Here is a 72,089-nt window from a genome sequence, read left to right on the forward strand (position 1 = left end):
CTGTATAAATTCAGAAACATTTCATATAAAACCAATGGGAGTTATGATAATGTTTTCAACGTACGTTAGTTCATACTGTGTCACTGGAAAAACGATCTAAAAAGTTCGCTAATGCTAATCGCTAACGCTAGCTAGCGTTAATCGCTAGCTAGCGCCAATTGCTGACTCATGCTGTAAGCTAGCTAGTAATAGCACAGCTAATAGCATGATGAAGCATTAAAGGTGCATTGCCAACATTCTGTTGATAAAGTAAATCGTGTTCAGTGTAGTTGAGACACTTTAATGGTTGAAATCATCTACATTGTGATTTAAAGGATTTTGGTTATTTAAACATTTTATGTGTAAGTTGGTAGTGATAGTGTCACTGTGTCCACGTTTGGACACTTTTTGTCTAACGTTCTATCAAACAAAGTCTATATAATGAGGTACAATACAGCGCTGGCAGTGATAGACCTACTAAACAACAAACTTGTAAATGAAAAACATATACTTTTTATACTATGTATACTGTATTATGTGTTATATGGACCTGGGTCTGCATTAAAGCTTTATTATTTAAATATTACATTTCAAATGTTTCAAACTACCAGACGGATTTTTCACGAAATAACGTCCCATGGCGGTCCCCCAAAGAGGACGGACTTCACTTCTCTTTATAGTTTTTCTGCTGTTAAACATGGCCGCTGTTGACTTCAATGCGTCAAGACTTTTCACCATGGAAGCATGAGACTAACAAAGGTTTCTTCACAAATTCAAGACAACACTCGGTAGGAAATTTTGTGTGTAAGTATTCATCAATTACAATAATATAATTCTGAAATGGATCATTCTTCATAATAAGTACCTTTACATTTGGTCCCTTAAATGTATTTAGATGCTATTTTACCTTGTCTCTAATAACTAGTAGTATTTCTGCACTGGTGGTTTTAGGTACTTTTTCTTCCACCGTGTGTCACTATACCTCGATACAGACCTACATAGATGGTTTTGTTAGCAGCAGCTCCAGCAGGCGACCCCAAACTTAACCCTAACCATTTCCCGAGCCACTTTAACCAGCTCTGACTGGGTGATAATAGGTTGTAATTGCTGCTGGAACAACTCCTGTGGTTTTTCAGGGTAGGACATTCTCTTGTAAATTGATGTTTTAATTCAGTTTTGCTGCTGTTAAATATGGCCATTGTTTACTTAAATGCATCAAGACTTTCTCCATTTTTTTTTGCAATCAAATGTTTTTATTCAGTATAGTCACACAGGGTGGCAGAGCACCATCACATGGGGCTCTTTCAATACAAACAATATGCTGAGACATAAGAATGCATCCCAGGACCAAAAAACACAGAGAGGAAAGACGGGAAGGAGGGAGACATAATAAAAACACAACAGTAAGAATGATGTCTGCAGCCTACGAACAAGACATACAGAAACAGACAAACAAAAGACACTGACAGAGAGACAGACATAAGACATAAGGGACCAAACACATGCACAAATAGAAGTAAGAAGGCTATAGCACAAGCCTACAGCATGGATTTCAAGGATTCAGCAATGTTGAGCCACGTGTCCAAATTCCTTTCTGACACTCCATGTATGCGAGCTGTAGAGAGCTCCATATATATATGACATCCAAAAAGGAAAGGGTCCATGTGTGACTAGACAAGTCATGAGGTGGTTTCCAACGGGTTGCAATCATTCTCTTAGCAGTTCACCGTGAAGGCATGAGACAAAAACTAAGTTTTCTTCACGAATTCAAGACAACAAGGGGCAAGTAAAGCGATACAAATGATCATTTTGGGGGTGAGGTATTACATTAATGCATCAATAATTACAATCCAAGAGAGAAAATACTTTATGATCTCATTATTTAATATATTTATCAATGTGTTTATTTGTATTTTGGATTAGTATCCTAATTTGTTCTTTTGTAATTATTTAAGAAAAAATTATTATTTGTCCCTTTTAAAGAAAACAAGAGTCAGTAAGTCAGGACCAGACAATATGTCTTTTAGTTTTTAATGCTTATTGATTATATATGAAAGGAAATCAGATGAATAAAGAACCCAACATACCAGAAGCTCCTCTTGTATCACAGAACATTCTGACAAAATTTTGATTTTATTTTCTATTTGGACATTTTAAAGATTATTTTTTGGGCATTTTTGGCCTTTATTTTTGACACGACAGCTGAAGACATGAAAGGGGAGAGAGAGGGGGGAATGAAATGCAGTAAAGGGCCGAACCTGGGCCCGCTGCGTCGAGGACTAAACCTATATATGGGCGCCTGCTCTACCAAATGAGCTATCCAGGTGCCCGCTATTTGGACATTTATTTTGGATGAGAAGATCGTCACCACTCATGTCGGGTAGGTAGATCTTGTTACCTTTGGACAGAGCCATGCTAGCTGTTCCCCCCTGTTTCCAGTCTTTATGCTAAGCCAAGCTAATGTTTGCTCGAAGGGAACTTCATAATTAATGTACAGACAAGAGTTGTATCGATCAGAACATTAACTTTTAGAGAGAAATCAAATAAGTGTGTTGAAGTTTTCTTATCAGATCAGTGGACGCTGTTTATAAAATACAATATTCAGGAAACTCAAATGGAAAAGATTTCTGAGTATTTTAATTAGGGCCCGAGCGCCGACAGCGGCAAAGGCCCTATTGAAACTGAAGGAATTATTGTTTCTATTATTGTTTTTCCCGTCAAATGAATTGCCTTTTTGAGGGCCTTAACATATTCAAAAACTCACCAAATTTGGCAGTCGCATCAAGTCTGGTGAAAATTTACGTATTTTAAGTGTTTCGGGAATAGGCGCACAAAAATGGCTCGCTAGCGCCCCCTAGATAGTTAAGAAAATTGAGCCCCTGTAGTGCGTTTAACGCAGACTTACGAAACTTGGTACACATATGTAAGATGTCAAGATGTACAAAAAACTTCATTAGAGCCATATCCTAAACCCAACAGGAAGTCCGCCATTTTGATTTCAAAGTTCGAAATTAGTGCGATTTTGGCCATTTCCACATGTCGTACTTTAACGAACTCCTCCTAGAGATTTCATCCGATCAACGTCAAACTCGGTCTGTACCATCTTAAGATGTTAAAGATGAAAAGTTATTAAAAGAAAAACTTTTCGTCATAGGGCGTGGCCGTGGCGGGGCGGCCATTTTGTGCGTTTCTCCCCTGAAACAAGAAGTGGGTGTAACTCGAGTGTACGTTGTCCGATTACCTCGAAACTTTTCAGGATTCATAAGAGTCCAACCCTGAGGACAAATAAAGGCCGATATTTACTTAAAGTCATAGCGCCCCCTAGTGGCAACAGGAAGTAGACCTAAAAGTCAAGGTGCTATACTTTAACGAACTCCTCCTAGAGATTTCATCCGATGGACTTCAAACTTGGTCTGTACCATCCCAACACCTTAACGATGAAAAGTTATTAAAAGAAAAACTTTTCGTCAGACGGTGTGGGCGTGGTGTGGCGGCCATTTTGAGTGTTTAGCGATGAATAAAGAAGTTGTTGTAACTTGAGTGTACGTTGTCGTATCTGCCCGAAATTTCTCACAATTGACAAGGGTCCGGGCCTGAGGACACCTACAGGCCAAAATTGACTTTTGGTCATAGCGCCCCCCGCTGGCAACAGGAAATCTGCCTTATATGACAAACATCATCCGATTTACATGAAACTCAGAATGTGTGGTCTACGTGTGATACTGAGCTGCCCCCTATAATATGACCACGCCCACTTACTCAGGCCACGCCCCCTTTCATAACATTTGAACCGTTTAAGGTAGAGTCTTGTGTGAGGAGTCATTGAACTCAGCAGAGACTTCGTTTTTAATTGATGATGGTTTGGCCCGCCCCCTATGTTGAAGACACGCCCTTTTGAATAAATGCTGACCCATCTAAGGTAGATTCTTGTGTAAGGTATCATTGAACTTAGCACAGACTTCCTTTTTAATTGGTGATGGTTTGACCAGCCCCCTACGCTTTTGCCACGCCCCTTTTCACAGCTAATGAACCATATGACGTAGAGTCTTGTGTGAGCTATCGTTGTACTCGGCGGGAAGTTCCCTTTTCATTGTTGACGATTTGCAGCATCTGAGTGCCGCGCAAATGCGCGGTCGCAAGAAGCGGCGTCCGCCGGTAACCCCGACGCGCGCAGAGGCGCGAGGGCCCGTCCATCGCTGCTCGCAGCTTTAATTTTTATCGTAATTATTTAGAAAAGCAATAATATATTATTCACAATTATATAACTATGTGTCACTTTAAAGATAACGAGTCAATAAGTCAGGACCAGACACTGTTTGTGACAATATGTCTTTTATTTTTTTAATGCTTATTGATTATAAAGTGAAGGAAAACAGATTAATAAAGAACCCAACACACCAGAGACTCCTCTTGTATCACAGAATGTTCAGACAACATTTGGACTTTATTTTCTATTTGGACATTTTGGATGAGAAGATCGCCCACCACTCATGTCTGGAAGGTGGATGTTGTTACCTTTGGACAGAGCTTACAGACAATATTCAGTTAACTAAAATGGAAAAGATGTCAGAGTATTCAAATGTTTTTTGTATTTCATTTTGTGTCATTTACTAGATTAAAAGTCCAATAACTGATTATGTTTTTGTCCAGCTCAGAGAGTCAGTTTCCTTCTAATGTTAAAACTCAAATGTGAACCGTTTCCTAACTCTTCAGATAATAAACAAGTGAAAGTGAATCTGTCAGCAGAGAGCTGTTTCTGTCTGCACAACAAACTGAAAGTGAATCAGTGATAGAGATTATAGATGAGCTGTAGTGAGATCATGATGGCGGGAGGCCTCACAGGTTCTTGGAGCACACGAAAGGAAGTATTATGTGGCACGGCCCGTCGTGCCAGTTCCTTCCTGTAGAGAGATTTTCCCGAGTTTTAATGTCTTAACTTTTTATCTTTCAGACTGGAACATATGACCACCTGCTATAAGTTTAGAGATCATTTTTGGATCATCATGTTTATTTAAAAGACAAGATGTTTCAAATGTTTTTTACCCAAATAGTTTATCAGAAGACAGTGCTCCACCAGAAGGAAGTTGTCAGGCTGCCCCCAATCCCAGCTTTTGTAGTCAAATGTAGATCCATCAGACCACATCCACACACCCTCCTGGAGGAGAAAGATTGGGTCAAAGTCAAATCAAAAGAGGATCCTCCTTTTTCTGTTGTTTTATTTGGAGTCATTTTCCTCTTTCTGTTCTTTATTTCTTTCATCAAATTTAATTAAAGCTGGTTGGAGCTGGGACGTGAGAGCTGGCTTGAGCTGGGACCTGAGAGCTGGTTGGAGCTGGGACCTGAGAGCTGGTTGGAGCTGGGACCTTAACCTGGCTTGAGCTGGGACCTGAGAGCTGGTTGGAGCTGGGACCTGAGAGCTGGCTTGAGCTGGGACCTGAGAGCTGGCTTGAGCTGGGACCTGAGAGCTGGTTGGAGCTGGGACCTGAGAGCTGGCTTGAGCTGGGACCTGAGAGCTGGTTGGAGCTGGGACCTGAGAGCTGGCTTGAGCTGGGACCTGAGAGCTGGTTGGGGCTGGGACCATTCAGATCCATTTGCGAGCCATTCCATTCGTAATAAACAAACAGCGCAGTATAGGCTACATGCTTCGTCCTTGTTGAATTATTCATTAAGATAATTCTAAACAGATTTCTGTAGTTCAAACAACTCTGAAATGGAGTTGACAACGTCAGTTATAACAGCCCACGTATTAAAAAAGTGTAGGGTTTAAATCGGGCTCAGGCTCATAATTACAGTTAATGTATCGAGCCGGGCCGGGCTCGGACACAATGTGCACGGGTTTGGGTAGGGTCGGGCTTGATTTCTTGGGCCCGATCTAAGCTCTACGCTGTATCCAGTTCTCTTTATACATCGATTGTCAGAATGCAAATGTCTGTATCAGTTAGATCGGACATTAAGCGGTCTTTATGCTGCCAGCTCCTGAGTACAAATTTGTCTGGAGCATTCGGAGGGAGCGAGTGGGGATGTTAATATGTACGCCCGTCATAAATTAGCATGTAGCAGATCAAGGCAGGTCATTTCAGCTACTGTCCAAAAAGCTAAACAAAGGATTATAGAGAGAGGACAGCTGGAAGTATTGTCATTTTATAAAATCTTTGATAGTCTCTGTGCTCTAAAGTTGGCTAAGACCTTAAAAGTGTTTTTTTAAGCAGAGGTTTTATCACAGCTACTTTAAATGACTGTGGTACATAACATATTCAAAATGTTGCTCAAGTATAGGAAAATATTCTTCAAATCAAAAGTCCTCATCATAATCAATTTACACAATAGCTCCTTTCAAAGTAGTATATTTTTATAGAATATCATATTTTCTCTATCAAGTAAGAGCATTTCAATGTTGTAGTTTATTAACGTGGAGTCAATTTAGTTAGATACTTTGTGTAGATTAGTAGTATAAGTACAGCTTCATGTCGTTTTTGCATGTAAAAAGTAACTGTGTCACATAAATGGAGTGCAGTAAAAAGTACAATATTTCCCTCTGAGTTTTGGTGGAGTATGTGTATACAGTGAAAAAAGGCAATACTTGATTAAAGTAGGGACTGCAGATGTCAATTAGCCTAAGGCTAACTCTGGTACAATGATCAACTGGCAACATTTATTTTAAAAATTGTACATGGTCCCTAACAAATAAAAAAACACAATTATGTTGGCATGTAGGCAGCAATTTGTTAATGTTTCACCTCTAACTGGAAAATCATTTATGTAACAAGTGTTTACTTGTTCCTTGATCCTTTCCAAGCATCACCAATATCGATCAGTGATTCAAACATGTTTTTTAGGTATCAAGATTAACTATATAAAGAGTGAATATCTTCCTTTACTGACAGTCATCAGCTTGTTGTTCTGTGTCAGCCAATCATCACTTCAGCAAAAGTAATTATATTTCAATTTATTATCACAATTTCATCGAGAGGACATTTTATAGTTTGAGAACACTTTAAATATTAATCTAACTATTAAACCATATTTATATTATATAAGACACTTATAACTAGCAGGATACTTTAATGTGACAAATGGCTCACTGATCACAGTCATAAATTGTCTGCATTTATGTCCTTGTCTGCAGTATGTTGACTTTGTTTAACGTCTTTCCACAGATGGCATCAGGCTTTCCGTTTGCTTTGTTGCTCTGTTTGTCCATCGGACTGTTGGCTCCATCTGTAAGTAAAAGCTATGCAACTATTAATTTAAAAAACAATTCTATGTGTTGCACATTAAGAATAATTCAGTGGTTTCCCAACCTGTAAGATTATGAGACAGTGATTAAATAATGTTATTAGTTTTAATGTAGGCTGAGTGTAACTGTAAGCTAAAACATTAGATAATTTTGTTCTGTGGAGCACTTTGGGCTGCATGTTTGAATCAAAAGGTGCTATATCACTCCCTGAATGACTGATTGCACTCGTCTCATTTAACTTGAGGTATTTACTAACTGATTTGATCTCGATCTTGCTGTTATTTGTGGCATGAAAGGCTTAGATATCCCTTGAAGTGAACTCAATTATCTCATCTGAGTAGTCGCGCTACCTGTCTCTCGGGCCGACTAGCCTAATTTTGGCCATGATAATATTTTTTTCCGGTTTTCTTCTTTGAGCTCCCATGGTTGATGAATGGTTAACTTAACTAGGCCTGCTACCTCTTTAATGAGCTGTTTTTTGTTTCTTCTTTACTAGAATGATATTGGCCAATGCTCATCTTATTTCATTCCATTAAGGTAAGGTGACCATATTTGGATTTCCAAAAAAGAGGACACTCTGCCTGGCCTCGAGACAAATTCAGACAGGCTTCTCAGAGGTAAATGAACATGCTTTATTATGCCTCAATGGTGCAAAAATAACTTCTGTAATAAAATAAAATAAAATCTGTAACAACCTGTAACAAAATCAGTTCAATTTATTATCACAATTTCATCGAGAGGACATTTTATATTTTGAGAACACTTTAAATTTGCATTTAAACAGTTAAATATGGCCTAAATTAGATGCATTAAAATACCTGAATAAATAAGCACAATAATCACGTGACAGTTCAAAGTAATCTTGTTTATTCACGAAATAACAAAGTATCTGTTTTGAAGGGGGCCCAAAACAATGAAGCATGCCTAGTGTAATTAATAATAATAAATTTAATTTGTATAGCGCTTTTCATGAACTCAAAGTCCAGGGCAGGATACAAAACAAAACAAAACGAAGCAGGCACAGATGAAAAATGAGGGGGGCATGGGGCTACGGATAGGCAGAGGTGAAGAGATGGGTCTTGAGGTGGGACTGGAAGATGGTGAGGGACTCAGAGGTGCAGATCTCATGGGGGAGGGAGTTCCAGAGCCTGGGAGCTGCCCTGGAGAATGCTCTGTCCCCAAAACTTCGGAGGTTGGACTTGTGGATGGAGAGGAGACTGGCTGAGGTGGATCTGAAGGACCTTGAGGGTTGGTAGGGGGAGGTCAGGAGGGAGGTGGAGGGAAGGGCTGGCGATGGTAGGAGTTTTTTTATGAAAGAGAGTGGGAAAGAGAGGGCGCGGGCCAGGATTTTGTGCGGGTGAACGAGTGTGGGCGGCCGGCGTTCTGGACCAGTTGGAGTCGGTTGATATAGGTAGAGCTGATGCTGAGGAGAAGTGAGTTGCAGTATCCAGTCGGGAGGAGATGAAGGCGTGAATGAGTCTTTCAGCAGTGGGGGGTGTGAGAGAGTGTCTGATTTTGGCAATGTTGCGGAGGTGAAAGAAGGAGGTTTGAATGACATGGTGTATGTGGGGCTCAAAGGAATCAAAGATCACACCAAGGTTACGGGCTTGGGGAGATGGGGAGTCAATGGCAAGAGTGGGGTTATTGATTTTGCTGAGTGTGGATTTGGAGCCTATGAGGAGGAATTCTTTTTTATCGCTGTTGAGTTTGAGGAAGTTGTGTTGCATCCAGGTTTTAATAGCTGACAGACAAGAGTTGATGTGGGTGAGGGGAGCATTGTGGGGGGATTTGGTGCTGAGGTAGATGGGTGTCATCGGCGTAACAGTAGAAGTCCAGGTTGAAGTGGGCATGTGGGAGGATGTAGATGATGAAGAGGAGGGGGCCGAGTACGGAGCCTTGGGGAACGCCTTGAGTGACTGTGGCTGTGGCAGAGGTGTGGTTATGGAGAGAGATGAAGAGGGATCTGTTGGAAAGGTAGGAACGGAGCCAGCTGAGTGTAGCACCTTCGATACCGAGGTCATTGAGTCTGGTGAGCAGGATGTTATGGCTCACGGTATCGAAGGCTGCACTCAGGTCGAGGAGGATAAGGATGTTGAGGGAAGCGGTGTCAGCAGAGGTGAGGAGGTCGTTGAGGACTTTGAGGAGAGTGGTTTCTGTGCTGTGGAGGGGGCAAAAACCAAATTGGAGGGGTTCGAATTGGTTATTGGCACGAAGATGGATTTGGAGTTGTGAGACGATGATACGTTCCAGATTGTTATGGTTGTGTATGTGTCACCTGTTCCTTGTTTCACCTCATTACCTCTTGTATTTAGTCTCTGTGTTGTCTTTGTCTAGCGTCAGATCATTGTTTCTGTTTTGGATATTGTGTGTGTTAGTCTACCCATAAATTAGCACATAGCAGATCAAGGCAGGTCATTTCAGCTACTAGCCAAAAAGCTAAACAAAGGATTATAGAGAGAGGACAGCTGGAAGTATTGTCATTATATAAAATCTTTGATAGTCTCTGTGCTCTAAAGTTTGCTAAGACCTCAAAAGTGTTTTTCTGTGATTCCTGTTTTTACTTCTACTACTTTTGGATTTCTTTGCCTTCTGCATTCAGGACACCTTTTGTTTGTATGGATTTTATTGTGATGAAATTCTGAAGCTCACCTCTGCCTGGCTGTCTCTGCATTTGGGTCCTCCAATTCTCTGAACCTCGTGACAGTAATCTTTCCATTTAATATGGCTCTGCCTCGAGGAAAGGTTTAGGGTGCACAGACTGACTGTGTGTGTGTGTGTGTGTGTGTGTGTGTGTGTGTGTGTGTGTGTGTGTGTGTGTATATATATATATATATATATATATATATATATATATATATATATATATATATATATATAAAGAGTCTGACCTTGGATTTTGTCTCTACATTTAGAAATCTTCTGGATCAATGTTTTGTGAGTTTATCTAGGAACATTTAAAAACACATGTCCGACTTATGTTTTTATGAATTATTATGGTTTATTGACTTACATATCCTTTTAGCTTAGGTTGTACTGATTTAAGGGATATGAAACATTTGAAGATACTTCAAGAAATGACATCACAATAAGCTAAAATACCAATGTAGGCACTGAAGGACCATCTCTATTGCAGAGTTAAAAGGGCTCATTTCCAGTCGCCTATCCTCAGAGTGCACAGTGTTCTGTGCATAAAAGCAAAGTGCCATGAACTGAAGTAACCTAGATGTTCTCAGCCTCACAGTTCAAATATTGCTTCATGAATACTCCACTTATTTGCTGCTGGAAGTTCTCGGAAATAAAGTTCTTCCTGTCAGGGCCCCATGCAGATACAGGATCCACTCTCCTCTCTACTGAAATATTAAAAAGTCCAGAAGGTTTAAAGGCGTGCGGGTGCCAACCCAAACACAGTGAAAACAGATCTCTGCTAATGTTATAGCGCAGTTCAAACCGTACAAACGGTTCTGAAATTAATGAGACTTAAAACAAAATTTGATAACCATCTGTTCCTTTATCAGAATTGCAGCTCTGTTTCATCCATCTTTCCAGTAAAACACATCAAACAATATCACTGACACGCCACGCTGACACGGTAAAAACATGCTTGCTTTCCCATTTCCCACACACCTGGGGCCTCATGTATAAAAGACTGCGCAGCTTTCATACCAGAAGATGGCGTACGGGCCAAAACTTGAAAAGTACCTACGCACAGAAATATTCACATGTATAAAAACCAGTCGATGCGGCAGGTCCTGCGCACCTTTCCTTTATATATCACAATCAACGTGAAATTGAGCGCGCACATGAATGAGTGACCGACCCCGCGCTTTGCCTCCTCCCATAAATGAATATGGAAATTACTATAAATGCGCCCCCGACGTCATTCTTTGTCCAATCACAACGGGTTATCCCGCACGGACGACCAAAAAAGAGAAAAACTTCACAGACTGAGGTTGAGGTGCTGATCGCGGAGGTGAAGGCGGAGAAAAATGTTCCATTTGGAGGTTTGTCATCTTGGATAAGCAATAAAAGAAAACGCCCAGAATGGCAAATGGTGACCGGGGGGTGGTGACATCACCGAACCATGGCAGAATAATAAAAAATATATGTTTAATGTCGAAGTGGAAAGCAAGAGAATAGTGGCGCACGCCACACCGCAGTTACAGAACAACATACATCTCGGTGTCAGTCCAAATTACGCATAATAAGCGCGTTTGAACTCACTGATGTAATGCCATTTATTATATTTATTAAGTGTTAGTAGCTCAGTGAAACTGAGTCCAGCGCGAGGAGACCTGACTCCAGAGGAGGAGAGGTTAGTGAGTCCAGCGTCTCCACGGCAGGTGACGTGCGCACAGATCCGCTGTGCCATGCATGGATGAAATAATGAAATAGTAAATAGGAAATAGGACTACAGTGTGCAGAATTAAGACAGTCAAGACGGCCCATTGTTTGGTGGACCGGGTACACCTTGTACACTTTATAGCCTACAAATCATCCACGGGATTAATGACGCATCACATGAGTTAAATCCCCCTCCCCGACACAGCGTTTGTTCCTGGGGAGATGGATCCGTGCGTCCCGCCTCCTGTGCGCCATGGATATCTGAGCCTCAGCAACTAAAGACTCACAGACACTACTGCATTTTCCGTGTAACTTTCCGCGAGTAAGATATTTCATCTAGGGAAATACAGAGGATGACTGAAAGTATTTATTAAGTGGATTTATCAATCATTTTCCGTCCTCATGTTTAACAGAGAATTAAGTAGCCTGCGAATTAAACAGATGTGAAACATTTCCACATAAATGATCAAACTTTTATGGAGTATCAGTGGATATAATTTTGTTTTTTCATAGACAACGTCACAGACGTATGCCAGTGACTGTAGTGGAAACTTTATTTTGTAATGTTTAGTGATTTTCGGCACTTTTCATTTAGAATTTGCTACGTTACAGAGCCAGAAAAGACTTTGCGGACGGCCTGCACATTCTCACGACTGCTCAACAGTTTGCGTGACAGCCCGCACATTCTCAGTCAAGTTATTTTTTTATACATCACAAAGTGACCGTGAAAACCAGCGTACGCAAGCTTTTCGTGCGTACGCAACGTTTATACATGAGGCCCCTGTACCTGTGGCTGTTGATTCCTAGAAGCATTTCCTGTGTCAATGCTCCACCCGGTGGTCACACACAAAACTGCATATCCATTAATGACACCAACCTGCTATATAAACACAACTAAGATACATTATGGCTCCAACATGTATTTTGATGCTGATACTTTTGTACCTTTTACAAGTAATATTTTCATGAATGTCTCTTATAACTATAAGTAGTATTTCTGCACTGTGGTTTCAGGTACTTTTAGTTCCACCGTGTGTCACAATACCTCGATACAGACCTACATGAAGTTACTCTTGTTTTGGGTTGGATTTAGTTTTTCTCTCATACATTCCTTAAAAAGTCTAAATTAACTTCATTATCCCGCAAGAGTAAATTCATGTGGTCTTACATGTCTCCTCAAAAGAAAAAGAAACACAACGCTTTCAAATAAACTTTATTATCTTATTACCTAATCTATTCATCATTGTCTTTATTTATCATTTGGATTAGGATCTTAACCTTGTTTTTATTGTAATTATTTAAGAAAAGGAATAAAATATTATTCTTAAATATAAAAAATGATTTGTCCCTTTAGAGAGAACAAGAGTCAATAAGTCAGGACCAGACACTGTTTGTGACAATATGTCTTTATTTTTGAATGCTTATTGATTATAAAGTGAAGGAAAACAGATGAATAAAGATCCCAACACACCAGAAACTCGTCTTGTATCACAGAACGCTCAGACAACATTTGGATTTTATTTTCAAGTTGGACATTTTTGAAGAGACGATCATCACCACTCATGTCTGGTAGGTGGATGTTGTTACCTTTGGACAGAGCTGACAGACAATATTCAGTAAACTAAAATGGAAAAGATGTCAGAGTATTCAAATGTTTTCTGTATTTCATTTTTTAATATTTACTATATTAAAAGTCCAATAACTGATTGTGTTTTTGTCCAGCTCAGAGAGTCAGTTTCCTTCTAATGTTAAAACTCAAATGTGAACTGTTTTCCTAACTCTTCAGATAATAAACAAGTGAAAGTGAGTCTGTCAGCAGAGAGCTGTTTCTGTCTGCAGAACAAACTGAAAGTGAATCAATGATAGAGATTATAGATGAGCTGTAGTGAGATCATGATGGCGGGGAGGCCTCACAGCTTCATGGAGCACAAGAAAGGGAGACATTTTGTTGCACTGCCCGTCGTTCCAGTTCTTTCTGTCTGTAGAGATTTTCCAGAGTTTTAATGTCTAACTTTTTATCTTTCAGACTGGAACACCGACTACCTGCGATAAGTTTATAGATCATTTTTGGATCATCATGGTTATTTAAAAGACAAGATGTTTCATATTTTGTTGTTTTTTACTCTTGTAGTTCATCTGAAGACAGTTCTCCCGCTCCACCTTTGTTGTCAGGCTGCCCCCAAGCCCAGCTTTTGTAGTCAAATATGGATCCAGCAGACCACATCCACACACCCCCCTGTCGTAGGAGAAAGATTGGTTCAAAGTCAAAGAGAATCAAAAGAGGATCCCCTTTTTATCTGTTGTATTATTTAGAGTAATTTTACTTTTTCTTGTTTCTTTATTTCTTTCATCAAATTTCATTTTTTCGATAGCTCAAGAGACAAGTGACATCACTTCCTGTTATGATAAAAGCCTTACCTGCACTGAGTCAAAGGCTCCGATCCAGGAAGTTTGGTTTGCACCGGTCATGGGTTAATGAAGGTTCTGAGGAATTCATGTTCCTCTTCTGGAGTGGACTGAAGCCAGATTCCCACCATCAGAGTTGCAGAAGTTCTAATGGAAACAACATAATAGTTTAAAAACATTTAAGAAAAAAAAACATGAACCTAATTACAATTTTAACATATGCGATCTCAGGACATCTCATTTTTATACTGACCTACCTTTGGACAATGCAGGACTTTTACAGTAACAAAGTATTAATACTTTTAGAGACAGTCCTCCCCAAAAAACAGTCCCATAAGTCGTTTGTTCAAGCAGCAATTAGGACTCAAATTTAGGTTTATAGTGGCGCCCTCTTAATGGCCATAGTAGTTATGACGGCAGCAAAGCAGGAAGTAAAGTGATTTATTTTTTGCTCCTGTCCACTATGGCCACTCAGAGCACTCCGTCACTAGAAGTACTAAATATAGGTCAGGACAGTCTCGATAAAACTGCTGTACCTCTGCATCGATCCAACTCTTTCCCTGGATGTTGAAACTGAAACAGCGAGAGCCGAACTGGAGTCCAACCAGGAGGGCAGGAACCTTCAAAGACAATGTTGAGTGAAGCATGTGAGGTTGATCGACCTCTGCTTGTCAATAGCTAGCTTGCTTTGTTTTTTAACTTCTGTGAGGAAGTGTTGCATGTCTTCTGTTTGTATTAATAATAAATGATATAGATAATTTTGCTACAAGCTTCTCCCATCCTTCCTTCAGAAACCTAACATAATTGTTTTCTCCCTAATCCCGATCAGGACATAATAGATCTTTCTGAGTGATGCAATCAGTCAAGAGCAGATGTGCGGGAAGTTAACATCTGGGCGTACAGCCAGGGACAGCGAGGTCAATGGCCTTATGTATTACCTAATATTAAACGCGTGATGAACTGATATGGACTCCAGCCTCTCAAATGTATAAATGACTGGCATGCTAGAGAATGTCTTCAGTTCCTCTGCAGAGTAACTCAGGTCTTTGGTTGAATTAAGATCTTATGTTTTGCAACATCTTGGTCTCCCTGAAAATTCCTTGATTAGTAAAATCTGCGGAGTTGAAAAATCCAAGACAAACCAACATGGAGAAGAGAGGAAGGAGGCACACACACACACAACAAAAAATACAAACCCCTATGTAACACTGTATAAACAATACAATCAATTACAATCAGAGCAACGAGTCAGAGATACTGTACTGACCTGGGTAGGAGGTTTGTCCATAACACTGTAATCACAGAGAGACGTATTAAACAGGAGCAGTCTAATTACAGGACTACTCAACTCAACTTTATTTATATAACACATTTCATACAAACATTCAGCCCAACGTTCTTCACAGAACAAACTTATCTAATGTTTCAGCTTACAGTTTGCACTCAACCTACATTAAAACTAGTAAGATTAATTAATAACTGTCTCATAATCTTACAGGTTGGGAAACCACTGCATTATACTGCATGTGGAACACATTGAGTTGTTTTTTAAATTAATGGTTTCATAGTTTTTACTTACAGATGCAGCTGACAGTCCGATGGACAAACAGAGCAACAAAGCAAACAGAAAGCCTGATGCCATCTGTGAAAAAAACGTTAAACAAAGTCAACATACTGCAGACAAGGACATAAATGCAGAAAATTAATAACTGCTGATCAGTGAGCCATTTATCACATTAAAGTATCCTGCTAGTTATAATTGTGTCATATAATATAGATATGGTTTGATATTAAATAGATTAATATTTAAAATGTCTAAATATTAAATACACTAAGTTTTCTCAAAATATAAAATGTCCTTCGATGAATACAGGATTAGATTAAATGTCATAATAAATTGAAATATAATTACCTTTGCTGAGGTGATGATTGGCTGACAGAGAGAACAACAAGCTGATGACTGTCACTGATAGAAAATGTCCAGTCTTTATAGTTTATCAAAGCGTGTTGAAAGTGCTGCAAGATCCTTCAAGTTACGCCCACACTTTCATAGTTACATGAAACATTCTTCCAGTAAGAGGTGGAACATTCGGGTATTCCCTTTTTTTCACTGTATACTTCTACTCCACTAAATGTCAGAGGTAAATATTGTACATTTTCCTGCACTTCATTTATGTGACACTTAAGTTACTTTTTACATAAAAAAAACGCTGATATGAAGCTGTGTTGGGATCAGCAGTAGTGTTTAACTTGATTTTAAACAAAAAAGATCACAGAGCATCCGATTCTGAGACAAAAGAAGTCATGACCAACATGTGCTTTTCCTGAACAAAAGATTCTGGGCCTCCATGTAAACTTTTTCAGCCTGTCAGCCAAACTACGACGGAGTTCCGCCAAGCGAGTATGTGTTCATTCTATTTGTGTTTTCACATGGAGTGGTGAGGAAAAAGTTATCTCGAGACACTTTACAGATAGAGTAGGTCTAGACCACACTCTATAATTTACAAAGCCCCAACAATTCTAATAATTCCCCCAAGAGCAAGCAATGCAACAGTGGTAAGGAAAAACTCCCTATTAGTAAGAAACCTGGGACAGACCCGGCTCTTAGAGGCGATGTCTGACAGTACCGGTTGGGGGTGTGATGAACAGTGGCAATAATAGTCACATAAAGATAATGGAACTATGACTAGAAATAGTAGTTGTAGTAGTTCGTGGCATATCACGGCATGACGGCCGTTGAAGAGGAGTAGCAGTGCACTGCAGGATGTATCGGCAGCAGGGCGTTGCAGAGCACTGTAGAGCGTAGCAGGGGTGGCAGCAGGGAATATCAGGGCATGGACCAGGGCCACGGCAATAGCTGCAACCATTATTTAGGTGCCACCTTAATCCAAGGAAAACGAAAAAAACCATAAGGACTCCCTGGGAAAAAGCTCCCCAGAGCCAGGTTAGTAAAAAGCATTTCTGGGACATGGATGCACACAGAGGGGAAAGAGAGAAGGAAAGAGGGGCTCAGTGTGTCAAAGGAAGGGAGGTCCCCTGGCAGTCTAAAACTATAGCAGCATAATTAAAAGCTGGTGCAAGGCAAACCTGAGCCAGTTCTATAAGGGTTGGTAGGTGAATCTGACAACTATGAAGAGAAGCAGGTGCAACTCCTCCTCCCTAAAAAAAAGCTTTATCAAAGAGAAGAGTTTTAAGTTTATTCAATATTACTTGTTTGATCAGATAAGTCGATCAAGTCAGTACCACGTTAGCTTGACCAGCTAACCTGCTAACTAACCATGCGCGGTCTCCCGACCGCCATCTTGAATCTTGCAGAGGTCTGCCTCATGATGTGTATGATTGGTGCGGGGTTTAGCTTACGCCCGATCTCCTCACCTCCCCTCCTCCTCCACACGCTCCACACACACACACACACACACATACACGAGACATGCTCACCACATGCTTGCTGTTTGTTTTGCCTTTTGTTGTAGTTTGTAAAAGGTATATAGGTTTTGATGATTGAGGAATTATTGATTGGCCACTGATCATTTTGGAGTTAAATAAATTCTGTTATACTTTAAATAGCAGTTGTTTGTAATTATTTGTGTAGCCTATGGTGGTACCAAAAGTCAGAAGAAAGCAACGAGTCTGTTCTCCTTTACCTTGTTAAGGTAAGCTAGGTTAGCAAAGCCCCTTCCCCGGCCAAAACAGAAGCTAACGCCAGTACAGGGCATGAGGGGTTAGGGGAAAGGGGGGGCCAGGGACCAGAATGACGGAGACAATGTTTATGGACTTATGGATACCAAAAACTCAAGGATCAACTCTGAGAAGATAGATTCAGGTTAAGAAAGGTTTACTGAGTCCAGCAGATAAGTTACATATGTGGGTTCACAAAAGACACTGAGTATCCCTAGCATCAGACAAAGGAGTCGGAGCTCAGGCTAGCAAAGTCTCTGTCAAGTTGTGAGCCCCGTTCTGCAATATCCCTCTTTAATCTAACCTTTATCCTTTTTCCTTAATGGGGTGTAATTCTCCTGTCTCCGGGCAGATTCTTCTGTTCCACATACACACGCTTTACACACTCACCAGGGTTGGGTCCTCTGCCTGGTGCAACTTCCTCTTCTTGTTCTCGTGACTTTTAAACAATTACTTTTATGCCATATAAGAACTTAACTATTTTGATGACTTAAGCTTAACCCTTCCTCAATTTGACTGCACACTTGCCTATTTTTTTTTTGAGTGAGGGGGCAAATAAACAGAAATCACGCACTTCGAAACTGGGCAAAACAACCAGCAGTACTTTTATTTAAAACAACGGTATTCAAGAAGAGCAAGACAATATGATACAAGGTTCAAGTAAAAAACATAACTATATCCTTCCCATCCACTACCAAAAACATGTTAACTACATTTTGAACATAAACTTTGCTCTCCCCTTTACTTCTTGGCCAGCAAATTTCTCAATGACTCTCTGATTAAAGTCAGTCATCTCAGTAACAAGTCTCTTTTCCATGGACAGCATGGCCAATGCATTCATCCTCTCCTGGGTCATGGTGTTTGGAGAAAAGTGTTCATTCTTTTCAAGGTTGAGAAGCACCTCTCAGCTTCAGCCGTGGTCATGGGTGTGGTAATGACAACTTTTAATAGAGTCACAGATTTTGAAAAACTTCTTCGGAGATTGACAGCTGGAATAGGTCCACAGAACCATGGCAGGCTTTGAACTCTTCCCTTGCTGTAGATGAGACTGAGCTCTGTCTTCTGCTTGCTTCCACTGGAGGATTGGGTGCGCTTTCATAGGTGCTGCTCAATGCATCTTCAGGAAAGGTATCCTTTGTACAGCCTTTGTTGGAACTGTTGGATGCTCTCTTTGATAATGGACCGAATCAATGTTCTTCTTCTGGAGCTTGGCATAGAGGGAAGTCACATGTGGCAGGATGTGGTGACAAAGTTCCAGAAAGAACTTAAAATCCTGATCCTCCAGTAGCATGCCCAGGGCTCCCTTGCTTCTCTGACAGTATTGGGGTTGAAGTCACCTGAGTCTTGTATGTTCTCAAAACAGAGATTCAGATCCTTTCTGTGCTCAAATGCTCCACAATATTTCACACACTCTATTATCCTGGACAGTAAGTGTCCTTTTCCTTGTGCTTTCTAATGCCAATCCTGTAGCCTTCATCTAGTTCTTCAGCAATGCTAACTCTGCCAAATTTTGTTAGCTTCATGTTATTATCAAGATGGCTGCGGCTAATTTCATGGACGTTTTGCATTTTCTTTAAATGCAATGAAATTAACTGTTTCATCTTGATAAGTAAAGAGTCTTACCCCCGTTGTTGTCCCACAAAACCTCAGTGCCGACACTTTGGAAATAAATTACAAGGAAAGCAAAGGCATTTGATAACATCACATCAACCAGCCAACTCTGTTTTGCATAATAATGTTTAAGTGACCCCCGGTGGAGCCACTGGTGTAGCTTGAGTCCTCAGGTCACTGGCCTGCTGCTGGTGGTCCGATTCCGAGATCCATTTATACCTCTTTTTTTCAGCAATACAGTAACTTGCGGGTTATCTTTATTGTGACTATTATTGCCACTGTTCATCACACTAGCCGGTACTGTATCGGACATCGCCTTCTAAGAGCCCGGGTCTGTCAGGTTTCTTACTAATAGGAGTTTTCCTTACCTGTTGCATTGCTTGCTTGCTCTTGGGGAATTAGTAGAATTGTTGGGGGCTTTGTAAATTATAGGTGTGGTCTAGACCTACTCTATCTGTAAAGTCATCTCGAGATACTTTTCCTCCCTCCATGTGAAAACACAAATCTGAGAATGAACCTGTACTGGTTGAAGTAACTTCGTAGTAGTTTGGCTGACGAAGGCTGAAAGTTTATGGAGGCCAGAATCTTTTGTTCAGGAAAAGCACATGTTGGTCATGACTGGCATCTCCTCAGAGATCCCGGATGCTCTGTGATCTTTTTGTTTTAAAATCAAGTTAAACACTACTGATCCCAACACAGCTTCATATCAGCGTTTTTATGTAAAGAAGTAACTAAGTGTCATAAATGAAGTGCAGGAAAATGTACAATATTTACCTCGACATTTTAGGTAGGTAAAGTATACAGTGAAAAAGGGGAATGCCGAATGTTCCGCCTCTTACTGGAAGAATGTTTTATATGTAACTATGGAAAGTGTGGGTGTAACTTGAAGGATCTTGCAGCACTTTCAACAACGGATGAAACTATAAAGACTGGACATTTTCTATCAGTGACAGTCATCAGCTTGTTGTTCTCTCTGTCAGCCAATCACACCTCAGCAAAGGGTAATTACATTTCAATTTTATTATGGACATTTAATCTAATCCTGTATTCATCGAAGGACATTTTATTTTGAGAAAACTTAGTGTATTTAATATTTAAACATTTTAAATATTAATCTATTTATCAAACCATATCTATATTATATGACACAATTATAACTAGCAGGATACTTTTCAATGTGATAAATGGCTCACTGATCACAGTTATTAATTTTCTTCTGCATTTTGTCCTTGTCTGCAGTATGTTGACTTTGTTTAAACGTTCTTTCGCCACAGATGGCATCAGGACTTTCTGTTTTTCTGTTGTCTCTGTTTGTCCATCGGACTGTCAGCTGCATCTGTAAGTACAAAAACAACTCAATGTGTTCCACATGCAGTATAATGCAGTGGTTTCCCCAACCTGTAAGATTATGAGACAGTTATTAATTAATCTTACTAGTTTTAATGTAGGTTGAGTGCAAACTGTAAGCTGAAACATTAGATAAGTTTGTTCTGTGAAGAACGTTGGCTGAATAAGGCGTTTGTACTGAAATGTGTTATATAAATAAAGTTGAGTTGAGTAGTCCTGTAATTAGCCTGCTCTGTTTATTACGTCTCTCTCTGTGATTACAGTGTTATGGACAAACCTCCTACCCAGGTCAGTACAGTATCTCCACTCGTGTTCTGATTGTAATTGATTGTATTGTTTATACAGTGTTGCATAGGGGTTTGTATTTTTGTTGTTGTGTGTGTGTGCCCTCCTTCCTCTCTTCTCCATGTTGGTTTGTCTTGGATTTTTTTTAACCTCGCAGATTTTACTTAATCAGGGAATTTTCAGGGAGACCAAGATGTTGCAAAACATAAGATCTTAATTCAACCAAAGACCTGAGTTACTCTGCAGAGAAACTGAAGACATTCTCTAGCATGCCAGTCATTTATACATTTGGGAGGATGGAGTCCATATCAGTACATCACGCGTTTAATATTAGGTACCACATAAGGCCATTGACCTTGCTGTCCCTGGCTGTACCCCAGATGTTAACTTCCCGTACATCTGCTCTTTTACTGATTGCATCACTCAGAAAGATCTATTACGTCCTGATAGGGATTAGGGAAAAAACAAATTTGTTAGGTTTCTGATGGAAGGATGGGAGAAGCTTGTAGCAAAATTGTCTGTCTGTCTGTATTATTAAACAAACAGAAGACATGCAACTTCCTCACAGAAGTTAAAAAACAAAAGCAAAGCTTGCTATGGACAAGCAGAGGTCGATCAACTTCACATGCTTCACTCAACATTGTCTTGAAGGTCCCTGCCTTCCTGGTTGGACTCAGTTCGGCTCTCGCTGTTTCAGCTTCAACTTCCAGGGGAAAGAGTTGGATCGATGCAGAGGTACAGCAGTTTTATCGGGACTGTCTGACCTATATTTAGACTTAGTACGGAGTCCTCTAGTGGCCATAGTAGTTATGACAGGAGCAAAAATAAATCACTTTACTTCCTGCTTTCGTCCGCCATCAACTACTGGCCATTAGAGGGCCCGCCACTATAAACCTAAATATGAGTCCTAATTGCTGCTTGAACAAACGACTTATGGGACTGTTTTTGGGGCAGGACTGTCTCTAAAAGTATTAATACTTTGTTACTGTAAAAGTCCTGCATTGTCCAAAGGTAGGTCAGTATAAAAAATGAGATGTCCTGAGATCGCATATGTTAAAATTGTAATTAGGTTCATGTTTTTTTTCTTAAATGTTTTAAACTATTATATTGTCTCCATTAGAACTTCTGCAACTCTGATGGTGGGAATCTGGCTTCAGTCCACCTCAGAAGAGGAACATGAATTCCTCAGAACCTTCATTAACCAAGTGACCGGTGCAAACCAAACTTCCTGGATCGGAGCCTTTGACTCAGTGCAGGTGAGACTTTTATCATAACAGGAAGTGATGTCACTTGTCTCTTGAGCTATCGAAAAAATGAAATTTGATGAAAGAAATAAAGAACAGAAAGAGAAAATTACCCTAATAATACAACAGATAAAAAGTGGATCCTACTTTTGATTTTCTTTGACTTTGAACCAATCTTTCTCCTACAGGAGGGTGTTGTGGATGTGGTCTGATGGATCCATATTCGACTACAAAAGCTGGGCTTAGGGGCACCCTGACAACAAAGGTGGAGCGGAGAACTGTCTTCAGATGAACTACAAGGGTAAAAAAAAAAAAAAAATAAATAAAACATCTTGTCTTTTAAATAACCATGATGATCCAAAAATGATCTATAAACTTATCGGGCAGGTAGTCGTATGTTCCAGTCTGAAAGATAAAAAAGTTAGACATTAAAACTCTGGAAAATCTCTCTACAGGAAAGAACTGGAACGACGGGCAGTGCAACAAAATGTCTCCTTTTGTGTGCTCCAAGAAGCTGTGAGGCCTCCCGCCATCATGATCTCACTACAGCTCATCTATAATCTCTATCACTGATTCACTTTCAGTTTGTTCTGCAGACAGAAACAGCTCTCTGCTGACAGACTCACTTTCACTTGTTTATTATCTGAAGAGTTAGAAAAACGTTCACATTTGAGTTTTAACATTAGAAGGAAACTGACTCTCTGGAGCTGGACAAAAACAACAACAGTTATTGGACTTTTAATCTAGTAAATATTAAAAAATGAAATACAGAAAACATTTGAATACTCTGGCATCTTTTCCATTTTAATTTACTGAATATTGTCTGTCAGCTCTGTCCAAAGGTAACAACATCCACCTACCAGACATGAGTGGTGATGATCGTCTCTTCAAAAATGTCCAACTTGAAAATAAAATCCAAATGTTGTCTGAGCGTTCTGTGATACAAGACGAGTTTCTGGTGTGTTGGGATCTTTATTCATCTGTTTTCCTTCACTTTATAATCAATAAGCATTCAAAAATAAAGACATATTGTCACAAACAGTGTCTGGTCCTGACTTATTGACTCTTGTTCTCTCTAAAGGGACAAATCATTTTTTATATTAATGAATAATATTTTATTCCTTTTCTTAAATAATTACAATAAAAACAAGGTTAAGATCCTAATCCAAATGATAAATAAAGACAATGATGAATAGATTAGGTAATAAGATAATAAAGTTTATTTGAAAGCGTTGTGTTTCTTTTTCTTTTGAGGAGACATGTAAGACCACATGAATTTACTCTTGCGGGATAATGAAGTTAATTTAGACTTTTTAAGGAATGTATGAGAGAAAAACTAAATCCAACCCAAAACAAGAGTAACTTCATGTAGGTCTGTATCGAGGTATTGTGACACACGGTGGAACTAAAAGTACCTGAAACCACAGTGCAGAAATACTACTTATAGTTATAAGAGACATTCATGAAAATATTACTTGTAAAAGGTACAAAAGTATCAGCATCAAAATACATGTTGGAGCCATAATGTATCTTAGTTGTGTTTATATAGCAGGTTGGTGTCATTAATGGATATGCAGTTTTGTGTGTGACCACCGGGTGGAGCATTGACACAGGAAATGCTTATAGGAATCAACAGCCACAGGTACAGGGGCCTCATGTATAAACGTTGCGTACGCACGAAAAGCTTGCGTACGCTGGTTTTCACGGTCACTTTGTGATGTATAAAAAAATAACTTGACTGAGAATGTGCGGGCTGTCACGCAAACTGTTGAGCAGTCGTGAGAATGTGCAGGCCGTCCGCAAAGTCTTTTCTGGCTCTGTAACGTAGCAAATTCTAACTGAAAAGTGCCGAAAATCACTAAACATTACAAAATAAAGTTTCCACTACAGTCACTGGCATACGTCTGTGACGTTGTCTATGAAAAAACAAAATTATATCCACTGATACTCCATAAAAGTTTGATCATTTATGTGGAAATGTTTCACATCTGTTTAATTCGCAGGCTACTTAATCTCTGTTAAACATGAGGACGGAAAATGATTGATAAATCCACTTAATAAATACTTTCAGTCATCCTCTGTATTTCCCATAGATGAAATATCTTACTCGCGGAAAGTTACACGGAAAATGCAGTAGTGTCTGTGAGTCTTTAGTTGCTGAGGCTCAGATATCCATGGCGCACAGGAGGCGGGACGCACGGATCCATCTCCCCAGGAACAAACGCTGTGTCGGGGTGGGGGGCAGACTCAACTCATGTGATGCGTCATTAATCCCGTGGATTTGTAGGCTATAAAGTGTACAAGGTGTACCCGGTCCACCAAACAATGGGCCGTCTTGACTGTCTTAATTCTGCACACTGTAGTCCTATTTCCTATTTACTATTTCATTATTTCATCCATGCGTGGCGCAGCGGATCTGTGTGCACGTCACCTGCCGTGGAGACGCTGGACTCACTAACCTCTCCTCCTCTGAGTCAGGTCTCCCTCGCGCTGGACTCAGTTTCACTGAGCGTACTAACACTTAATAAATATAATAAATGGCATTACATCAGTGAGTTCAAACTGCTTATTATGCGTAATTTGGACTGACACCGAGATGTATGTTGTTCTGTAACTGGTGTGGCGCTGCCACTATTCTCTTGCTTTCCACTTCGACATTAAACATATATATTTTTTTATTATTCTGTCATGGTTTTGGTGCATTCACCGCCCTGTCACCATTTGCCATTCTGGGCATTTTCTTTTATTGCTTATCCAAGATGACAAACCTCCAAATGGAAAAAATTTTCTCGCCTTCACCTCCGCGATCAGCACCTCAACCTCAGTCGGTGAAGTTTTTCTTTTTTTTTTTCGTCTGCAGCGGGATAACCCGTTGTGATTGGACAAAGAATGACGTCGGGGGCGCATTTATAGTAATTTCCATATTCATTTATGGGAGGAGGCAAGGCGGGGTCGGTCACTCATTCATGTGCGCTCAATTTCACGTTGATTGTGATATATAAAGGAAAGGTGCGCAGGACCTGCCGTACGACTGGTTTTATACATGTGAATATTTCTGTGCGTAGGTACTTTTCAAGTTTTGGCCGTACGCCATCTTCTGGTATGAAAGCTGCGCAGTCTTTTATACATTAGGCCCCAGGTGTGTGGGAAATGGGAAAGCAAGCATGTTTTTACCGTGTCAGCGTGGCGTGTCAGTGATATTGTTTGATGTGTTTTACTGGAAAGATGGATGAAACAGAGCTGCAATTCTGATAAAGGAACAGATGGTTATCAAATTTTGTTTTAAGTCTGATTAATTTCAGAACCGTTTGTAACGGTTTGAACTGCTACATAACATTAGCAGAGATCTGTTTTCACTGTGTTTGGGTTGGCACCGCAGCGCCTTTAAACCTTCTGGACTTTTTAATATTTCAGTAGAGAGGAGAGTGGATCCTGTATCTGCATGGGGCCCTGACAGGAAGAACTTTATTTCCGAGAACTTGCTACAGCGGATAAGTGTATTCATGAAGCAATATTTGAACTGTGAGGCGTAGAACATCTAGGTTACTTCAGTTCATGGCACTTTGCTTTTATGCACAGAACACTGTGCACTCTGAGGATAGGCGACTGGAAATGAGCCCTTTTAACTCTGCAATAGAGATGGTCCTTCAGTGCCTACATTGGTATTTTAGCTTATTGTGATGTCATTTCTTGAAGTATCTTCAAATGTTTCATATCCCTTAAATCAGTACAACCTAAGCTAAAAGGATATGTAAGTCAATAAACCATAATAATTCATAAAACATAAGTCGGACATGTGTTTTTAAATGTTCCTAGATAAACTCACAAAACATTGATCCAGAAGATTTCTAAATGTAGAGACAAAATCCGTGGTCAGACTCTTTATATATATATATATATATATATATATATATATATATATATGTATATATATATATATATATATATACACACACACACACACACACACACACAGTCAGTCTGTGCACCCTAAACCTTTCCTTGAGGCAGAGCCATATTAAATGGAAAGATTACTGTCACGAGGTTCAGAGAATTGGAGGACCCAAATGCAGAGACAGCCAGGCAGAGGTGAGCTTCAGAATTTCATCACAATAAAATCCATACAAACAAAAGGTGTCCTGAATGCAGCAGGCAAAGAAATCCAAAAAGTAGTAGAAGTAAAAACAGGAATCACAGAAAAACACTTTTGAGGTCTTAGCCAACTTTAGAGCACAGAGACTATCAAAGATTTTATATAATGACAATACTTCCAGCTGTCCTCTCTCTATAATCCTTTGTTTAGCTTTTTGGCTAGTAGCTGAAATGACCTGCCTTGATCTGCTACGTGCTAATTTATGGGTAGACTTACACACACAATATCCAAAACAGAAACAATGATCTGACGCTAGACAAAGACAACACAGAGACTAAATACAAGAGGTAATGAGGTGAAACAAGGAACAGGTGACACATACACAACCATAACAATCTGGAACGTATCATCGTCTCACAACTCCAAATCCATCTTCATGCCAATAACCAATTCGAACCCTCCAATTTGTTTTTTGCCCCCTCCACAGCACAGAAACCACTCTCCTCAAAGTCCTCAACGACCTCCTCACCTCTGCTGACACCGCTTCCCTCAACATCCTTATCCTCCTCGACCTGAGTGCAGCCTTCGATACCGTGAGCCATAACATCCTGCTCACCAGACTCAATGACCTCGGTATCGAAGGTGCTACACTCAGCTGGCTCCGTTCCTACCTTTCCAACAGATCCCTCTTCATCTCTCTCCATAACCACACCTCTGCCACAGCCACAGTCACTCATGCGTCCCCAAGGCTCCGTGACTCGGCCCCCTCCTCTTCATCATCTACATCTTCCCACATGCCCACTTCAACCTGGACTTCTACTGTTACGCCGATGACACCCATCTACCTCAGCACCAAATCCCCCCACAATGCTCCCCTCACCCACATCAACTCTTGTCTGTCAGCTATTAAAACCTGGATGCAACACAACTTCCTCAAACTCAACAGCGATAAAAAAGAATTCCTCCTCATAGGCTCCAAATCCACACTCAAAATCAATAACCCCACTCTTGCCATTGACTCCCCATCTCCCCAAGCCCGTAACCTTGGTGTGATCTTTGATTCCTTTGAGCCCCACATACACCATGTCATTCAAACCTCCTTCTTTCACCTCCGCAACATTGCCAAAATCAGACACTCTCTCACACCCCCCACTGCTGAAAGACTCATTCACGCCTTCATCTCCTCCCGACTGGACTACTGCAACTCACTTCTCCTCAGCATCAGCTCTACCTATATCAACCGACTCCAACTGGTCCAGAACGCAGCCGCCCAACTCGTTCACCCGCACCAAATCCTGGCCACTGGCTTCCCATCTCCCATCGGATCACCTACAAAATCCTGGTCCTCTCTTACAAAGCCCTCCACCATCTGGCCCCCTCATACCTCACTGACCTCCTCTCCCCCTACCAACCCTCAAGGTCCTTCAGCTCCACCTCAGCCAGTCTCCTCTCCATCCACAAGTCCAACCTCCGAAGTTTTGGGGACAGAGCATTCTCCAGGGCAGCTCCCAGGCTCTGGAACTCCCTCCCCCAAGAGATCCGCACCTCTGAGTCCCTCACCATCTTCCAGTCCCACCTCAAGACCCATCTCTTCACCTCTGCCTATCCGTAGCCCCATGCCCCCCCTTCACTTTCCTGTACCTTCGTTTGTTTTGTTTTGTTTTGTATCCTGCCCTGGACTTTGAGTTCATGAAAAGCGCTATACAAATTAAATTTATTATTATTAATTACACTAGGCATGCTTCATTGTTTTGGGCCCCCTTCAAAACAGATACTTTGTTATTTGGTGAATAAACAAGATTACTTTGAACTGTCACGTGATTATTGTGCTAAATTATTTATTCAGGTATTTTAATGCATCTAATTTAGGCCATATTTAACTGTTTAAATGCAAATTTAAAGTGTTCTCAAAATATAAAATGTCCTCTCGATGAAATTGTGATAATAAATTGAACTGATTTTGTTACAGGTTGTTACAGATTTTATTTTATTTTATTACAGAAGTTATTTTTGCACCATTGAGGCATAATAAAGCATGTTCATTTACCTCTGAGAAGCCTGTCTGAATTTGTCTCGAGGCCAGGCCGAGTGTCTCTTTTTTGGAAATCCAAATATGGTCACCCTACCATAATGGAATGAAATAAGATGAGCATTGGCCAATATCATTCTAGTAAAGAAGAAACAAAAAACAGCTCATTAAAGAGGTAGCAGGCCTAGTTAAGTTAACCATTCATCAACCATGGGAGCTCAAAGAAGAAAACTGGAAAAAAATATTATCATGGCCAAAATTAGGCTAGTCGGCCCGAGAGACAGGTAGCCCGACTACTCAGATGAGATAATTGAGTTCACTTCAAGGGATATCTAAGCCTTTCATGCCACAAATAACAGCAAGATCGAGATCAAATCAGTTAGTAAATACCTCAAGTTAAATGAGACGAGTGCAATCAGTCATTCTGGGAGTGATATAGCACCTTTTGATTCAAACATACAGCCCAAAGTGCTCCACAGAACAAAATTATCTAATGTTTCAGCTTACAGTTTGCACTCAGCCTACATTAAAACTAATAACATTATTAAATTATTATCTTTTGTTCCTTCTCCAAGCATAGGCTACCCCTGAGGGCGAGGCAAGCCCTCACAGAGAAATGCATTTTTTTTTTTTACGTTTCTTCATTCAGATCCATTTGCGATCCATTCCATTCGGAATAAACAAACAGCGCAGTATAGGCTACATGCTTCGTCCTTGTTGAATTATTCATTAAGATAATTCTAAACAGATTTCTGTAGTTCAAACAACTCTGAAATGGAGTTGACAACGTCAGTTATAACAGCCCACGTATTAAAAAAGTGTAGGGTTTAAATCGGGCTCAGGCTCATAATTACAGTTAATGTATCGAGCCGGGCCGGGCTCGGACACAATGTGCACGGGTTTGGGTAGGGTCGGGCTTGATTTCTTGGGCCCGATCTAAGCTCTACGCTGTATCCAGTTCTCTTTATACATCGATTGTCAGAATGCAAATGTCTGTATCAGTTAGATCGGACATTAAGCGGTCTTTACGCTGCCAGCTCCTGAGTACAAATTTGTCTGGAGCATTCGGAGGGAGCGAGTGGGGATGTTAATATGTACGCCTGTCATAAATTAGCATGTAGCAGATCAAGGCAGGTCATTTCAGCTACTGTCCAAAAAGCTAAACAAATGATTATAGAGAGAGGACAGCTGGAAGTATTGTCATTTTATAAAATCTTTGATAGTCTCTGTGCTCTAAAGTTGGCTAAGACCTCAAAAGTGTTTTTTTAAGCAGAGGTTTTATCACAGCTACTTTAAATGACTGTGGTACATAACATGTTCAAAATGTTGCTCAAGTATAGGAAAATATTCTTCAAATCAAAAGTCATCATCATAATCAATTTACACAATAGCTCCTTTCAAAGTAGTATATTTTTATAGAATATCATATTTTCTCTATCAAGTAAGAGCATTTCAATGTTGTAGTTTATTAACGTGGAGTCAATTTAGTTAGATACTTTGTGTAGATTAGTAGTATAAGTACAGCTTCATGTCGTTTTTGCATGTAAAAAGTAACTGTGTCACATAAATGGATTGCAGTAAAAAGTACAATATTTCCCTCTGAGTTTTGGTGGAGTATGTGTATACAGTGAAAAAAGGCAATACTTGATTAAAGTAGGGACTGCAGATGTCAATTAGCCTAAGGCTAACTCTGGTACAATGCATCAACTGGCAACATTTATTTTAAAAATTGTACATGGTCCCTAACAAATAAAAAAAATTAAAAAAAAAGTTGAACCCACAATTATGTTGGCATGTAGGCAGCAATTTGTTAATGTTTCACCTCTAACTGGAAAATAATTCATGTAACAAGTGTTTACTTGTTCCTTGATCCTTTCCAAGCATCACCAATATCGATCAGTGATTCAAACATGTTTTTTAGGTATCAAGATTAACTATATAAAGAGTGAATATCTTCCTTTACTGACAGTCATCAGCTTGTTGTTCTGTGTCAGCCAATCATCACCTCAGCAAAAGTAATTATATTTCAATTTATTATCACAATTTCATCGAGAGGACATTTTATATTTTGAGAACACTTTAAATATTAATCTAACTATTAAACCATATTTATATTATATAAGACACTTATAACTAGCAGGATACTTTAATGTGACAAATGGCTCACTGATCACAGTCATAAATTGTCTACATTCATGTCCTTGTCTGCAGCGTTGACTTTGTTTAACGTCTTTCCACAGATGGCATCAGGCTTTCCGTTTGCTTTGTTGCTCTGTTTGTCCATCGGACTGTTGGCTCCATCTGTGAGTAAAAACTATGAAACTATTAATTTAAAAAACAATTCTGTGTTGCACATTAAGAATAATTCAGTGGTTTCCCAACCTGTAAGATTATGAGACAGTGATTAAATAATGTTATTAGTTTTAATGTAGGCTGAGTGCAACTGTAAGCTAAAACATTAGATAATTTTGTTCTGTGGAGCACTTTGGGCTGCATGTTTGAATCAAAAGGTGCTATATCACTCCCTGAATGACTGATTGCACTCGTCTCATTTAACTTGAGGTATTTACTAACTGATTTGATCTCGATCTTGCTGTTATTTGTGGCATGAAAGGCTTAGATATCCCTTGAAGTGAACTCAATTATCTCATCTGAGTAGTTGGGCTACCTGTCTCGCGCCGACTAGCCTAATTTTGGCCATGATAATATTTTTTTCCGGTTTTCTTCTTTGAGCTCCCATGGTTGATGAATGGTTAACTTAACTAGGCCTGCTACCTCTTTAATGAGCTGTTTTTTGTTTCTTCTTTACTAGAATGATATTGGCCAATACTCATCTTATTTCATTCCATTAAGGTAGGGTGACCATATTTTGATTTCCAAAAAAGAGACACTCGGCCTGGCCTCGAGACAAATTCAGACAGGCTTCTCAGAGGTTAATGAACATGCTTTATTATGCCTCAATGGTGCAAAAATAACTTCTGTAAAAAAATAAAATAAAATCTGTAACAACCTGTAACAAAATAAGTTCAATTTATTATCACAATTTCATCGAGAGGTCATTTTATATTTTGAGAACACTTTAAATATTAATCTAAATATTAAACCATATCTATATTATATAACACACTTACAAATAGCAAGATACTTTAATTTGATAAATGGCTCGCTGATCACAGTCCATAATCGTCTGCATTTATGTCCTTGTCTGCAGTATGACAACTTTGTTTAACGTATTTGGCTCCATCTGCAAGTAAAAACTATGCAACCATTCATTTAAAAAACAAGTCTATGTGTTGCAAATGAAGAATAATGCAGTGGTTTCCCAACCTGTAAGAGTATGAGACAGTTATTAAATAATGTTACTAGTTTTAATGTAGGCTGAGTACAAACTGTAAACTTAAACATTAGATTAGATTAGCTATATGTTTGTATCAAAGGTGCTATATCACTCCCAGAATGACTGATTGCACTCGTCTCATTTAACTTGAGGTATTGACTAACTGATTTGATCTCGATCTTGCTGTTATTTGTGGCATGAAAGGCTTAGATATCTCTTGAAGTGAACTCAATTATCTCATCTGAGTAGTCGGGCTACTTGTCTCTCGGGCCGACTAGCCTAATTTTGGCCATGATAATATTTTTTTCCGGTTTTCTTCTTAGAGCTCCCATGGTTGATGAATGGTTAACTTAACTAGGCCTGCTACCTCTTTAATGAGCTGTTTTTGTTTCTTCTTTACTAGAATGATATTGGCCAATACTCATCTTATTTCATACCATTAAGGGCTAGGATTTAACTTGACGTCATGATTATTTCTGCATGAAAAAAAAATTTAACTTTAGGCTTTCACTTCATGCAACTACAATGAGAAATTAAGCAGATGGTATCTGTATTCTGTTATGTTCAGCCAGTCTGTGATTGTGTGTGTGTGTGTGTGTGTGTATATGCTGCTCTCTCCACCCCCCCACCGTCCACCTTCTCTCCTATGTCCCCGAATAGTCAACATGGGTAAAGGCTTATTTGTCATCCAGCTGAATATTAGAAGCTTGCCACATAAAATTGATATTTTAAGGGCCTTGCTTGTCTATAATAAACTTAGTGTTATCACACTGTCTGAGACCTGGTTGAATAATAACATATCAGATGAGGAAATCAAACTGGATGGTTATGTTTTGTATAGAGCTATAGGGGTGCTAGTGGAGGAGGGGTAGCCACTTATGTCTCCTCAAATTTATTATCCAAGCTTGTAACCTCAAGGGAAAACCCTGTACACTTTGAATGTCTTTTTGTTAAAATGTTTATAATATCTGCAGAGCTCCTAACTCCCCTACAGAGTCAATATACTGCATAGGCACTACTATTAAATCTGTTGGTAGCGCAAACAAGATGATTATCCTTGCTGACTTTAACATTAACTGGTTAGATTGTTCATCTCTAAACAACAGAAACTTCTTTGAAAGATTAAACCTGACTCAACTAATCAGAGAACCTACTCGGGTTGACCACAGATCCAAATCTCTATTAGACGGGATTTTGGTCACCCACTCTGACAGAATCACTGAATCTGTTGTTCTACCCGATTGCTTTAGTGATCATTCCATGGTTTCTGTGTATGGAAAATTAGATTACCTCACCTACCACCCAAGGTAATTAGGGTAAGGCAGAGTAAACATATTAACACTGAGTTTTTCATCCAAGATTTATTAGATATAAATTAGAATAGGCTTCACCTAATTCCCTATGTTGTAGATGCTTGGAATTTTATCTACAAACAAGTTCTTAAAGTAATTGAAAAACATGCCCCTTGGATATCGGTAACGGTCAAGTGCTGACATTTACCACAGATTGATGCTGATTTAATACATTGTTTTAAACAAAGAGATAAGGCGAAAAAAATGTGAAAAGTACCGCCTGTCAAAGGACTGTATATAAACAATTAAGAAATACGTTTACAACTAAAACAACAAATGCTAAATCGAATTATTATAAAAAATCTCTGTCTAATAACTTCAATAATCCTAAAAAGTTTTCTTTATCGGATTTACTTTTTTTATCGTTATCCACCTGTGTGGTTCAATCAATGTGGAAGTCTGCCAGAGTTACACCAATACCCAAGGGTGGCGATGCACTTTATCTTAAAAACTACAGACTTATTTCCATCATCAGTAGTATAGCAAAAGTGTTTGAAAAACTAATATCTAAGCAATTATTCAAATATATTAATGATTTCTCCATTCTGTCACCAAATCAATCTAGTTTCAGACCAAATTTTTCTACAACTACTGCTCTTCTAAAATGTACCAATGATCCTCCCTAGACAGTAACATGTCGACTGGTGAAATGTTTATAGATCTCACTAAGGCCTTCGATATAGTCGAACATTATATGCTTCCTGACAGATTACATGCGATAGGCTTTCCTAAACACTCTCTTCTCTGGTTTAATTTTTATCTTCACTGTAGACATCAGCGTGTCTCTTTTCATGGTTGTGTATCACAGTTCTTAATAATGGAGAAAGGTGACCCTCTCTTCCTTAGGGGCTCGATGGGGTTTTAAGCCCCCAACGTCCCCAGGCAGCGCTGCGAGGAGCCTCTGCGTCCGCCAGTAACCCCGTCGCGTGCAGAGGCGCGAGGGCCCATCCAATGCTGCTTGCAGCTTTCATTTATCAATGACCTTTATGGAGTTAGAATCATGCCAACACCTCACACACACAAAACATGTTTTACTCACGCCCAACGATTCACAAACAAACTCAGTGTGCTTTGCAAATAAAAAACATCATTCACAAACTAATGCATTTTGTTCTGCAAATAACAAACCTACCTATCAAACAAATACAGTATGTTTTACACATACAAAGAAACGTATTTCTTCAATGACAAAAAATATCCTGCAAGTACAAAAAAAAATCCTTCAAGTACAAAAAAAAAATCCTTCAATTAAAAAAAAATACTCCCATAAATATGCGCAAAGAAAAAAATCCTTCAAGCACCAAAAAATCCTACAAGTACAAAACAAATTCTACAAGCACGAAAAACTGTCATCGTGACTTTTGGCCTATTGCCTTGCTATCCACACCACACAAATGCAGGTAAATTTTCTAACAAATGTCCTGTAATTCACACTCCCACAACAGTAGGTTACGCGTTAAGTCAATTTAAGCCTGCCAAGACCATAGAAATATATACACAGATTTTTTAAACGCGTTATGGTGCATAACTTACTGGAACAAAGCTGAGTAACGTGTAGTTGCTGGTGATTAAACCGATGTTGGCGTTAAAGACCGAGAGCTGTGTCTGATTCTTTCTGAAATGAATGCCGGCATTGTAGGGAAATCGGCGTTGGCCCAACTTCGATTATATCTGTTCTGTCTTACAGCATACTGTAATATTTCACCAGTAATAAGACCAAAATAATATTATTAAAATAAAGAAATGCATACTATGATAATATCTACATATATGATGCTAGATGTAGTATTATAGTTTAAAAAATATCAAAACAACAAAGCAATCCAGCTTCCAGCTTTCCCAAAATAGACCGAAATAATAACATTAAAAGAAGCTTTCTTAACTGAAAGACAGTTAAGAAAGGAACAGGGTAACTGAAAGAAATCCAGCATGTTGATCTTGCTTCGTAGTAGCCTACAGGCTGCCGGTCTCACAGAATTCTGTGAAATGAACACGGCCCCTTAACTCAGTATCTGTGGCAGTTTCACAGATTCGCCGAAAATTCTGTGACGGGCCCACGGATGCGATGCATGTAGGTCAATGACATCATCATCCGTGGTCTACGCACAGATTCCCTGATCACAGCACGTTTCTTTCTGTACAGAGAAGCTGTATACAGCTTTGCTATTATTGGTATTTTTAGCCCAATAACCGCTGTTTTAATCAACATTTATTCACCAGATCTTATCATGGTTTAATTGTATTTCTTTTAATGTTATTATTTCGGTCTATTTCGGCAACGGAAGCTGGATTGCTTTGTTGTTTTGATATTTTTTAAACTATAATACTACATCTAGCATCATATATGTAGATATTACCATAGTATGCTTTTCTTTATTTTAATAATATTATTTTGTTCTTATTACTGGTGAAATATTACAGTATGCTGTAAGACAGAACAGATATAATCAGAGTTGGGCCCATGCAAAGCCGATTTCCCACAATGCAATGCCGGCATTCATTTCAGAGAATCAGACAACAATCAGCGGGTCTTTAACGCCAGCATCGCTTCAATATACATCTATATAATCAGTGGTTTAGTCACCAGCAACAACACGTTGCTCAGCTTTGTTCCAGTAAGTTTTGCACCGTAATAACGTTTAAAAAAATCCGTGTGTATATATCTATGGTCCTGGCAGGCTTAAATTGACTTAACAGCGCCACCTGCTGTTGTGGAGTGCAAATTACAGAATATTTATTAGAAAATTTACCTGCATTTGTGTGTGGATCAGCAAGGTGGAAAATTAGTGCCAAAAGTCATGTGACAGTTTTTCGTACTTGTAGAATTTGTTTTGTACTTGTAGGATTTTTTTTTGTACTTGAAGGATTTTTTTTTTCGTACTTGTAGAATTTGTTTTGTACTTGCAGGATATTTTATGTCATTGAAGAAATACATTTCTTTGTATGTGTAAAACATACTGCATTTGTTTGATAGGTAGGTTTCTTATTTGCAGAACAAAATGCATTAGTTTGTGAATGATGTTTTGTATTTGCAAACCACACTGAGTTTGTTTGTGAATCGTTGGGCGTGAGTAAAACACGTCTTGTGTGTGTGTGAGGTTTTGGCATGATTCTAACTCCATAGTCCTTCTTCAAATCTGCTCAGACTGTTTTTTATTCATCTATATGCAGACAACAGTGTCTACACACCTACTGTGTCTGTCTCTAAGATTCAATCCTCACTGCAATCTAACTTTAACGCCATTCAACTTTGGTTCCAATCCAACCACCTTCTACTGAATGACACTCCACTTGTACAAGTTGATAAACTTCCAAGATCTGAGCCTTTGGCTTGATTCACAACTCTCCTTTAGGTGTTATATTAATTCTGTTGTAAAAAAGATTTTAGAAGTTTAGAAGTTAGGATTAGGTTAACAATTGTGTCACAGTTAATATTTCCTCTATTAGACTATGTGGATGTTGTCTATCAAAACACATCAGAATCAAATCTGAAAGCATTAAATGTTTTTAATATAAGCAGATTTGTGCTGAGATGTCCTCTTACTACTCACCACTGTGCAATGTATAACTCACTGAACTTATTATCACCAAAAGCCATAAGACAGTATCACTGGTACCAGGTTATTTTTAAATGTGTGTACTCTGATTATCCTCCTTACCTGAAGGAATATTTATTTCGATAGAGACCCAGCTATAGATTGAGACACACTGAATATCCCTTCTTCACTGTACCAAACATCTACAAAGAGAGTGGTAGACGTACCTTTAAATTTAAAACCCCTTCAGACTGGAATAGCCTGCCTGGGTCTCTAAGATCTGTCACTTCTTTGCACACCTTCAAAACATTGCTCTTTACTTACTTGGATGGAAACTGTTGCTGTAATGGTTTTCTGTAATGTGTGACTGGACTTTTGTTTTATATACCCAAATATTCGGGATATTTTTTGTCCTTTCTTTTTATTTATGTATATACATGCGAGTATGGGTGTAGGTGTGCGTATATCTACTATGTATGTATATATATATATATATATATATATATATATATATATATATATATATATATATACACTCACCTAAAGGATTATTAGGAACACCTGTAAGATTTCTCATAAATGCAATTATTTAATCAACCAATCACTTGGCAGCTGCTTCAATGCATTTAGGGGTGCCGTCCAGGTCTAGACAATCTCCTGAACTCCAAACTGAATGACAGAATGGGAAAGAAAGGTGATCTAAGCAACTTTGAGTGTGGCATGGTTGTTGGTGCCAGACAGGCTGGTCTGAGTATTTCACAATCTGTTAGCACAACTTTAGCGAGTGTGAATGTACATGTGCTGTATTGTCTTTGTCTTCTGTCTCAAGATCCCCTCAAAAATGAGATGCTTCATCTCATGGGGTTATCCTCCTAACAATAAATTTCAAATATAAATAAAGTTGAGTAACCCTGTAATTAGACGTGTTTAATACGTCTTTTTGTGATCACAGTGTTATGGACAAACCCCCTGCCCAGGTCAGTACAGTATATCTGACTAATTGCTCTGATTGTAATTGACTGGTTTGTTCATACAGTGTTACATAGGGGTTTGTATTTTTTGTTGTGTGTGTTTGCGCCTCCTTCCTCTCTTCTCCATGTTGGTTTGTCTTGGATTTTTCAACTTGCAGATTTTACTAAAAATTTTACTTATGTTTCAAAACATAAGATCTTAATTCAACCGAAGACCTGAGTTACTCTGCAGAGGAACTGAAGACATTCTCTAACATCCCAGTCATTTATACATTTGGGAGGATGGAGTCCATATCAGTACATCACACGTTTAACATTAGGTACCACATAAGGCCATTGACCTCGCTGTCCCTGGCTGTACGCCCAGATGTTAACTTCCCGTACATCTGCTCTTGACTGATTGCATCACACGGAAAGATATATTATGTCCTGATAGGAATTAGGGAGAAAAGAATTATGTTAGGTTTCTGAAGGAAGGATGGGAGGAGCTTGTAGCAAAATTATATTTATAATTTATTAATAATACAAACAGAAGACATGCAACACTGCCTCACAGAAGTTAAAAAACAAAAGTGAGCTTGCTACGGACAGGCAGAGGTCGATCAACCTCACATGCTTCACTCAGCGCAGTCTGCTGCCAGCCAGCACAATGAAGGAAAAGAAGAGGAAGTTGCGGGGTCTCCTCCCTCCTTTATCCAGGGAGCTGAATGAGCACAAGCAATCATCAACCTGTAGAAGGAGGAGGCAAACACACACACAACAACAAGTGAAAACCCCTTTGAAGCCAGAACTTAACTTTCTCCTTTTCCAACACTGTCTTGATAGGTCTCATAGATCCCTGCCCACCTGGTTGGACTCAGTTCGGCTCTCGCTGTTTCAGTTTCAACTTCCAGGGAAAGAGTTGGATCGATGCAGAGGTACAGCAGTTTTATCGAGACTGTCCTGACCTATATTGAGATTTCTAGTGGCGGTGTCCTCTAGTGGCCATAGTAGTTATGACAGGAGCAAAACATAAATCACTTTACTTCCTGGTTTGCTGCTATCATAACTACTATGGCCATTAGAGGGCACCATCACTATTAACCTAAATATGAGTCATAATTGCTGCTTGAACAAACAATTTATTGGACTGTTTTTTGGGGGAAGACAATCTCTAAAAGTATTAATACTTCGTTACAGTAAAAGTCCTGCATTGTCCAAAGGTATGTCAGTATAAAAATGAGATGTCCTGAGATTGCATATGTTAAAATTGTGATTAGTTTTATGTTTTGTTCTTAAATACATTTAACCTATTATATTGTCTCCATTAGAACTTCTGCAAGGCCGCCGGTGGGAATCTGGCTTCAGTCCACTCAGAAGAGGAATATGAATTCCTCAGAACCTTCATTAACCAAGTGACTAGTGAAAACAAAAATTCCTGGATCGGAGGCTCTGACTCAGTGCAGGTGAGACTTTTATCATCACAGGAAGTGATGTCACTCGTCTCTCGAGCTGTCGAGAAAATGAAATTTGATGAAAGAAATAAAGAACAGAAATAGGAAAATTTGAACCAATCTTTCTCTTTCAGGAGGGCGTGTGGATCTGGTCTGATGGATCCACATTTGACTACAAGCACTGGGGTCCGGGGCAGCCTGACAACGCCGGTGGGGCTGAGAACTGTCTTGAGATGAACCATAATGGTAAAAACAACAACATATGAAACATCTTCTGTTTTAAATAAACATGATGATCCAAAAATGATCTCTAAACTTATAGCAGGTGGTCGTATGTTCCAGTCTGAAAGATAAAAAGTTAAGACATTAAAACTCTCTGGAAACTCTCTCTACAGGATTAAACTGGAATGACGGGCAGTGCAACAAAATACTTCATTTTGCGTGCTCCAAGAACCTGTGAGGCCTCCCGCCATCATGATCTCACTACAGCTCATCTATAATCTCTATCATTGATTCACTTTCAGTTTGTTGTGCAGACAGAAACAGCTCTCTGCTGACAGACTCACTTTCACTTGTTTATTATCTGAAGAGTTAGAAAACGGTTCACATTTGAGTTTTAACATTAGAAGGAAACTGACTCTCTGAGCTGGATGAGAAAAAAATCAGTAATAAATGACACAAAATGAAATACAGAAAACATTCAAATACTCTGGCATCTTTTCCATTTTAGTTTACTGAATATTGTCTGTCAGCTCTGTCCAAAGGTAACAACATCCACCTACCAGACATGAGTGGTGATAATCTTCTCATAAAAAATGTCCAAATAGAAAATAAAAGTCCAAATGTTGTCCAAATGTTCTGTGATAAAAGAGGAGTTTCTGGTGTGTTGGATTCTTTATTCATCTGTTTTTGTTCACTATATAATCAATAAGCATTAAAAAATAAAAGACATATTGTTACAAACAGTGTCTGGTCCTGACTTATTGACTCTTGTTTTCTCTAAAGGGACAAATAATTATATATTTGTGAATAATATTTTATTCCTTTTCTTAAATAATTACAATAAAACAAGGTTAAGATCCTAATCCAAATTATAAATAAAGACATTGATGAATAGGTTAGGTAATAAGATAATAAAGTTTATTTGATCAGTGTGTAGGCATCCGAGGCTCAGCACTTCAATGGTTTAGCTCCTATTTGGCGAATAGGAGCTTCTCTGTTACGATTGGTGACTGCTCCTCGTCAACTGCTCTTCTCTCTTGTGGGATACCCCAGGGTTCAATTCTTGGCCCAATCCTGTTTTTTTATATATGTTGCCATTAGGGGCTATTATAGGAAAGCACAACCTGTCTTTTCAATGTTATGCAGATGATTTGCAAATTTAATTGCCTATGAAACCGAATGACAGTGTCACACTACACTCCCTGCTTAGTTGTATTAATGATATTAAGCTATGGCTGTCACAAAACTTTCTTAACTTGAATGAAGATAAAACGGAGTGTATCATTTTCAGTACTTCAGCCACGACAAACGGTCCATCTTCGAGTTTGGGAGCTCTCACTGCATGAAAAGTGGGATTTCTGTCCCCAGAGAACGTCTGGCCTGGCTTGAATTTCCTCACTCACTATTGGATGAAACGACTACTTTTAAACAAGAAAAATCTCTCGTGATTGGTTGACAGGTCGGTCATGGGTTAGGCTATTGGTCACCCTGGGCCATTATTATTATAATAATAAAATTGTGTATTATATATATATACATACAATAAAATTGTGTGTGTATATATATATATATATATAAATTTGTTTTGCAATTGACATTTACACGAACTGCCGTGAGACCGGGCTGAACTCTCTGACTCATCTCCCACCGCTATTTTTCAATAGCAGATTAACCAGCAGGAAAAGCGTGAACAGCGCACACACTGGTGTGGAGGTGAATTACAGTGAGTGTTTTAATGGAATACTGGGAAAGCTTAATAACAATAGGACAATTGAAGTCTAGATTATGAGGCCATTTCAGCAGATCCAACAGCTTCATATGCCATGGACATGTGAATATGGTGCTGAATTTGCCAGTATTTAAGAAAACAAATGGTTGGGACCTTGTCATGCAATGACAAAGCTGATATGCTTTATGTGAAGTACAGTGTTTTGGTGTCAGCAGAAAGACTTCTCTTAGAAAACTGTACAGTGGAGCCTCTGTCTCTATTCCACCAGACAATGTTGGATGAGCAAGACCAAAGAAAGGTCACTGTAGTCATGCCACTATGCTCGGTGGTTGAGCTCTCGGAGACTGTGACTGAATCATGGAATGCACATTTTACCTTTGTGGCAAAGCCTGATTAAAACTAATTGTTGAAATAAATTATTTTGTGTATGTTTTTTACATAAAATTAGTCATTACTAATGACATACACAGTAATTAATCTAGCATACTTTCATTAAATGAATCAATTCAAGCTCAAATTTAAGAGTCTACTGTAGTGAATGTGACATACATAATTCACCTATTTGTTAAGTGTGGTTCTACACACTGTTGATTATTAACGCAGTCCCTTGTTCTTAATATGGTTCTACATGCAGTGATAAACGTAATACATATACATGTAATTTACTGTCCTTAGTCACTTCATGTACTTATGACTGTTCAGGGACCGCGGCCCCTTTAAATGTTCTGAATGCGTGATGACGTTAGACCCTACGGGGTTTTGTTGCTGGTCAGCGCCTTTTTCCTTGTAGAGTTGTTTTCTGGCTTAAAAATAAACGACACACGCACTCGTGTGATCAATGTGAGAAATTGCCTCTTGTAAATCTACTTCAATTTCCACACTGGTGACCCCGACATTAGTCTGCTGGACGGATCCAGAGACACGAAACGATCATGACCACTAACGCTGTTACCCTGAAACTCCCAGAATTCTGGGAATCGTCGGCATCGGCATGATTCGCCCAGACTGAAGCGCAGTTTGCTCTGCGTGAGATCACCGCGGACACAACAAAGTACTACTACGTTGTGTCGGCTCTCGGAAATTCAACGGCATCTAGAGTGGTGAGCCTTCTAAAAACTCCACCGGCAACTGAGAAGTATGCGACGCTCAAAGCCCACCTGTTGAAAACGTTTGAACTGTCGGAAGCTGAGAGAGCCAGCAGGCTTTTCTCCCTTCAAGGACTGGGTGACAGCAAACCGTCTGAGCTCATGGACCGTATGCTGGATCTCTTGGGTGAGCACAGACCAGATTTTCTGTTCATCCAGCTTTTCCTGCGTCACCTGCCTTCCCAAGTGAGAGCTGCACTAGCCAACACCACAATTACTGACTGTCGGAGACTGGCTGAAGAGGCTGATAAATTTTTCCTGGCGAGTCAGGGAAGTTGTGTGGCCGCGCTTTTTCATAACTTGAAAGTAGTTTTAATACAGTTACTACCAAGTTAATCATCAAAGCAAGATTTTTCATTAATATTTGTTGTTATATGTATTTTTTTCATACTTTAAAATGGCTACATTTGGATGATACTAGCCTCTAACATACTTTTACTTCAGTAACGTTTTATCAGTAACTTATACTTCAGTGGTAGGTCTATCTGAGTTCTTCCACTGCTATAAATGTAAATACATACTGATTAAATTAATATTTAGACACTACATATAATTGTGTTTATTCTTCTTTATGATAGGCACATCACACATGTATTTAAAAATATAAAAATCAAAAGGATTTGACAATGTTTCAGAGACAACTTCTATTTTGGATTTTGTCCACTAGGTGGTGCCATTGTGTGTTCCTATGTATTGGAGCTGTCAATGTGGTTATTGGATTCCCCCTGATCTGTTTGATGTTGTCATTATTTTTGGTATTATTGTTATTATTAATATTGTTAGGTATTCTTTATATCATTGTTGATACTACTATTGATATAGCCTAATAATAAGTATAGGTAGGCTTAGTTAGATAGTTTTTTTTCAATATTTATTCCAAGAAGTTGCCATTTACTTGAGTAAGCCCTGACTGCAGTACGCAGATCGAGGAGTGGCTCAATGTGGGTGGAGCTAAACGTTTGACTCCGCCCACTTGCCAAATAGCAATTGGCAGAGCCATTTCTCTAAAACGCAGGACTTTCAAGCTGACCGGAGATCTTTTCCCGCGTGTGAAGTTTGCTTTTCCCGTTGTTGTTTTTCTTAACCCAACCATCCGTTGTTGGCGTCCCCCAGAGACATGGGCTCGTTTCCCGCTAATTACGTTTGCTTTCCCCGTTATCCTTTCCTTAACCCAGCGGATGAGTGGAACCAAAACATCTACCGGGAAATCATGTAGACCACCGGCCGGCAGGCAGTGTCCGTCCGCGGGCAGGTAGTGTCTGTCCGCGGGCAGGCAGCCGGCAGCCAGCGTCCGTCCGCGGGCAGCCAGCCAGCAGTCATCGTCCGTCCGCGGGCAGCCAGCGTCCGTCCGCGGGCAGGCAGCCAGCGTCCGTCCGCGGGCAGGTAGGCGGCAGGCAGCCGGCAGGCAGCCGGCGGCAGCCGGCAGGCAGCCGGGCAGGCACGGCATCCAGCGTCCGTCCGCGGGCAGGTAGGCGGCAGGCAGCCGGCAGGCAGCCGGCAGGCTACCGGCATCCAGCGTCCGTCCGCGGGCAGGCAGCCAGCGGGCAGCCGGCATCCAGCGTCCATTAGCAGGCAGCCAGCAGAAGAAGGAGGAGAAGATTTTTAAATTCCAGGAGAAGAAGGAGGAGGACTGAGATGTTTTGATCGTCACTTCCGGTAAGTACAAAAGGCAGTGCGCGATTTGAGACAATACTCCTCCGTCAAATTTTACGCACTATGCAAGTAAGTACATAGTGTACGAAGTGCACTTCCCTTAGTGCACTACGGGTAGTGCGCGATTTGAGACACACTACAGGGCTCATTTCCCGGGAGTCATGTTTGCTTTCCCCGTTCTTCTTTTCCTAAACCCAACCCCGTTCTTTTTTCCTTTTTACAATTCAAATATCATTGTTTATTATAATCTATATATCTATAATTCAAATATCATTATTTATTATAATCTATATATCTATAATATATATTATATTATAAAGGTGTTGCATTGATGTTTGAGAATGTGCTGCCTGATGTCCGCCACCAGATGGCGTGCCCACGGAGTCAAACGTTTAGCTCCGCCCACATTTGGCCCAACCCCGATCTGGGTACTGCAGTCAGGTGCAATTGATTTACTTGGCTACACTTTAATTGTATTAATTTGTGTCTAAAACAAGTTAGTTATTTCATATAGTTTGCCATCTTCATGTTGTTAATGAGGTCATTATTAATGTAATGCTGATGGAGTTTTAATTTATTATTTTGCCTTTTGTCAGTACTTTTCTGTTTAATACTTCGATGGTGTTGAAGCACACTGTTATTATGACATGAGACAAAATCCATGAGCTATGAATCATAAAGTTCAGCAAACACATTTTCAACAGATCATTGGAGCTGTGTGAGGTCAAATCACGCAAGATCACGCACAGAGCACAACATATATTGCCGGAAGAGACTACCAAGTAGGAAACAGCAGAATAGATCAAGAAAATGGCAAAGTCAGAGGTGAGCATCTAACGTGACAATGAGTGGCTCAATTTCGAAGGTCGACCGTACCTATTTGAATACACAGACGAGGAGCTACAAGTAATGTGATCTTGCGTGATGTTGCGGGATCTCGCGCAATAGCGGCCGTGAGGAGTATCTATCAGGCAAGTGTTATTTAACCCTCATGCCCTCCTCGGTCATTTTTGTACATTTTTCTCAAGTTTTTTTTTTCATTTTGTGATCATTTTTGCTGTGTTACTGCTTATGGCATGGAATTTTGTAGGAACCTTTCTTTTCAGACAAATATTTTAAATCCAGTGTTTTTTACTCTTACATGTCTTTTATACTTAAATGATTCATTTGTACCCTTTGGACACCTTCGTGGCAAAAATGTCCACACACACAAAAACTCTTATTAAATCATCATATATCAATATTTTTTTCTGCTTTTTTTTCATAAATCACTTAAACAACTTCTAACCTAATCAAAACCACCAAACATTCAATCATTTTCAGGATTTTAACCCTTTAAATTAAATTTATGTATTTGAAGTATGTCATTATTTATAAAAAAAACAACACAAAAAATGATTTTTTTCCCATATAATAAATAATATGTAGATGGGGCTTTGGTGGGGATTAGAGGCTTGGATATGTCAAAGATAAGCAACAAAACTGATTTGATTGCATTAGTATTTTTTATGTAGTTCCAGATACTCCCTCTGGACACCTTCGAGGCAAAAATGGCCCCATTGACTTCCATTATAACCACATGTTTTGATCTCACTGCCTTTACAGTATAAAACCATGCATTCTGTAATATCAGCATTTCATTTGGAAGAAAACTAGTCATATTTGACATTTTTACAGTATTTCACCAGATTCAACCATTTTGCCCTTGTAGGTCGATGCATGAAATTATAGTTATATTATGTGTGTGTGTGTGTGTGTGTGTGTGTGTGTGTGTGTGTGTGTGTGTGTGTGTGTGTGTGTGTGTGTGTGTGTGTGTGTGTGTGTGTGTGTGTATGCGCGTGTGTGTGTGTGTGTGTGCGTGCATGTATGCATGTCTGTGTGTGAGAGAGAGTTTGTGTAAATCTGTAAACAAACAATGATAATTTTAGTGGTGAAAAAAGTGCACCTTACTTTTGCCAGTTATATTATGGAGCCGTGTGTGTGTGTGTGTGTGTGTGTGTGTGTGTGTGCATGCATGCATGCGTGTCTGTGTGTGAGAGAGAGTTTGTGTAAATCTGGGTGAAAAAGGGGCTTCTTTTGAAGGATGCATTTCATGTGTCTTTGAAGACGTGCTTGAATAAAAACATTGTCTCCTGCATTTGTTGTAAACAAAACCAACTACTAGTGTGTTCATGCACCTGGCTCTAGAGAAGGAGACAGACCTGGAGCAAAGAGAAGGAGCCTTTATCTTCCAGCGAACTGCAGGACTCATCTGAAGATGACACAAGTTTCTGGAGTCTGACAAAATGGTCACTGGTGTCCTCCAACTCTGTGAGTGACTCTAACCCTTACTCTGAAAGTGGAGAGGACACTGAAGATCCTGTCCATCCTAACATTGAGTGGACAGTGAAGAATTGGCAAGTCTGGTCTCCATCTAATACTGAGACGCTGCGCAATATTCAAGCACCGACCGGCATGATGTCAGAGCCCACGAGATATGCAATATCAAGAATCCATGATGTGGCATCCTCTTTCAACCTTTTCTTCACTCTTGACATGATCAGCTGATTCAGGAAATGACAAACCTACACGGGAGGTGTTCAATCTCAGGATGGAGTGATGTGGATGCTCAAGAGACTCAAACATACATGGGACTTCACACTTGGCTGGTGTGTACCGGTCCAAAGGGGAATCCACCCGGAGCCTGTGGGATGTCCATAGTGGGAGACCAGTCTTCAGGGCCACCATGTCCCACAAACCATTTGAAATGCAACCCATTGCAAATGAACCACAGCTCTAATATAGTGGAGAGTAAAGACCAAGGGGGTAAGCCTCTCTCCACAATGTCAACTAGCACTCACACGCCGTTAGCATTCCATTGACTGCCATTCATTTTGACGTCACTTTGACAGTGAATAACTTTACATCTGAAGCGTTTAAAGACTTTATTTGTCCGTTGTTTATTTCTAAAGAAACACGACAATGTATTAAAGGCTCCATTACCTTGTACCTCACGTTATGGCGATTGTGTCATAACCACGCGACTTACTGTCACACAGTAGAGGAATTACCGTATAGTACAGGAGAAGCTTGCAGGCAGTTTTGACTTACATTAGCTGTTTAAGTTTAATTACTAATGTTAACTAGCTTTTTAGTTAGCAATAATTAGCCTGTGCCCATGTTATCTCCTTACATATACCTACGCTCTCCGTCTCTGTAAGATTGGGAATGATTGAGATTTCTCTTGGCACAGCTACCAGAAGACTTACAACTTTCAGACAGGTTGCTCACGTCACATCTACGTCTTCAAGCTCAGTTGGAGGCTGCTCAGTAACGCTCAGCCAGCACGGGAAAAGTGCTTCTTTTATTATTTTGTTATTACATTAAACAATCATATTCTCTATCTTACAAATAATCATAGAAAAACAATCCCAAGAAGACAAAGACAGACCAAACCTAAAATCAACCTGACAGACTTGTCACAGACAACAGACCGACAGGAGATGAAAAAAAAAAAAAAAAAAGGAAAAAATAACAACAAGTGCACCTAACATTCGTTGCGACAGGATCGACCAAGGGCAGGTTTAAACATTCAGAGTTCCAGTTCCAGACCAGGTAAATTGTTCACATAAGTTATCAGAGGGTCCCAGGTTTTGTGGAATCTGTTGATAGAACCGTTGAGGGTACATCTGATTTTTTCCAGCTTAACATTCTGCATAATGTCCCTGATCCAGTGGTGGTGTGATGGAAGAGTAGCAGCCTTCCATTTAAATAAAATCAAGCGTCTAGCTAATAAGGAAGAAAATGCAATGACCCTCTGTAGATGACCAGGGGGAGCAGATCCCGTTGAATCAGAAAACCAACCGAAAATAGCAACCAAGGGTGAGGGTGAGATGTTATAAGCATAAGCATTAGAGATGACTTCAAAAAAGGATGACCAGAAATAAACAAGTTTCGGACAAGACCAGAACATATGATAGGAAGTAGCTGGCGTATGTTTACATCTATTGCATAATGGGTCTATGTTTGGAAATATTCTTGCTAATTTGGCTTTTGAGAAGTGCAACCTGTGTAACACTTTGAACTGTATTAAAGAATGTCTGGAGCATATGGAAGAAGAATGGACTCTAGTAAGAGCCATGTCCCATTCCCCATCAGACAGTTGCGCCCCCAAGTCATTTTCCCATTGCTCTCGAATATGTGAAATAGAGAGGTTGCAGCTATCCATAATATGGGAATAAATAAATGATATTCTTCTCTTAGTCAGCATATTGACCCGTAATAGGGAATCCAAACAAGAAGGAGAGGGGAGTGTAGGGAAGTTAGCAAACTTTTTATGAGTAAAATCCCTAATTTGCAAGTATCGGAAAAAATGATTATTTGTCAGACCAAATTTTCTGGATAGTTGTTCAAAGCTAGCAAAAGTATCATTAACATACAGGTCCTCAATACTATGAATGCCCTTGTCATACCAAATTTTGAAGCCATTGTCCTTAGGGATGGTTGGAAAAGGTGATTGTGTATTATTGGTGAGTGAATAGAAATACTTTGAATACCCAGACACCTTTTGAACTGATTTACGATGCGTAGTGATTGAGTTACAATTATATTCTCCTTAATATTATTAACTAGTGATGGTAGAGATGCGCAAAGTAAAGGAGGGAGGGAATGTGGGCTGCTTGTAACCTTTTCAATCTGGAGCCATGCAGGGATCTTATCATTCCAATCTTTTAACCACAGAGAGATGGCATTAAAATTCGCAGCCCAATAATACGTAGGTACTTTAAAGTGAAAGCCCACTTACATCTTTTGGTCTTTCCATGAATTCTTTTCTTATGCGAGCTGATTTATTGTTCCATATATAGGAGGAAATCATTTGATTAAATACCTTGAAAAAAGACTGTGGTATATAAACAGGCAGTGCCTGAAACAAATATAGAAACTTGGGTACAATATTCATCTTAACAGAGTTTGTTCTCCCGATAAGAGATAGTGGTAAAATAGACCACCTTTTAATATCTTGTTTGCACTGTTCCAGCAGAGGAGTGATGTTACTTCTAAATAGACTGTTATAGGATTTGGTGACTTTTACACCCAGATATGTAAAGGACTCGGCGGACAATTTAAACGGCAGATTGGGATATTCACTGGCATTACTACTAATGGGGAAGTATTCGCTCTTATTAAGATTTAGTTTATACCCAGATATGCTACCAAATTCCTGTACGATTTTAAGGATTCCAGGGGTAGTTGTGATGGGGTTGGTGACATATAATAATAAGTCATCCGCATAAAGCGAGACAGTGTGAGTTAGGCCACCACGTGAGATACCTTGTATACTATCATTGCATCTAAGAGCTATGGCAAGTGGCTCTATAGCTAAAACGAAAAGTAACGGACTCACTGGATCCCCTTGTTTTGTCCCTCTGTGAAGAGGAAAATACTCAGACGAGATACCGTTGGTATAAACTGAGGCAGTTGGATCAGTGTAAATGAGCTTGATAAGGTGAGTGAAGTTAGGGCCAAAACCAAACCTACCAAGTGTATAAAAAAGATAACCCCACTCAACCCGATCAAACGCCTTTTCGGCATCAAGCGATATTACTGCTTCTGAGGATGGAGTGCTAGATTCATTATAGATGATATTAAACAATCGTCTCAGATTAAAATAGGATTGTCTGCCCTGGACAAACCCAGTTTGATCCTCTGAAATGACATGAGGAAGAATTGTCTCAAGCCGGAGTGCAATGGCCTTTGAGAACACTTTGCCGGGAAAAGTGCTTCTAATATCCTTCACTGGTCTCCATCCAGAGACATGGGATCTGTTAGTCCATTTATTTAACTGTCTATGGTAAAGACCCAGGGCAAAGTAGTTTTAAGGAGATACGGAGAAACACGGAGAAAAATCGAATTTCGGAGAACTATGGATGTAAATGCAGCACTGGAAATGTTTTATGCTACGGAGGATCAAGGACCTTCGGGAGAAGAGTTTTTTGACTCGATAAGGAGCTGGCTTACCAGGATGGTCTCGAGTAAGTACCATTTATTTATTTACTGTAAAAGTATAAAAAAAAAAATAAAAAAATAAAAATGTATGGATGCAGTCAAGGTCACGAGGGAGATCTATATCCAGATCTGGCAGCTTGAGGGGTTGACAGAAACTAGATCACCATAGCCAGCAGCCCCAACCCTATTATGGAACACTGAGAGACAGCCAGACATCTCTCCAGTGCCCAAAAGGTTCGTCCCAGCAAGAAAGCCAGGAAATCAGCTTAGCACCTCATCCATTTACACACCACTGGACATTTTCTAACTTTTTATCAGTGACTTTGTGCAATAACACAAACACAAACTCTACAAAAAACATTGCCAGTGGCAAAAAATATTCTTGGACAAACCTCACTGTTTTAGCTTCTTTTTTTTCACCTTTTCTGAATTTTTCAAATATTTAGGACTCACTTTCTTTTTTGCACTGGTGAGACTTACAAATATCCGGGACTACTGGAGGAAAAATAAAATTTTCAACCAACAGTTTCCCCACTCAGTGCTGGCACATGACAGATGATGTCCAAAACGACAGGAAGAAAGGGACACCAGCTTATGACCGACTGTTTCGACTGAAGCCCCTTTTAGATGACATCAGACAGTCATGCAGAGAATTTTTACACCCACAGCAGAACCTTTCAGTGGACGAGAGGATGGTGGCAACAAAGGCCCACACAGGCATGACACAATACATGAAGGCGAAGCCAAATAAGTGGGGTTTCAAACTTTTTGTACTGGCAGACAGTAGCACCTTGTTGTATACACAGGGAAGTCTGTGTTTGCTTCTGGTGTAGGACTGGCATATGACTCTGTTATGTCCGTCATAAACAAACCACACCTAGGCAGTGTCTACAGTGTTTATGATGTTATTCAAGGATCTGTACAGTAGGAACTTTGGAGCATGCGGCACCTACAGGGACAACAGATGAGGATGCACCTCCCCGCACGACCACAAATGCCATAAAGAAAAAGGATCTGAGGGCACCATCAGGTGGATCCGTGACGGCCCTTTGGCAACACAGTTCAGAGAAAGGTAAAAACTCAGGAGGGAGGCTGGACCACCAAATCCATTACATATCCGACCCCTTTCACAGAATACAACAGAAATATGGGAGGTGTTGATCTTTCTGATCAACTCATTCAATACTACTCAGTTCACCACAAAACAATGAGATGGTACAGGACATTTTTTTTACATTTTTTGGACATTGCTGCGGCTAACAGCTACTTGCTTCACAAGGACGTATGTGCAGAGAAGCAGAAACAGCCCATGACCCCAGGGCTTTTCTGGAGGAGCTGACAGCCCAGCTCAGCAACACAGTGACCATGTACCTGTACCAACGTCCAGGGGCGGACTGGGACAAAAATTCAGCCCTGGCACTGTAGTCACACCAGCCCACATTACCATGCGGACACCCACGGACACGTGCATTCACTAATTACATTTGTGTACAGATGGTGAAATAATATAAGCAGTACCTTATGTGACAGATTTTTAAACATTTAATGTAAGAAACTGGCAAACAATGCTTTTAAAGAGCACGCATTTATAACAAATGTACAAATGTCCGTGTGTCTCGCTGTTGACACTGTACATTTTGTCTGTCTGGTTCTCCATCTTTTCATTTGTTTTAACTCTCTAACTCTGCAATTTTAATGTTTTTATGTCCGTGATTATACTTCAGGGTTTTTTCTTGCTCAGAATTGGTCTTTGGGGGAACACATGAAGCGGGGTGGGGGTCTGGTCTTCCCCAGGAAATTTTGAGGGTAATTCTGATACATTTTTGGGCACCAATTTATGGTAAAAACGTCTATATTTATGGCAAGGAAATTACAAAATTCTGCTGGCAGGTAACAATTTTAAATACTAAATAATGGAATATTATTATATTCAGTAGTGCAGTAAGGGGGCTTTCACATCCGGGACATGGGCCGGATACGACAACACTTTACCCCAAAGTCCAGTTGTTTAATAAGCATGAACAGGGCTTTATGGTAACTTTTTTTCCCCAAGTAGCACGTTTTGCTCCCAAGTTGAAAAATATAGGATTGACTTACAGAGGCTTCTGCTTTTACTGCTAAATTGTACAATAATCAATCAATCATGTTATGGATACAAAACGTTATGAAGTGTAATGTTTTCTACATTCTATTGATCAAAAATTATCAGTGATGTTTGAGACTATATTGTAATGGACCACCACAGTTCATGCATACATGTGAACTGTGGATTTATTGCAGAGTTTAACCTTCATAGTGTAAAACGTGACACTATGCGAATGGGGCACAGCAGAAAGACGGCGCAGAACTACGCTGCTTGTTCAGGGCTGTCATGTGTAGTCCTATTGGCCTACACTTCGCATCAGGTGTTAAAACCAACTGTACCAAAACACTGCATTGGACTACTATGTACGCGACAACGAGACATTTTTAATGAAACTGTCAATTGAATACTGATGCCGTCAGACGGCCGCGCAGACAGACAGCTGTCGGAGTTCCGGCGAAGTTCCTACTCCTTACATTTTAAAAATAACCTCGTTACTCCTATTTCAGTTCGGCTTCTTTTCATTCCAGCTTGTCATCGTTCAAAAAAAACACACACAAAAACCTATCCAGATAAATCGTGCCATCTGGATAGAGTGAATTTGATTGTGGTTGGATGAGAAGTATAAACATATACTATTCCGACATCCTATTGGTTTGTATGCGATCCATCGCACCTGCACAGACCCGGCGCTAATACGGCACCGGTGCCTTAACGACCATTATCTACCGGACCGAATAGCAATGCAGATTTCGCTGCCACTTAAATGCCTACGCTTCTCTCTGATGCTCCAAAAACGGACGTTAGAGGGAACTGAAACATAAAGCTAAACGGTCTAAAAGTGTGTCTGTATTTCACTGGAGAGGATTCTAGCACCAGACAGTGGCTGTTGTTTTCTGAAAAACACAGAAGAGATGTGTCACCTTTTTCAGCCCATCTGAGTTTGCACGTATGATTTTAATATAACATTATTACAGTCATATGGCCTTTAGAAAAATGTTTTTTTGTGGAGGTGGGGTAGTGCACTATTAGGCCCCTGTGGAGCGGGCTAAGCTTTTGTCCTTAATGGCATTTTTTCCCCCTTACATTACTTTTACTTTTATACTTTAAGTAGTTTTGAAACCAGTACTTCTACACTTTTACTTGAGTAAAAAGCTTGAGTTGATACTTCAACTTCTACAGAAGTCTTTTCAAACCCTAGTATCTATACTTCTACTTGAGTAATGAATGTGAATACTTTTGATCCCTCTGTCCAGAGCAGCATGATCACCGGTCCGGTACAACCTGAACCCTGCAAATGGAGATCAAGGTGACGTGCTTGATTTTGACTGAATGTCCCAATTTGAGTAACTTCTGATTGGGTCGGTCGGCCCATCTCGGGACCAGGCCGGCCGTTGCTGACTGGCCAAATGCTTAATTATTATTATTAATATTATTATTATTATTATTATTATTATAACTATAGTGAAATTGTGCAAGCGATAAAAACCTGTCCTATCGGCCAAAATTTATTTGTATATTAAAAAAAAAAAGAAATCTGAAAAAATGGTCCGGCCCCTCTGGCATTTGCCAGAATTGCCAGATGGCCATTCTGCCCCTGCCAATGTCTGAGCAAACAGAAACCAGCAGGAGGGCCTCATATGGTAGAAGATCATGTGTGAACTGCAGGCAGACAAGGCAGGTCAAACAGGCCACCCCCTGGAAATGCAAGGCATGTGACGTGGCCCTCTGTGTTATTGCAGACAGAAAATATTTTGAGGCTTGGCATCAATAAATGTCATGAGGGCAAGAACGCCTGGACTTTTTTGGAAAAATGTAAATAGTTTTAGTTCTGTATAAGTTATAATGTTAATTTCTGAGCTCCAAGACTCCAAAGACATGAGACTGTTTTGCAGAGGAAATATGCTTAGCTTTTATTCTTTTGTGTGTGATTTCAATAAATATCTGAGTGATTCAATTTCCGTTTAATTTTTTCATTTGTCTTTATGGTCCCATAACTTATTTTACATTCAAGTGATATCAATGCAACACAAATATTCTGACAGCCCAATTTTTCCTGAAAAAGAAAATTATGTTTGTAGATTGACCGTGAACAACAGGGTTGATGTTTTACAAGCTTTTTTAGAAAATAAAACCAGACAGACAATGAATTGTAAAAATGACCTTAGGTCTGCACACCAAGTTAACCGAGGTCGTGAGCCCCTGGTCCAAGTGGTAACTAGCCGCTGGGTTGGCTTGTTGTTGAAACAAGGGCCCAGGAAAGGGACGGGTCTTCTCCTGGTCCCAGTACAGCTCCATGTTCCCATCAAAAAAAAAAAAAAAAAAAAAAATATTTTTTTTTTTTTTTTTTTTTTTTTGTAGTATTCTTTAAATACAACAGTTATCATTCTATCACACTTTATCACACTGCAAATTCAAATACCAGTTCCACACAGTGCAACATTGAGATTTCACCCACATAAAAGACTTTTCTAGTAAAACCATAGTTTGTTTATGTAGGCTACATAGAACTATATCAGGTTGAAGTAAATTAGGTGCAAGCCAATCCTACAAGCTTCTACCACTTACATTAAATTGTTTGATTATGATTATTACCCCACCTTATCAAAACGCAGCCATTTCGTTTAGTTTATCTTCTGTTAGCAACGCTAGCCACGTTTAGCAACACCCGTTTGAAACAAGTCTTCATTCAGTATTGCACTCACAACAATACCCATTCCCATACCCACAGGCAGTGATACGGACGCACTAAGGTATTGCAGTAATACAAGTGATTGAAATCATCATTTGAAACCAATTCATATTTCCAAGTCACACAGGGTGCAGCCATCTTGGATTCCATATCAGAATTCTTGCTCGGTGTCCTCTGAGTTCAACCGAGCAGGAAAGTTCGTCGTCTGTCTCTGTGCTATGATGCTCTCTTAATCCTGACTGGAAATCCTCAAATAAACTATTGTTATGTAGAAGGTAACACAACTGATTAGTGACTACCTTCTTTTAGAAAGAAAGGGGAGATTAAATATAGATCTAAAGTTGGCTAAGACCTCTGGATCAACAGTGTGTTTTAAGCAGAGGTTTTATCACAGCTACTTTAAATGATTGTGGTACCACAACCAAAACCTGTTTAAAATGTTGCTCAAGTAAAAGTATTTGAAAAATATTCTTCAAGTCAAAAGTACATCAAAAGTAAAAGTACCCATTATGCAAAATCAAAGTGGAATCACTTTAATAAACTACATTAAAATGATTTTTTGTACTTATACTTTGTTTACTTTGTATACTACTGGGTAGAGTAGCATTATTAGTACAGCTTCATATCAGCGTTTTTTTAAAGTAAAAAGTAACTTTTAAGTGTCACATAAATTTAGGACCATACAAAGTCCAATATTTTTCTAAAGTACAAGTATGTTGGCATGTAGACTGTAGTGTTTGTGTGTTTAAGTGTTTCCTTGTTCCTTGTGTCATAAGCACTGCAATGTCAATAAGTGATTCAAACATGTTATCACGTTTCAATATTTCAGATCCCATGGTGCTTTATAAGGGTCTCACTGTGGACTGGACAGGGGCGTCACTTGCAGGCGGCAGATGGACTCACTTGGGGCGTTTTGATAAACTATATAAAGAGCGAACATCTTCCTTTAATCACAGTCATCAGCTTGTTCTTATCCTCTGTGTCAGCCAACACCTCAGCAAAGGTAATTATATTTAAATTTATTATCAATTATTATTTATTGTTAATAATAACTAATCCTGTATTCATCAAGAGGCCATTTTATATTTTGAGAAAACTTCACTGTATTTTATATTTAGACATTTTAAATATTAGTTAATCCATTTAATATTAAATCATCTCTATATTATATAATTCACTTTTTAATAGCAGGATACTTTAATAAATGGCTCACTGATCCCAGTCATAAATTGTCTACATTCATGTCCTTGTCTGCAGTATGTTGACTTTGTTTAACATCTTTCCACAGATGGCATCAGGCTTTCTGTTTGCTTTGTTGCTCTGTTTGTCCATCGGACTGTCAGCTGCATGTGTAAGTAAAAACTATGCAACTATTTATTTTTTAAAAACAACTCAATGTGTTGCACATGAAGGATAATGCAGTGGTTTCCCAACCTGTAAGATTATGAGACAGTTATTAAATAATTTTACTAGTTTTAATGTAAGCTGAAACATTAGTTTGTTCTGTGAAGCACTTTGGGCTGCATGTTTGTATCAAATGTGCTATATAAATAATAAATAAATAAAGTTGAGTTGAGTAATCTTTTAATTAGACTGCTTGTGTAAATGGTAAAAAGAATGTATTTTTATGATCACAGTGTTGTGAAGAAACTAAATCCTCCTGCCCAGGTCAGTACAGTATCTCTGACTCGTTGCTCTGATTGTATTTGACTTTTGTTCATACAGTGTTACGTAGGAGTTTGTATTGTTTGTTGTGTGTGCCTTGTCCCTCTCTTCTCCATGTTGAAGCTGGAGGCCAGAATAAAAAAGGAAAAGATGAATAAGTCGCAGGGTCTCCTCCCTCCTTTATCCAGGGAGCTGAGTGAGCACAAGCAATAACCAACCAAGCAGGAGAAGGGAGGGAGGAGGCACACACACACACACATGCAACAACAACAAACAAACTGCTACGTAACAAGAGTCTAACACATTTTTCCAACATTGTCTTGAAGGTCCCTGCCCTCCTGGTTGGACTCAGTTCGGCTCTCGCTGTTTCAGTTTCAACATTCAGGGAAGGAGTTGGACCGATGCAGAGGTACAGCAGTTTTATCGAGACTTTCCTGACCTACATTTATATTTCTAGTGGCGGTGTCCTCTAGTGGCCGTAGTAGTTATGACAGGAGCAAAGCAGGAAGTAAGGTGAAGAAGTATAAGTGCGTTTTTGTTTGTTTCTAAACAAAAAACTGATTATCTTGTCTCCATTAGAGCTTCTGCATGTCCGCCGGTGGGAATCTGGCTTCTGTCCACTCAGATGAGGAATATTTTTTCCTCAGAGAATTCATTTACAAAGTGACCAGTGCAAACAGAGAGTCCTGGATCGGAGGCTTTGACGCAGTGAAGGTAAGACTTTCCGTGCGTTCATGACATCGGAAAAACGTTTTTCCGATGGAGGATCCTCCTGTGGCTGAAATAAGTATTACAACAACATTTGATTTAACTTTGACTTCAAACCAATCTTTGTCCTCCAGGAGGGCGTGTGGCAGTGGTCCGATGGATCTAAATTTGACTACAAACAGTGGGCTCCGAGGGAGCCTAACAACCTCGGTGGAGTTGAGCACTGTCTTGAGATGAACTATCAGGGTAAAAAACAACATATAAAACATCCTGTCTTCTAAAAAAACATGATGATCCAAAAATGATCTCTAAACTTATAGCAGCTTGTCATATATTGCAGTCTCAAAAAGATAAAATGTTAGATATTAAAACTCTCTGGAAACTCTCTCTACAGATAAGTTGAACGACAGGCCGTGTCAAACAGTATATCCTTTCGTGTGCTCCAAGAACCTGTGAGGCCTCCTACCATCATGATCTCACTACAGCTCATCTATAATCTCTATCATTGATTCACTTTCAGTTTGTTGTGCAGACAGAAACAGCTCTCCACTGACAGACTCACTTTCACTTTATTATCTGAAGAGTTAGGAAACGGTTCACATTTGAGATTTAACATTAGAAGGAAACTGACTCTCTGAGCTGGACAAAAACATAATCAGTTATTGGACTTTTAATCTAGTAAATATTAGAAAATGAAATACAGAAAACATATGAATACTCTGGCATCTTTTCCATTTTACTTTACTGAATATTGTCTGTCAGCTCTGTCCAAAGGTAACAACATCCACCTACCAGACATGAGTGGTGACGATCATCCAAAACGATTCAAAAATGTCCAAATGGAAAATAAAAGTCCAAATTTTGTCTGAACATTCTGTGATACAAGAGGAGTTTCTGGTGTGTTGGGTTCTTTATTCATCTGTTTTCCTTCACTATATAATCAATAAGCATTAAAAAAATAAAAGACATATTGTCACAAACAGTGTCTGGTCCTGACTTATTGACTGTTGTTTTCTCTTAAGGGACAAATAATTATATATATATTGTGAATATTTTATTATTTTTCTTAAATAATCACAATAAAAGATACTAATCCAAATTATAAATAAAGACGTTGATGAATAGGATAGGTAATAATATAAAGTTTATTTGAAAGTGTTTGAGTGTGTTTTTGAGTGTGTTTCTTTTTCTTTTGAGGAGAAATGTAAGACCACATGAATTTACTCTTACGGGATAATAAAGTTTATATTGACTTTTTAAAGGGATACTTCACCGATTTAGCATTCAGCTTTGTATCAGTAGAAACCCGATAGTATTTCTGAATGACCGTGCCTCCCTCCCTCGTGTCCCCCGCAAGGGCAGAGATTTCTGCATTTGGGGCCTGGAAAAAATCTTCCGATGACGTAAAATGACGATTTTTGCGTCATCGGAAGATTTTTGGGCCAGAGGCAAAGGACTACAGCCAGTAGTAGGATCTACTTCCGTATGTTTTCAACACGCCCACAGGGGTTGGACTGCCGAGTCTGGCCGAGGTATTCGAATGAAAACGACTGTCAGCCATCTTGAACGCAGCTAAACAGGCTTTCGGTTTTCAGCAGAAAACATTTACAACAATTATCTGCATTCAAACTACCGGACGTGTTTACCACCGGGATACATCGGTACAGATCGGAGAATATGGAGGAAACGTTATTACAGACGCAATACTCGGCACACTACGTGAGCTTCGCCTGCACGGAGACCAGCGGTGTCGCTCAATGCCGCTAGCCGGCTAGGGGACATCCTCATCGGCTAGGTGGAAAGCTAACGCTAGCTGTCCACCTGTCCCAGCCATCCTGCTTGCAAGTGTCTGCTCATTAAACAACAAGCTGGACTACATCCTCCTTCAACGAAAATCCCAACGTGAGTTCAGTGACTGCTGTGTTTTTGTTGTTGTGGAAACATGCCTGAACAACAGTGTACCGGAACCGGGACTATCCAGCTACCAGGCTGCTCTCGCCGGCCCGTGAGGTGGGCGCTGTGTTAAACGGACTGGTGTAGAAATAAAATCCAACTAGCTACTGCTAACTGCTGGTGGAGCTTGTGACTGTTAAATGCCGACCATTCGACATTCCACGCTAATTCACGGCTGTGTTTATACTCTGTGTTTAGCTACACCAATGCTAGTATGCGTTAGCTGAACTTTACGGATCCTGCTTGCAAGTGCCCGCTCATTTAGACCACAAACTGGACTACATCCTACTTCAACGACACTCCCAACGTGAGTTCAGAGACTGCCGTGTTTTTGTTGTTGTGGAAACCTGCCTGAACAGTGTACCGGACTTTCCAGCTACCAGGCCTGCTAGCCCTCCGAGCTAGAGATGCTCTGTCGCCAGGTAAAAGAGGTGGGCTGTGTTAACACCGGTGATTTGTATCCATTTAACTGCTGGTGGTGTTTGACTGTTAAATGCCGACCATTCTACATTACACACTAATTCACGGCTGTGTTTATGCTCGGTGTTTACAGCCCACCAAGCGCTAATGCTAGTATGCGTTAGCTGAACTTTACGGAGCCTATAAAGTGTGTGTACTAAATGTAGCCTGTTTCGTATGTCGTTTTTATATAATGTCGTTTTTATATATGTTAAATGTGTAACACCACTTGAGTCACAATGAAACGTTTCGTGTATATGGTTGAAATGACAATAAAACACGCTTGAGTTGAGTTGAATGCCTCTGTTGGTCTGTCAAGCGGTAGGGGTGGCTTGGGAGTGGACTCAAAGCAACGAAGCAGGTGCATTCTGGGATTTGGTGTTTTTCATCCATATAAGACCAAAACACATTTTCTGGCTTTTCTCGGCCTAGAAGGCACCAATTTCAATTTTTTTTTCACATTTCTACTACATAAGTGACCCAATTTAAAGATAAATTCAGCTTTCCAGCGGTGAAATATTCCTTTAAGGAATGTATGAGAGAAAAAAAAAAAAACTCAAACCCAAAACAAGTGTAACTTCATGTAGGTCTGTATCGAGGTATCGTGTACATGGTGGAACTAGTACCTGAAACCACAGTGCAGAAATACTACTTCTACTTATTAGGAACAATCATGAACATATTACTTGTAAAAGGTACAAGAGAATCAGCATCAAAATACATGTTGGAGCCATAATGTAACTTTGTTTTGTTTATAGCAGGTTGGTGTCATGAATGCAGTTTTGTGTGTGACCACTGGGTGGAGCATTGACACAGGAAATGCTTATAGGAATCAACAGCCATAGGTACAGGTGTGTGGGAAAGGGGGAAGCAAAAAAATGTTTACCGTATCAGCGTGGCGTGTCAGTGGTATTGTTTGATGTGTTTAACTGGAAAGCTGCAATTCTGATAAAGGAACAGCTTGTTATCATCTGCATATGTTAATAATTTTAGCAGCTGGTTGGACAGTTATAAATAACCGCGGCAGCAGCAAGTTTTGCTGAGTTTTGTCCTCCGTTCTCCAGTAGACTTGCAGTAACTCCGGCGACAACGTTCTTCAAGTTCAGGCTCGTTCACGGCAGGTGAAGAGGACGTGCAGCGGGGCATAGAGACATTTCATTGGTTATTTCCAAGCACACCGCAAGGTTTGATTGGTGGCCATTTTACAAGATTACAGCAGCTACAGATAACAGATCTTTTTCACACCTTTTTCAGAGCCCATGAGTTATTTATGCTGTCTGGGTGTAAAGACCATTTCAAACAAAATATAAAAAAGTGTATATTGGAAATAGTAACTAACCTCGCCTTTAAGCTTGCTTGGAAATATATTTAAAAACAGTGAAACAGTTAAACAAATAACAGTGAAAACACCTTGAAATGTAAAATTTCCTTTTATACTTTTTTTTAGTTAATTTCAAAACGTAATGTGCAAAATAATAGGTTTTCTCAAATTCATAGTTTTCATGATTTCGACTCAAAATCAAAATGGCGATCACAATTTTATTAATTGCACAGCCTTTCTGTTTTTAGCTTCCATTCTGCCATTATTTAAGATCACTGTTAAGCTGCCGTCCATGAAACGCAACAATTCCTTCCCATTGTTTCACAATATTCCAGCTTATTGACATAATTCCCTTCATTTACAGGTACACTTTTATTGTGAAAAATTGTGTGTTAAGTTGTTAATTTCAATAAAGAATTTTGATGTTAAATCTACTTGGTATATTTGTAAACAGTCGATTGGAAATGAACACTTTGAACTCTGCAATAGAGATGGTCCTTCAGTGCCTACATTGATATTTTAGCGTATTGTGATGTCATGTACAGTACAGGCCAAAAGTTTGGACACACCTTCTCATTCAGTGCGTTTCCTTTTTATTTTCATGACTATTTACATTGTAGATTCTCACTGAAGGCATCAAAACTATGAATGAACACGTGGAATTATGTACTTAACAAAAAAGTGTGAAATAACTGAAAACATTATACAAAACTTTCACAAACTTATATTTTGCTTTTGTATAAATAAGGGAAAAAATTCCACTAATTAACCCTGACAAGGCACACCTGTGAAAATAAAACCATTTCAGGTGAATACCTCATGAAGCTCATTGAGAGAACACCAAGGGTTTGCAGAGTTATCAAAAAAAGCAAAGGGTGGCTACTTTGAGGAATCTAAAATATAAGACATGTTTTCAGTTATTTCACACCTTCAGTGAGAATCTACAATGTAAATAGTCATGAAAATAAAGGAAACGCATTGAATGAGGTGTGTCCAAACCTTTGACCTGTACTGTATCTTCATATGTTTCATATCCCTTAAATCAGTACAACCTAAGCTAAAGGGATATGTAAGTCAATAAACCATAATAATTAATAAAACAAAAGTCGGATATGGGTTTTCAAATGTTCCTAGATAAACTCACAAAACGTTGATCCAGAAGATTTCTAAATGTAGAGACAAAATTCAAGGCCAGACTTTTCACACACACACACAAGGTACCAGACGTGATTGTTCGTTTATGTATCATTGGTAGAAATCATGTGAGCTCAATTCATTATTCCCGTGGGACACTGTCCTGTAGTTTGATACTTTCAAATGTCAACTTAATTGAAATACATTTATCACTGATTGTTTATGCGTATAAATACTGGGTGATTCCTGCCTCTGGATCTTTGCTTCGAATACCTGGCTCGAGCATACATATTGTGGATTATGTTGTGTATACTTTCCCTCGGAGAGCTAAAGGATCGTATACAACCCAAACGGCACCTCTGATTCATATTTTAATCATTTCATAGCCATAAGCCATAAGGGAAGCCATAAGCTAAAAGCCAACAATCTAGCTGTCACAGGGCTGTCTTTGGTGTCTCTGTAGCCATTACAGGAGGTTTTCTATCCAGCCTGGAACTTGTGCCTTTTTTCGGGGTCGTTGAGCAATAAATCCAAACTCTTACATCCAAGATTTATCCACTTGATGTCCATAATTTATAAATTTTTCGGTCATTTCTGCCACTAGCTTCGATGCTAGCCGCCCTTTTGAATATCCCATGATGCTTTTCGAGAGTTTGTTGATGTTTTGTCAACCAATGGAATGCTGGTCCCTCTCCATGCAAGTGTGCGTTATTGCGAATGAACCACAGCTCTAATATAGTGGAGAGTAAAGACCAAGGGCAAAGTAGTTTTGAGAAGATACGGAGAAACATGGAGAAAAATGGAATTTCTGAGAACTATGGATGTAAATGCAGCACTGGAAATGTTTTATGGTACAAGGAGGATCAAGGATCTTCGGGAGAAGAGTTTTTTGATCGAAAAGGAGCTGGCTTACCAGGATGGTCTCGACCCAGCAAAAGAGTAAGTGGCATTTATTTATTTACTGTAAAAGTATAAAAAAAATAATAATAATACGATAAAATAGAAATGTGTACAGTAGCATTTTCTGTAAATGTAAAAAGTAGTTCTGTAAAAGTAGTATTTCGTTTTTTTATGTTTGTTCCAGAGTAGTAAGAGTTGTGGATTTAAATTTGTCTCCCAGCTATTTTTTATCAGAGGTTTAGTGAGTTTACTTAGAGATACATCACTTTGCTTTATTCATTTGTTTTACAGCAAGACAAGAAAGCTCCAATTCTTCTGATGAGGAAAGAGGTTCATCCCAGCAAGAAAGCCAGGAAATCATCTTAGCAACTCATCCATTTACACACCACTGGACATTTTCAAACTTTTTATCAGTGGCAATGTAGCAACCACTTTGTGCAATAACACAAATGCTGCAAAAAACATTGCCAGTGGCAAAAACTATTCTCGGACAAACCTCACCGTTCAAGAATTTTTCAAATATTTAGGACTCACTTTCTTTTTTTGCACTGGTGAGACTTACAAATATCCGGGACTACTGGAGGAGAAATAACATTTTCAGCCAACAGATTCCCCACTAAGTGCTGGCACGTGACAGGTATAAGGTAATTTCCTGGAACTTTCACATGAGTGACACTGATGAAGATGTCCAAAACGACAGGAAGAAAGGGACACCAGCTAATGACGGCTGTTTTGACTGAAGCCCCTTTTAGATGACATCAGACAGTCATGCAGAGCATTTTACCATCCACGGCAGAACCTTCCAGTGGACGAGAGGATGGTGGCAACAAAGGCCCACACAGGCATGACACAATACATGAAGGCGAAGCCAACCAAGTGGGGCTTCAAACGTTTTATACTGGCAGACAGTAGCATTGGGTACACTTTGCACTTTGTTGTATACACAGGGAAGTCTGTGTTTGCTTCTGGTGTAGGACTGGCATATGACCGTCATAAACAAACCACACCTAGGCAGTGTCTACAATGTTTATGATGTTATTCAAGGATATGTACAGTATAAACTTTGGAGCATGCGGCACCTACAGGGACAACAGACAAGGACCGCATGACCACAAATGCCATAAAGAAAAGGATCTGAGGGGCACCATCAGGTGGATCCGTGACAGCCCTCTGGCAACACAGTTCAGAGAAGGGTGACCCCTGTCACAGAATACAACAGGAATATCGGATGTGTTGATCTTTCTGATCCTGCGTATTGTATGAATATTTTATTAAGAGTATGTGTGTACGTGCTAGTTGCAAAAGAGGTGTGTGCAGTCAAATTGAGGAAGTGGTTAAAAGTACTCTGGGCGACCTCTTGATGCACAGAAGGTTAAACTTAAGTCATCAAAATAGTTAAGTTCTTATATGGCATATGGAATTTTTTAAAGGTTACGAGAACAAGAAGAGGAAGTTGCACCAGGCAGAGGACCCAACCCTGTGAGTGTGTGCGTGTGTATGTGGCAACAGAAGAATCTGCCCGGAGACAGGAGGATTACACCCCATCAAGGAAAAGGATAAAGGTTGAGGGATATTGCAGAACGGGGCTCACAACTTGACAGAGACTTTGCTAGCCTGAACTCCGACACCTTTGTCTGAAGCTAGGGATACTCAGTGTCTTTTGTGAACCCACATATGTGATTGTAACTTATCTGCTGGACTCAGTAAACGTTTCTTAACCTGAATCTATCTTCTCAGAGTTGATCTTTGAGTTTTGTTATCCATAAGTCCTATCAACAAAATGCGCAGGAATTAGAGTAGATGGAGTCAGATATGTCAGCCTTCAGGCCTGTTTCTTTTTCACCAAAATTCGCATTTCTTCAGCAATTACTAACCAGCAGCTATCGGGTCACCAGTGAAAGCAGGCCTGTAATGTTCTCTGTCCTACGGTTGTCTCCGTTATGCTGCCTGGCCCTGTACCCATACATGTACCAGGGTTAGTTTCTGTTTTGGGGAAAGGGGGCTTTGCGTTCTCCTTTACCTTGTTAAGGTAAGCTAGGTTAGCCTCCTTGTGCGCGCTTCTCAAATGTACTTTCAAATTCGTGGGATTTTTCCCTTTAATAAATTGTCCACATATTTTACCACCTTCCACTAAGAGGCACTTGCTTTTATCTGACACAGTCATAATCAAATAGGTCTCTGCCGCTTTCTTCTGACTTTGGGTAACGCCATGATGCCAGGCAAGGGGCATGGACTATGTTGTGTTTATTTTGACATTGAATGTGTGTATGTGCTAGTTGCAAAAGAGCTGTGTGCAGTCAAATTGAAGATGTGGTTAAAAGTACTCTGGGTGACCTCTTGATGCACAGAAGGTTAAGCTTAAGTCATCAAAATAGTTTAGGCTTTATATGGCATAAAAGTAAAAACAAGTTTAAAGGTTATGAGAACAAGAAGAGGAAGTTGCACCAGGCAGAGGACCCAACCCTGTGAGTGTGTGTGTGTGGCAACAGAAGAATCCGCCCGGAGACAGGAGGATTACACCCCATCAAGGAAAAGGATAAAGGTTGAGGTATATTGGTAATGCCATGATGCCAAGCGAGAGGCACGGACTATGTTGTGTTCAATTTGACATTGAATGTCGGAATTTCTGTGTTCCCAGTCGGAAACTGTAAATGTCTACGTCATAGACTGTATAAAACAGGTCTATGCTCGGAAATATTAACTCTGAAAGAAATAACGTTATTTGCTCTATGAAAGAATGACGAAAAACTAAGGACATTTTTTCGATCATTTTATTTTAGTTAGTTTTGCAAACAGACAGTTTTAGTTAGTTATTGATTTTTTTGTAATGCCTAATTTTTTTTTTTATTTCAGTTAACAACAATGGGCCTCATTCACCAACCGTTCTTACGAATAAATGTGTTCTTAAACCCTTACGCACGTTTTTACTAAGACTCTGGCATTCATTAATGTTTTCTTAACTTGGATTTGTTCTTAGCTAAGAACAAAATCTACGAACACCGAAAAGCACTCTTACGCACATTTGAGTGATGACAATTTGCTCCAAATGATTGCTTACTGCATTTTATTTAATTCTACAGTTGTTTACAATGATAGTATTGTACTGTAATGTATTTCTGATCATTTGTTGATAAAAAATCATATTATTCAAAAAAGACACTAACACTGCAATTTACATTAGCAATTAAACTGATTAAATCCTGCGTTATTTGGTGATTGATCGCTATTTATAGGGCCAAAATGCAGTGGTAGAATGTAACAAAGTACAAATTCTTTGTAACTGTACTTAAGTACATTTTTCACGTATCTGTACTTTACTTAAGTAGACTCAATAGTGCATAGCCTACTTTTGACTTTTACTTTGTTACATTTTGCAGCAATTATCTATACTTTCTACTCCACTACATTTCTACAATGTCCCGTTACATTTTCTGATCAGTTTCTCCCCTGCCAAAACGTCTCCCTGACCGTCACACGTCTGTCTCACCAGTGAAGTTTTGTTGCCATAGATACTGTATATATGGGGCACCGCCGATCCAAGCCGGCTGCGGTGCTCCAGAGCCCGGGCGCAGCGCCGCTGACCCTCGGTAATACAGCCTCCGGTAAAAGTGAAAATGAAAACGTTTGTTTTTTTATTATTCCCGTTTTTAAATCAAAGTTGCCATCTACTTCTCTCCACAGCGTCGTTTACTTCTCCGCCAGGCTGCGTAAGACGCGTTCATATCTTATTTATTTGACTGGACCTCTTCACATCTCCCCATCTGCGCTGCTTCACACACTTTATTTGCTTACTTGCATGGTTAAAGAAAATGAAATACATCCATGAATAAAACCAACCGCATTCCGATTCTAACATATTTCCGTTTCATGGTTAGGATAGGAACTTTTCTTAAAAGCCAGGCCTTGTTTGTGGTTGTGGACACCTTCTACTTTTACTAAAGTAAATATGTCTCTGGTTATTTGTACTTTTATTTAAGTACTGAGATTCAGTACTTCCTCCACCGCGACTCCGACAACCTGTCTCCCAGGAGGTGCACAGGAAGTGTCATGTCCTTATATGGGCATTTTTGGGGCGTTTTCTTATGCTAATTAGGAACAACTGGCACGCGCTTTCAGTTACGAAGACGTGGGATTCATCAATCCTAAGAACACAGGTGCGAACATATCTGCTGTTTAAGAACACGTCATGAATCCGGCGTAAACGTTTCTTAGAAACCTTCTTAAGAACATATTTAAGAGAAAACTTAGGAAGATATTGGTGAATGAGGCCCAATGTTTTTTCCCACCTAGTTTTCGTTATTTTGTTCATTTTTGTTAATGATTATAACCTTGGTGCCATAATATCCATAATAATACATCCGGGAGATTTTGGCTTCACTTTGTACAGCCGGAGGAAATGGAGACATGGCTCATTTCACTATCAGAATTTAACCCATTCGGTCTGATAACATTTGGAAAGTTTAGAATAATAATAATAATAATAATAATAATAATAATAATAATAATAATAATAATGATACATTTTATTTATATAGCGCTTTTCATGGTACTCAAAGAAACTTTACAGTAAAACCAACACATACAGTACATCACATTAAAAACAGATAAAACCAATACATAAAAAAAGCATATTAAGGGCAATTAAAAACAATAAAACCAGTAACTATCAGGTGAGAAATGTAAGACTATTGTATATGGAAAGCTAATCTGAAGAGGTTGCAATGGTGAAAGCTTTGTCACCACCAGGTACGGTACTTGGTCCTGAGTTGTGGGGAGAGGAGGCTTGCATCACATGAGCGGAGGTTACGGGGGGGAGTGGCAGGATGTAAAGACCTGCATGATTAAATCACTCATCATAAATTATCTTTTTTTTTGTATGAGGTAGAAGCATTTTAATTTTGTAGTTTATCAAAGTATAGTTTACTTATTTATACTATTGGGTAGATTAGTGTTAGTACAGCTTCATATCAGCGTTTTTTTATGTAAAAAGTAACTAACTTTAACTCTGAGATTTAGTGTTGAGAAGTATGCAGTGAAAAAAAGGAAAGACCCAAATGTTCCATCTCTTACTGGAAGTTTTATTTAACAAGTGTTTCCTCATTTCTTTTTATATGCACCACCATGTCAATCAGCAATTCAAACATGTTCTCAGGTTTTTATATTTCAGATGCCACGTTGCTTGCAAAGAAGTCTCTCTGTGGACTGGAAAAGAGGGGCGTCACTTAAAGGATCCTGCAGCGCTTTCAACATGCTTTGATAAACTATAAAGACTGGACATTATCTATCAGTCATCAGCTTGTTGTTCTGTGTCATGCAATCATCACCTCAGCAAAGGTAATTATATTTCAATTTATTATCACATTTAATCTAATCCTGTATTCATCGAGAGGACATTTTATATTTTGAGAACACTTAGTGTATTTACTATTTAGACATTTTAAATATTAATCTATTTAATATCAAACCATATCTATATTATATGATGCATTTATAACTAGCTGGATACTTTAATTTGATAAATGGCTCACTGATCACAGTCATTAATTGTCTGCATTTATGTCCTTGTCTGCAGTATGTTGACTTTGTTTAACGTCTTTCCACAGATGGCATCAGGCTTTCCGTTTACTTTGTTGCTCTGTTTGTCCATCGGACTGTCGGCTGCATCTGTAAGTAAAAACTATGCAAATATTAATTTAAAAAACAACTCAATGTGTTGCAGATGCAGTATAATGCAGTGGTTTCCCAACCTGTAAGATTATGAGATAGTTATTAAATAATGTTCCTAGTTTTAATGTAGGCTGAGTGCAAATTGTAAGCTAAAACATTAGATAAGTTTGTTCTGTGAAGCACTTTGGGTTGTTTGTATCAAAGGTGCTATATAAATAAAGTTGAGTTGAGTAGTCCTGTAATTAGACTGCTCGTGTTTAATACGTCTTTTTGTGATCACAGTGTTGTGGACAAACCTGCTGCCCAGGTCAGTACAGTATCTCTGACTCGTTCTGATTGTATTTGACTTGTTTGTTCATACAGTGTTACGTAGGGGTTTGTATTTTTTGTTGTGTGTGTGTGTGTGTGTGTGTGTGTGTCTTTGTCTCCTTCCTCTCTTCTCCATGTAGGTTTGTCTTGGGTTTTTCAACTCCGCAGATTTTACTAATCAAGGAAATATTAGGGAGACCAAGATGTTGCAAAACACAATATCTTAATTCAACCAAAGACATGAGTTACTCTGCAGAGGAACTGAAGACATTCTCTAGCATGCCAGTAATTTATACATTTGGGAGGATGGAGTCCATATCAGTTCATCACACGTTTAACATTAGGTAATACATAAGGCCATTGACCTTGCTGTCCCCGGCTGTACGACCAGATGTTAACTTTCCGTACATCTGCTCTTGACTGATTGCATCACGCAGAAAGATATATTATGTACTGATAGGTTTCTGAAGGAAGGATGGGAGGAGCTTGTAGCAAAATTATCTATATCATTTATTATTAATACAAGCAGAAGACATGCAACACTGCCTCATAGAAGTTAAAAACAAAAGTGAGCTTGCTACGGACAGGCAGAGGTCGATCAACTTCACATGCTTCACTCAGTGCAGCCTGCTGCCGGCCGGCACAATGAGGAAAAGAAGAGGAAGTTGTAGGGTATCCTCCCTCCTTTATCCAGGGAGCTGAATGAGCACAAGCAATAACAAACCAAGCTGGAGAAGGGAGGGAAGAGGCACACACACGTGCAACAAATAATACAAACTGCTACGTAACAAGAATCTAACTTTCTCTTTTTTCCAACATTGTCTTGAAGATCCCTGCCCTCCTGGTTGGACTCCGTTCGGCTCTCGCTGTTTCAGCTTCAACTTCCAGGGAAAGAGTTGGATCGATGCAGAGGTACAGCAGTTTTATCAAGACTGTCCTGACCTATATTTAGATTTCTAGTGGCGGTGTCCTCTAGTGGCCGTAGTAGTTATGACAGGAGCAAAACATAAATCACTTTACTTCCTGCTTTGCTGCTGTCATAACTACTATGGCCATTAGAGGGCGCCGCCACTAAAAACCTAAATATGAGTCCTAATTGCTGCTTGAACAAATTACTTATGGGACTGTTTTTATGGGGAGGACAGTCTCTAAAAGTATTAATACTTTGTTACAGTAAAAGTGCTGCATTGTCCAAAGGTATGTCAGTATAAAAATTAGATGTCCTTAATTATGTCCTTAATTGTGATTAGGGAACGTTTGGTATCCATGGAATGGACCACCGGAGGAAAATAAGGGAGGATCATGTCTTTTTATTCTTTGTTGATGGGAGGGTCATCCAATTTTTTTTAGTCTAGGGGGTTGGGTCATGGCCAAAAGCTCTCTCAGTCTCAGCTCCTATCGCTAGCAGATGGGTCGCTCCCTGTTTAATCAGCCAGACAATTTGAGCTGTAGCTTTAGAGACCATATATATATATAAACGACAGCTTTTTCAAAGCATTTGAGAAAGAAGGAGTGGTAGCATGCTCCCAAATTGACGTTCGCCTGAGAAATGGAGTTTTGGATAATGTTCAGCTTCAGCAGCTTTACCTATATGCTAAAATATACAATGACTGAGGAAGCCTAGTGACGAGTCCATAGCAACCCAGGTTCTTATTACCCAGTGTGCTTTGTTGAATGGTCTCAATGTTTTATTGTTTTATTTCATGTAAATACTAGTTTACTAGAGGAGTAACTTAGTATTTGAAGTAATGCAGGAAGTGTGCATTTATTTTCCATGCTTATTGTGTTTCCACAACAATGTTAGTGAGTAAATCTACTGAAATGGCACCATAACAGAGGAGTGTGATGGTAAGATGAGAATGCAGAGGTTTAGTCACATATATCGCGGCTATAAAAAAAAAAAGTGAATCTGTACATCAGTGCCAAGTGCAAACCAGTACAGAAGGTATCAATAAATTGTTGGGGAGGGTCATCCCTTTTTTACATATATTTTGGAGGGTCATCCAAAATGTATTGCTGGTGAAGGTAGGGTAAGGTCTATTTTGACAAAGGATCCCAAAACTCCTCTGGTGGCCCCTAAAATAAATAACAAACAGTCCCTTTGGTTTGTTTTTTTTCTTAAACGTTTGTAACCTATTATATTGTCTCCATTAGAACTTCTGCAAGGCCGCCAGTGGGAATCTGGCTTCAGTCCACTCAGAAGAGGAACATGAATTCCTCAAAACCTTCATTAGGCAAGTGACCGGTGAAAACAAACGGACCTGGGTCGGAGGCTTCGACTCAGTGAAGGTGAGCCTTTTATCATCACAGGAAGTGATGTCACTCGTCTCTTGAGCTATCAAGAAAATGTAATTTGATGAAAGAAATAAAAAACAGAAAAAGCAAAATTACTCTAAATAAAACGGAAAAAAGGAGCATCCTCTTTTGATTTCACTTTGACTTTGAACCAATCTTTCTCCTCCAGGAGGGCGTGTGGATGTGGTCTGATGGATCCATATTCGACTACAAACAGTGGGGTGCGGGGGAGCCTAGCAGTGGTGGAATTGAGCACTGTCTTGAAATAAACTATCAGGGTAAAAAACAACAACATGTGAAACAGCTTGTCTTTTAAGTAAATCCATCCAAAAATGAATTCAAAATTTATCGCATTTGGTCATATTTTGCAGTCTGAAAGATAACAAGTTAGACATTAAAACTCTGGAAAATCTCTCTACAGACAACTGGAACAATGTGCCGTGTACCGAAATATTTCCTTTCCTGTGCTCCAAGAACCTGTGATGCCTCCCGCCATCATGATCTCAGTACAGCTCATCTATAATCTCTATCATTGATTCACTTTGTTTGTTGTGCAGACAGAAACAGCTCTCTGCTGACAGACTCACTTTCACTTGTTTATTATCTGAAGAGTTAGGAAATGGTTCACATTTGAGTTTTAACATTAGAAGGAAAATGACTCTCTGAGCTGGACAAAAACATAATCAGTTATTGGACTTTTAATCTATAAATAACACAAAATAAAATACAGAAAACATTCAAATACTCTGACATCTTTTTCCATTTTAGTTTACTGAATATTGTCTGTTATAAACAGCGTCCACTGATCTTATAAAATAAAACTTCAACACACTTATTTGATTTCTCTCTGAGAGTCAATGTTCAGATTGCGCAGACGTTAGCTTAGCTTAGCATAAAGACTGGAAACAGGGGGAAATAGCTAGCCTGGCTCTGTCTAAAGGTAACATCATCTACCTACCAGACATGAGTGGTGATGATCTTATAATCCAAAATGAAAAACTAGAAAATAAAAGTCCAGAAGTTGTCTGAATGTTCTGTGATACAAGAGCGGTTTCTGGTGTGTTGGGTTCTTCATTCATCTGTTTTCCTTCATCATATAATCAATAAACATTCAAAAATAAAAGACACATTGTCACAAACAGTGTCTGGTCCTGACTTATTGACTCTTGTTTTCTCTAAAGGTACAAATAATTATATATTTATAGTGGCGGCACCCTCTAGTGGCCTTAGTAGTTATGACGGAAGCAAAGCAGGAAGTAAGGTGAGAACATTTTACATAAGACTCAGTCT

At 39.4% G+C, this 72,089-nt stretch overlaps 3 protein-coding genes and 2 pseudogenes across 3 annotated transcripts; 4 read left to right on the plus strand and 1 right to left on the minus strand.

Annotated features, from left to right (window-relative positions):
* Positions 1-4,815: 4,815 nt before the first annotated feature.
* On the minus strand, positions 4,816-15,996 carry LOC120569472 (annotated as a pseudogene).
* A 5,484-nt stretch (positions 15,997-21,480) lies between these two features.
* Positions 21,481-22,815, plus strand: LOC120569473 (annotated as a pseudogene).
* A 7,388-nt stretch (positions 22,816-30,203) lies between these two features.
* LOC120570559 (galactose-specific lectin nattectin-like) lies at positions 30,204-39,530 on the plus strand. The gene is made up of 7 exons (XM_039818957.1): positions 30,204-30,265; positions 30,491-30,553; positions 37,428-37,452; positions 38,281-38,363; positions 38,757-38,891; positions 39,014-39,125; positions 39,275-39,530. Exons 2-7 carry the CDS (start codon positions 30,491-30,493, stop codon positions 39,337-39,339), a joined length of 483 nt encoding a protein of 160 aa, XP_039674891.1. The 5' UTR covers positions 30,204-30,265; the 3' UTR covers positions 39,340-39,530.
* A 15,782-nt stretch (positions 39,531-55,312) lies between these two features.
* On the plus strand, positions 55,313-57,377 carry LOC120570545 (galactose-specific lectin nattectin-like). Its single transcript, XM_039818940.1, has 7 exons — positions 55,313-55,391; positions 55,677-55,739; positions 56,026-56,056; positions 56,380-56,462; positions 56,633-56,767; positions 56,896-57,007; positions 57,156-57,377. The coding sequence occupies exons 2-7, from the start codon at positions 55,677-55,679 to the stop codon at positions 57,215-57,217; spliced, it is 486 nt and encodes a 161-aa protein (XP_039674874.1). The 5' UTR covers positions 55,313-55,391; the 3' UTR covers positions 57,218-57,377.
* Positions 57,378-68,086: 10,709 nt separating this feature from the next.
* LOC120570543 (galactose-specific lectin nattectin-like) lies at positions 68,087-71,550 on the plus strand. Its single transcript, XM_039818938.1, has 6 exons — positions 68,087-68,194; positions 68,478-68,502; positions 69,334-69,416; positions 70,659-70,793; positions 70,969-71,077; positions 71,221-71,550. Exons 1-6 carry the CDS (start codon positions 68,102-68,104, stop codon positions 71,280-71,282), a joined length of 507 nt encoding a protein of 168 aa, XP_039674872.1. The 5' UTR covers positions 68,087-68,101; the 3' UTR covers positions 71,283-71,550.
* The last annotated feature ends 539 nt before the right edge of the window (positions 71,551-72,089 follow it).

The sequence above is a fragment of the Perca fluviatilis genome, chromosome 12 (assembly GCF_010015445.1).
Source record: "Perca fluviatilis chromosome 12, GENO_Pfluv_1.0, whole genome shotgun sequence".
NCBI classification, from domain to species: Eukaryota; Metazoa; Chordata; class Actinopteri; order Perciformes; family Percidae; genus Perca; species Perca fluviatilis.

Bases quoted from the DNA above. Each gene is read 5' to 3' on its own strand.
- LOC120570559 (XM_039818957.1), top strand. From the start codon at position 30,491: ATGGCATCAGGCTTTCCGTTTGCTTTGTTGCTCTGTTTGTCCATCGGA. The intron at 38,364-38,756 runs GTACAGCAGTTT...TGTCTCCATTAG, and splicing joins AGAGTTGGATCGATGCAGAG to AACTTCTGCAAGGCCGCCGG. The intron at 39,126-39,274 runs GTAAAAACAACA...CTCTCTCTACAG, and splicing joins TCTTGAGATGAACCATAATG to GATTAAACTGGAATGACGGG.
- LOC120570545 (XM_039818940.1), top strand. From the start codon at position 55,677: ATGGCATCAGGCTTTCTGTTTGCTTTGTTGCTCTGTTTGTCCATCGGA. The intron at 55,740-56,025 runs GTAAGTAAAAAC...TTATGATCACAG, and splicing joins TCGGACTGTCAGCTGCATGT to TGTTGTGAAGAAACTAAATC. The intron at 56,057-56,379 runs GTCAGTACAGTA...ATTGTCTTGAAG, and splicing joins AACTAAATCCTCCTGCCCAG to GTCCCTGCCCTCCTGGTTGG.
- LOC120570543 (XM_039818938.1), top strand. From the start codon at position 68,102: ATGTTGACTTTGTTTAACGTCTTTCCACAGATGGCATCAGGCTTTCCG. The intron at 68,503-69,333 runs GTCAGTACAGTA...ATTGTCTTGAAG, and splicing joins TGGACAAACCTGCTGCCCAG to ATCCCTGCCCTCCTGGTTGG. The intron at 71,078-71,220 runs GTAAAAAACAAC...ATCTCTCTACAG, and splicing joins TCTTGAAATAAACTATCAGG to ACAACTGGAACAATGTGCCG.